This window comes from Drosophila subpulchrella, chromosome X (assembly GCF_014743375.2).
Source record: "Drosophila subpulchrella strain 33 F10 #4 breed RU33 chromosome X, RU_Dsub_v1.1 Primary Assembly, whole genome shotgun sequence".
NCBI classification, from domain to species: Eukaryota; Metazoa; Arthropoda; class Insecta; order Diptera; family Drosophilidae; genus Drosophila; species Drosophila subpulchrella.
Window position 1 is genome coordinate 282,830 of NC_050613.1, and position 72,089 is coordinate 354,918.

The 72,089-nt window shown below is 38.5% G+C and overlaps 4 protein-coding genes and 1 long non-coding RNA gene across 9 annotated transcripts in view; 4 read left to right on the forward strand and 1 right to left on the reverse strand.

Moving 5' to 3' along the window:
- The first annotated feature begins 920 nt into the window (after positions 1-920).
- LOC119556539 (alpha-(1,3)-fucosyltransferase C) lies at positions 921-4,428 on the forward strand. Its single transcript, XM_037868823.1, has 2 exons — positions 921-1,711; positions 3,680-4,428. Exons 1-2 carry the CDS (start codon positions 936-938, stop codon positions 4,113-4,115), a joined length of 1,212 nt encoding a protein of 403 aa, XP_037724751.1. The 5' UTR covers positions 921-935; the 3' UTR covers positions 4,116-4,428.
- Positions 4,429-4,462: 34 nt separating this feature from the next.
- On the reverse strand, positions 4,463-13,804 carry LOC119556540. The gene is made up of 4 exons (XR_005219979.1): positions 13,672-13,804; positions 13,304-13,609; positions 13,070-13,226; positions 4,463-5,101 (listed from the first exon to the last, which is right to left on the reverse strand). It is a non-coding gene; the product is annotated as an uncharacterized LOC119556540 (long non-coding RNA).
- A 6,692-nt stretch (positions 13,805-20,496) lies between these two features.
- Positions 20,497-27,630, forward strand: LOC119558210 (protein stoned-A). 4 transcript variants are annotated; one of them, XM_037871511.1, is made up of 3 exons: positions 20,497-20,637; positions 22,667-23,980; positions 26,327-27,630. In XM_037871511.1, exons 2-3 carry the CDS (start codon positions 22,696-22,698, stop codon positions 27,592-27,594), a joined length of 2,553 nt encoding a protein of 850 aa, XP_037727439.1. In that variant the 5' UTR covers positions 20,497-20,637; positions 22,667-22,695; the 3' UTR covers positions 27,595-27,630. The 4 variants fall into 4 exon arrangements, with proteins under 4 accessions (XP_037727439.1, XP_037727438.1, XP_037727437.1 ...); XM_037871510.1 differs by lacking the exon at positions 20,497-20,637 and adding an exon at positions 20,649-20,859 and having other exon boundaries at positions 22,538-23,980; XM_037871509.1 differs by lacking the exon at positions 20,497-20,637 and adding an exon at positions 20,649-20,859.
- Positions 27,608-38,442, forward strand: LOC119558209 (protein stoned-B). 2 transcript variants are annotated; one of them, XR_005220173.1, is made up of 8 exons: positions 27,608-27,754; positions 28,888-30,513; positions 31,257-32,520; positions 33,206-33,457; positions 33,533-33,714; positions 34,457-34,667; positions 36,145-36,367; positions 36,494-38,442. XR_005220173.1 is itself a non-coding variant. In XM_037871507.1 (7 exons), exons 1-7 carry the CDS (start codon positions 27,643-27,645, stop codon positions 36,287-36,289), a joined length of 3,792 nt encoding a protein of 1,263 aa, XP_037727435.1. In that variant the 5' UTR covers positions 27,608-27,642; the 3' UTR covers positions 36,290-38,442. The 2 variants fall into 2 exon arrangements, 1 of the variants encoding a protein (XP_037727435.1); XM_037871507.1 differs by having other exon boundaries at positions 36,145-38,442.
- A 28,693-nt stretch (positions 38,443-67,135) lies between these two features.
- The window catches only part of LOC119557772 (farnesol dehydrogenase), a 10,827-nt gene continuing 5,873 nt past the window's right edge, over positions 67,136-72,089 (forward strand). Inside the window, exon 1 of the mRNA XM_037870670.1 lies at positions 67,136-67,741. Coding sequence (XP_037726598.1) covers positions 67,166-67,741 — 576 coding nt within the window. The 5' untranslated portion in view covers positions 67,136-67,165. The remainder of the gene's footprint in view (positions 67,742-72,089) is intronic.

Sequence of the window (72,089 nt, forward strand, 5' to 3'; positions counted from 1 at the left end):
ACTTGAATTTAGCAGTACATAAATACGAAAACCTATAAAGCCATTGCCAAGCGAAACGAGTGGTAATTACTGACCCTTATAAAGGTTTAACTATAGTCCTAGAAGTTTACCAACAGGTAAATATAAATATGTATGTATTCTCGAATTCGGGCAATTGTTGTAATTTGTGTTCATGACAATGAGCCATTTATTCAGGTTCCAGCACGTCCCACCGCTATCGACCCAAGGGGCAGTGCATTAGAATAATTGTAAATGATTGCTTGGCTCCATTGCAATTGACAGGGAAAGTTCAGTGGCCAGAGAAGACCTGGTACATTTTCCCCAGGTGAGTCGAACGCCACCATGCCTTAAGATTTCGCATTTCCCACCGGCTGAGTCAGAGCCCTTTTAATTTTTTTAGTTGCTGGGTGATAATGAATCTTTTGGACCAGCTTAGTCATTATTTTTGTTGTGCTCTTCAGTTTGGTCACAGATTTCCTGAACCGCTGTCTGAAGCTCAGTCAGTCGCTAGCCATGTAAGGAGTTGGAGTACCTGTAGTTGGAGTTTCAGAAGGTTGGGCTACAGGGCCGGTATCACTAATCTAGCCCAATGTTTATCCAGCCAGGTAAGAGTGTGAGTTATAAGTAGTGAGTTTCCCAAACTTATCGGACCGGCAATCAATAATGGACGGCCTTATCGGACTCGCACCTTTCGCCAGGGTACTACGATTATTACTACAGTGGAATTTGCTGCACATAATTCTGTTATATTGTTGTTTTTAAAACTTTTTATATATGACTTAAAAGTTGGTTTTGTAACAATAAAAAAATTGATATTTTTTTCACTTTTCCAAAGCCTGGGGTTGTATAGATAACGGTCATTAATTATGGAATATAGGCAGATTTCACTGTACCTGTGGAATACTTGGCGGTTGTTATCTGGCCAGGTTGGGCACATGTCGATGGCTGTTCGATCGGGTCGGTTGATTTGTGGGACGCGCGGCGCCCTGCTGCTGTTCCTCTTAATCTTGGTCGGCACCTTGGTGATCCTCCACAGGGTGGTCCAGTCGCCGCTCCTCAATCAGTACGAAATCCTGCAGGATCACTTAGAACGCCAGGAAAACCAAAAGAGCCGAGCCACCCGCACCATTCTTCTGTGGACCGATTTCTTTGGGGATCCTCGATGGAAGCTATCTTGGGACACTATGGGACCGCAGCAGCTACGGGATGAGCTTCGGTGCCCGGTCTACCAGTGCGAAATTAGCAACCAGCACGAGTTACTGCCCGCTGTGGAGCTCTACGACGCCATTGTCTTCCATGCGGCGGAAATGTTTCCGCTTCTCCGACCAGTGCCCTTACAGAGGAGTCCCCACCAGGCCTACGTCTTCGCCCTAATGGAACCGCCCGGAGAGACCAAGCACCGACTGGACGACGAGTTTGGGTTCTACAACCTCACCATGACCTATCGCCTTGACTCCGATGTTGTCTGGCCCTACGGGCAGCTTATAGACACTGAAACGGATGCCGTGGTGGCGCCCAGTGTGAGTCCACCTTGGAGGAAACGCCCAGCGTCTTTTAACGACTCTGTGATTTGGGATCTCTGGTCCGGAAAAACGAAAACGGCCGCTTGGTTCGTATCCCATTGTGAAACACTGTCAAAAAGAGAGACCCTGGCCAATAGGCTTCAGGAAATATTTGACGTGGATATCTACGGAAAATGCGGAACCCTCAGGTGAGAAAACGCTTAAAAGGTGCTCAATGTGTGTCAGTTTTTGAGCAGTGGTGAATCGTAGAACGTGAATGGCTCTGCATGGTAGACATGTACATATGCACTTTGCATCTTAGAAGAAAGGATTAAAATGGATCCGTTCCTGTTATTGAATCCATTTATTTCGGAAAACGGTTCCGGTTTTATTCCCTAGTCGCTAAAACTCGCTGCAGCGGAAATTCGGAACGCACACGCAAATCGATTCCAGTGTTTTATGAGTTTAGGTGATTTTTTGTACTTGGCATTTCCGGATTTTTTTGAGAAGGAAATGCATTTAAACTGCATTGGCGCCGTTTTAAGGAAATTGTTGTTCGTGCAGGCCTTCAATCGGCTCGGAACTCAGCAATTGATCTCATCTTAAGGAAATGACCAACCTCCAGCTTATGTTCTTCTTGACCTGGCACCTTTTGCATCAAAACGCACATTATGTATGTAAGAAAACACCTTTAGGAGCATCGACCTGCCAAAATTGGTTATTAAAAAATGTACATATGTATACAGTCAAAGAAACGTATGCGAGGAAGGTGTTATAAATACTTAAAAGGGTCCAAACGGTCTTAGCTTGTGAAAAATCTGGTGGCGTCACTGTTGACCTAAAAAGTGCCTGAATGGAAATCTCATCCTTTATAAATTTGCTAATAGCAATAAAATAATTATTTGGCGCTGAAAACATTCCACATGCTAGCGTTCAATTTATAAGCGGCAGAGGGCAATAAACTGCATTTCTGAAATACAAATTACAAGAATTTGAGTTTTTAATACACTTTGTTTGTATTTGCCAACTAAACATAAATTTTTATACCCGTTACTTGTAGATTAGAAGGGTATACTAGTTTCATCGGAAAGTATGTAACAAGTAGAAGGAAGCGCTTCTGACCCCATAAAGTATCTGTGTACATATATTCTGGATCAGGATCACTAGCCGAGCCGATTTAGCCATGCCCGTCTGTCCGTATGAACGCTGATCTCTGAAACTGTGAGTTGGAATGTTGGGACTTGGCGTGCAGATTCATTAGCTTCCTGCAGGGTATCAAAAAATATTGAAATCGGACCAGTCATTAACAAGTTATAATTAAATAATAGTCCATATTGTGCAAATGCAATCGAGATTGCATTCCACATGCAGCAAATCATCTGTTTTCACTAATACGCCAGCAAGCCGCTAGGGACGCTATGGCCTAGTTGGCGTTATAGGCTAGGTGGCGCTATAGGGTAGGTGGCTCTATAGGCGAGGTGTAACCTTCTCGCACTCTTGTTATATTACTATAGTTAACATAAATATTTTCATTATAACGGTTTCTATGTTAATATCAAAACTTTCCTTTAGTGAATGATTTGGTTGCTGTGAACAGACAAAATTGTTCGCTTTGACTGTTGCCAGAATGGTAAATACATATTTTGATTTTCGAGTGATATTTTTGTTATATATATATACATACTAGTACCTGATACAAAAAAGGGGTTGTTTTGATTTTTCTTGAAGTATAGAGTTTTAGAATACTCACACGGCACTACATGCGACTTAAGAAGCGAAAATAAAAATGTTCTTTTTTCGGAAACGTGGACACAATTTCAGGAAAAATAAAAGAATAAATAGTTTTATTTATAGTTATAGTCATCAACCTTTTTGGATTTCTGTGTGGGCATTCTTATAACTATTCACATAAATAATATGCATTCGATTTTGACGATAGAGACTAGAGTCAAGTCGGTACAAATTTAACAACAATCTTTGTATTTGTATTTTATTTTGAGTATTAAACAAACATATAGGAGGTACAAACTTCCTTAAAATGGAAAGAAGTACGTTGTGACACAAATAGAAACTCTTGTAATTTAAATTTATGATGTTTTTGACCCAACTTAAGACTATGAGCTCTGCTACTAAATACCTTAAAACTAATATTTAGTTATATATTGATTAAATTTTAGATGCGCCCGAGGGGATCCACACTGCGACGAGATGTTGGACACAGACTATTTGTTCTACCTGGCGTTTGAGAACTCGCTGTGCGACGACTACGTGACGGAGAAGCTTTTCGACGCTTTGCACCGGAACATAATACCCGTGGTTTTCGGTGGTGCGGACTACTCACGGATCCTTCCCCCGCACTCGTACATCGATGCCAATCGCTTCGAGACCGTGGAGGATTTGGCTCAGCACCTGAGCTTCGTGGGCGGGGATCCGGATGAGTATGTCAGTTACTTCTGGTGGCGCAGCTACTATCGCTTGGTCTCCACTTCTCCGTTTTGCGATCTGTGCGCCCTGCTCCATGCCCCCGGTTTTAGCCACAAGACACAGTTTTACGGCGACATCCAGGCTTGGTGGTTCAACAGTTGCCGCCTGGAGAGCCAGATACGTTGGTGAGCCGTGCTTGGAATAGAGAAAGATAGTTGCAACTATAAACACACGTCAATCACGAAAGAGAGCGAGATGCTACTGTCGGACACTTTCTCTCCAACAGTTATTTTGAGTCAAAGCCAACATTAGTCTATTTGTTAACATTTCCCAAAAATGTGTGTTAAGTACACTCCCTGGGAGATAAGATAGACAGGTTTCCGATTTGCTCACTATTGGGGTATGACTCACCTGCTAACCAATTTCAATTGCGATTCCCATCGATTGACAGTGGATAGGAGTAGATAACAGTAGTAATAACAGTAATAAAACCTTACTTTAACTGTCGTTTACCCAATTAAAAAAGGAACGCTTAGGTCCAGTGCCTCGACCACAAGATACCTGCTACTCTGTTCACATATGAATGTAAACAAAAGAATACGCTGTAGTCGATGGCCTCGATTATTAGATACCCGTTATTCAGCTTAAAGGAGTGCAGGAGGGATGGAGATATGCTTAACGAAGATCTGCTTTTTTCACTAACACGACTAGTAATAGCGCTTCCTATCTTTTTCTTCTATAGCGCAACTTGGCCTACAGCGCCCACTAGCCTATAGCGCCCCTAGCGGCTTGGTGGCGTATTAATTAAGGAATTAAGGATGATGGTAGTTCCTGGTAGAAATGGACCCCCAGATCACGAAAAAGAAGTGAAAAATATTTTAAATGGATACATTTTTTTTAAAGAAATTTTTTTAGCTCCGTGTTTTTAGATATGTCTTGAGTTACGCTTAACTTATTTAGGTGATATATGTTTAAGTTTACAACAATAACGCACTCTTTAATTTTGCCAAGTAAATGAATATGTTACATTTGTATGTTGAAGGTGCGAAAACACGACCCCTTACCTCGTTAAGAGGTGTTTTGATTTGATATCAGAAGTTTTTGTTGTAAGCATCAATCAAATTATTGGTCTACTTTAGACCAACATCCAGTCCTGGCGGTCCAACAGTTGCCGGCTGGAGATCCAGATACGTTGGTGAGCCATGCATGGAATAGAGAAAGATAGTTGCAACTATAAATACAAGTCAATCACGAAAGAGAGCGAGATGCTACCGTCGGACATTTCCCCACCAACAGTTATTTTGGGTTCAAACCAACATTAGTCTATTTGTTAACATTTCCTAAACATTTGTGTTAAGTACAGAGATAAGATATACAGGTTTCCGATTTGCCCACTAATGGGGTATGACTCACCTGCTAACCAATTTCAATTGCGATTCCCATCGATTGACAGTGGATAGCAGTAGATTACGGTAGATTTTACAAGAACATATACGTTATAAAACCTTATTTTAATTGTCGCTTAGGCAATTAAAAATGGAACGCTTAGGTCCAGTGCCTCGACCACAAGATAGCTGCTACTCTGTTAACATATTAAAATACATTTACATAATAATAATAATATAAATATACAAACGGCGAGCTAACAATAAAAGTAACCGAGAGGCAAATAGGCGGCTAACGCCTTTCGTCGGGTCTGTGTTTCAGCGCGGTACTCAGATGAGCTGAGGAAATAGAACAAATACCATATTTCGCGAATAAATTTTGATGAACGCCGTCAGCCGCCGCGCAAATAATAAAAAAATTTCAACTTTCGGTGTGTTCGTGCAGAAGTGGTGCTTCCCAAGTTGTCCATTATTGTGGGACTTCACCCACAGCAATACCACAACAGGGCAAATCCATACAAGAACGGAAGAGCTGGAGATAATCCAATCGAGAAGCCCAGTGGGAATGAGCGGGACGAGTGGGACTTCGGTCACTACATGGTCAGCTGGAGGAGCCGCTGGCGACATCCTGCGGCATCAGCGGAACAACCCCGTTCCCAATCTGGTTCCAACTCCCTCAAGGCCCATGCTGGCATATTGGGAATCGGAGCTGGACTGCAAACGGCGCGGAGAAGCATCCGTGACAAAAGAAGGAAGCCTTAAACAGTAGTTTAACTATCATAAATAAAAAAATCATTTGAGCAATCTATTTATTAGTATTTCTTTGTGCATCAGCAGGTTCGTCTTTTTAAAAACCTTAAATTTTCACGTTTGTCAATAAAACAAGCCCAGCTGCTTAACATGGAGTAATTCGGTCGCACTACATAGAATATGATTTTTCGACTAGTGAAACTCTTAGCCGATCTGAGTACTACAGTGGTCGGCATAAGTATTTTGACAAAATAAAAGTTAAGTATACTCATAACTTGAATTTACTTCTTGTAAACTATAGGCATCAATGGAAAGGTAATTTCAATGCCGTTTGAATGATACAATACATTTCTTTACCCATTCAGTACTTATTGAAAAGGACGAATTTGTGTAAATCAACTTTGAAGTTAAAAAAAAAAACTTTTTTCCTCGTCTTGAAAACTTAAATTTTTTGATGCAAAAAGTTTCTTCAAACAAAAATAATAGTAACTGCAAAAAGAATTTTTCAAAAATCATTTTTCTTATATTTTTTATGAATTTTTGAAGGTGACAATGTCGGAAAAAATTTGTATGAAAAAGACAAAAATATGGCTCAAATGCCTGTTTTTAAGCATTTTCAAAAATTCATAAAAAATATAAGAAAAATGATTTTTGAAAAATTCTTTTTGCAGTTACTATTATTTTTGTTTGAAGAAACTTTTTGCATCAAAAAATTTAAGTTTTCAAGACGAGGAAAAAAGTTTTTTTTTTTAACTTCAAAGTTGATTTACACAAATTCGTCCTTTTCAATAAGTACTGAATGGGTAAAGAAATGTATTGTATCATTCAAACGGCATTGAAATTACCTTTCCATTGATGCCTATAGTTTACAAGAAGTAAATTCAAGTTATGAGTATACTTAACTTTTATTTTGTCAAAATACATATGCCGACCAGTGTAGGCTTAAGGTCGTAAGCTTGGGCGCCATTTTGACAAAATAAATGTAGTTATATTTAAATTGGTCTAACTTAAAACCAAAGACCATAGAATAACAAGATGCGTAACTAGGGGTAAGAAAGTGTACACAGGCGGCCTAATTTTTGCAAAGCAACCCTTACACGGAATCTATTTCTAGAATGCCGTTGCTTTGCTTCCTTCTCTCTCCCTCTCTCTTGCTATCTCGCTCACGACACTTCGCGCTGTGAAAAAGTCAAAATTCAATTTTTGTCTCAATTGTCGATTCTTGAATTATGTTGACGAAAAGGAATCGATCTTAAAAACGCATTGCTCATGCGGATTATAAGCGGGCTGTGGCGCTCTGCGTATGTTAATGACCCGTGGATAATGGATTTGGGTTCCATGTTCGAGTCCACTCTGAGGCTGGATTCAACTTAATTTTTTTTAATATTTATTTTTATTTTAATATTTTTTTAGCTGTACTTTTTGACAATTTTTTTTTTTAATATTTTTGATATAGTTTTAAGATTTTTTTATTAATTTTTTTTTTTTTTAGTTTTTCTTACTTTTTTAAAGTTTTTTTATGTTTTTTTAGATGTACCAACTGGGACTTTAGGAATTAATCGCTCCTATAGATATATCTTATTTTGTGTAAATTACATATCAAAGGTTTTAAAAAAATATCTAATAACAATAAAAACATGAACACAATAAGCAATTCACTTTGAATCAAAGCGTAATGTGTACTCGAGAAAAGGATTTTTCATTATATTTTGATGAATATGGTGAGTGCTTTCCATATAAAATGCAAATGTTCGATAAATATATTTGAGCTTTACTGTTCAAAGATCCCCAGATATTTATTTATTTATGACGAAGTAAATTTAGCTTATTGCTAGTTTTACATTTGTCTGGGGAGTCTTGCCACTTACAATGTTTATACAGCAAAACTCTAATCAATTTATCTAACATAAGCATTTTATGTGAATAGCACTCATCATTTTCATCAAACCACGATGAAAAATCGCTTTCTCCAGTACACGGTACACATTTACTCATTATAAACTGTTTAATGTGTTCTTGTTTTTTATTGTTAAAAATAAACGTTGATATGTATTTTACATACATTAAAAAATATATCTGAAGGAGCACTTAACTTTCCAAATTGTTACAGACATTTTTTTCTGCAACAAAAATTTCGGAAGGCGAACTTAACATTTCTCCCTGTTTTAAAATAATCGCTTCACATCTTTTGCAGTTGTTTGATTCCTTAGCAATATAACCTACAAAATATCGGCTTGAGGTTTAATTTAATTTAATTGTTTAAATAAAAGACCGGTTGCATAAAAATAAAAAAGTTGTCCCCAGTCGGAGTTGAACTCCAACCTGCAATTCCCGTGGTTGAGCGACTAGACCCCTGGCCTACAGGACTTTGACACCTTGCGTTAGTCAAATGCGAGATTGAGCCCTTATTGCAGCAGACCACACGAAATGATTCACCAACACAACCAAAGAGCTTTACACGGACAACGCACACTAGCAAAATCGAAAATCCACCCCAGTCGTAAGTTGCGGAACGTGTTTTAAAAAAACATAGTTTTGGGTCGCACCTTTTTTACGCAAAACAGCACGCATGCAAATTTTCCAAGGCAAATGTGCGTGCTGGGTGCATTCTATTGCGGTGCCTTCTAGAAGTGTTTCAGAATAATGCATTTAGAAACATGCCCAAACACCCGTTTCGGGAACGTATTCCGAAACAAATAGTTCTGGGTCGTATCTTTTTTACGCAAAACAGCACGCATGCAAATTTAACTAGCCAATGTGCGTGCTGGGGGCAGTCTTTTGGGTGCCATCTGGGTGTATTTCAATATAGTGCATCCAGGTGTATTTTAGAGGGAATGTAAAAAAACCAAACTCAAACCCGAAGGTTGCCGATGCCCATTTTTTTACAATAGTCTTTTTTCGGTACTGTTCTCTTGACAAACAAATAATAAAGACAAAAGGGAATATGCAAGGAAGCGCGCGGTTTTTCTTGTCTCTTGCATTTTTAGTTCTGAAAAGTGAAGTTCGTGCCTCGTGTTTTGAAAAAGTTTGTTGCTTTCTGCCACCAATTTTACATCAATATTTTCACAGGTAAGCAAAGTGTAGATAATTTAGTTCAATATGAACACAACACAGTTCAATATGAACATAACACAGTACATGTACATTGAACATTCAAACTAAAAACAAATTAAATAAATAAAATAATAATTATTTGTATGTAAATTGTAAATACAACAGTGTTAATGTGCCAAAATAAATATATTGCATATTTGTAATATATATACACATGTTTCAAAATATATAATATTCAATTTGCTTTATATCTTTCAGAATCGCAAAAAATGAATGGGCACACCAAGGACTGAACTGCGTAAATGATAAAAGTACATCAACAAGAAGGAAGCAGCAAAGCCCCGTACAGAAGGGGAGAGACTCCGATCAAAAATTAGTTGCGTTCTTGAACATTGAAATAAAAAAGAAATATGAAATTGAAATCCAGTTTTATGTATTCCTGGGGAAAACTTCCAGATATTTTATTTTTGAATGCTTCTAGGTGCATTCCTGGGTACATGTTACAGGTGCATTAAAAAAGAGTACACCCAGAAGGAGTTTAGTATGTTGCTTCCAGGTGCATTAAAAAAGAATACACCCAGAATGTGTTTAGTATGTTGCTTCCAGGTGCATTAAAAAAGAGTACACCCAGAATGTGTTTAGTTTGTTACTTCCAGGTGCATTCCAGATATATGCTTCCAGAAGCATGCAACGGGTGCATTCTTTTTTGTCCCGCAGCCGTGTAAAAAGAATGGACAGACTCATCACTTCCGGAACACCTTTTTGATGCCACATTATGAAAGAACGCATGCTGGAATGCTGTCATTTACGACTGGGACATCGAAAATCCACACCAAAAATTTTGCCGTACATTCCGTTTTATGGCTGTTACTTTGGCTTTATGACATGTTATTTTTAAAATGAAACACTTTTTTCTTTATTCAAAATCGTGAATTTTTTTAAACAAAACTAGGAAGAACGCTATAGTCGAGTGGGAAAGGGACCAAAGGGAAATGGAGATATGCAAGCAGCAAAGTGAGATTGAAATGCGCCACCCACCGGCGGTAGACAGATTAAGGCGTTGTGGGCGTTAGAGTGGGCGTGGCACTGCTCGCCAAATCTCAATAGCCTAGCTCTTATAGTTTCCGAGATCTCAGCGTTCATCCGGACGGACAGACAGACGGACATGGCTAGATCGACTCGGCTAGTGATCCTGATCAAGAATATGTATACTTTATGGGGTCGGAAACGCTATAATAATTTTGTGATAATAAAAAACACGCATATACATACATATATGATTTTTTTTTAAATGTCAAGCAAAATTTTGTTTGTGTATATTTTCTTTACTTTGAAAGTTTAAAAATGTATTGTCTACTTTTGTAAATAGTATTTGTTAATAATACCTGCTTAGAACATTTGAAAAATCTGTATTTAATTACTCAACACTTTGATAACACTATGTTTATACCCGTTACTCGTAGAGTAAAAGGTTATACTAGATTCGTCGGAAAGTATGTAACAGGCAGAAGGAAGCGTTTCCGACCCCATAAAGTATATATATTCTTGATCAGGATCACTAGCCGAGTCGATCTAGCCATGTCCGTCTGTCCGTATGAACGCTGAGATCTCGAAAACTATAAGAGCTACAATACTGGGATTAGGCATGCAGATTCCTGAGATTCCTGCGCAGCGCAAGTTTGTTTCAGCAGAGTGCCACGCCCACTCTAACGCCCACAAACCGCCCAAAACTGTGGCTCCTACAGTTTTGATGCTAGAATAAAAATCTTAACTGAAATGTATTGTTCTCATCAAAACCTATCGATTGACCGAAAAAAAGTTTGTTACGCCCACTTTAACGCCCACAAACCGCCCACAAACTTAAAAAATCGTAAGTATGAACGTGGATATCTCGGAGTCAAGGATAGAGAATCGGGTTCTCAGATTTAGATTCCGTGGCTTTGTACGCAGCGCAATTTTGCTAAGCGAATATGCCACTCCCACTATAACGCCTACAAACCGCCCAAGCCTGTGGCGCCCACAACTTTCATGCTTTTTGATGCCACATTATGAAAGAACGCATGCTGGAATGCTGTCATTTACGACTGGGACATCGAAAATCCACACCAAAAATTTTGCCGTACATTCCGTTTTATGGCTGTTACTTTGGCTTTATGACATGTTATTTTTAAAATGAAACACTTTTTTCTTTATTCAAAATCGTGAATTTTTTTAAACAAAACTAGGAAGAACGCTATAGTCGAGTGGGAAAGGGACCAAAGGGAAATGGAGATATGCAAGCAGCAAAGTGAGATTGAAATGCGCCACCCACCGGCGGTAGACAGATTAAGGCGTTGTGGGCGTTAGAGTGGGCGTGGCACTGCTCGCCAAATCTCAATAGCCTAGCTCTTATAGTTTCCGAGATCTCAGCGTTCATCCGGACGGACAGACAGACGGACATGGCTAGATCGACTCGGCTAGTGATCCTGATCAAGAATATGTATACTTTATGGGGTCGGAAACGCTATAATAATTTTGTGATAATAAAAAACACGCATATACATACATATATGATTTTTTTTTAAATGTCAAGCAAAATTTTGTTTGTGTATATTTTCTTTACTTTGAAAGTTTAAAAATGTATTGTCTACTTTTGTAAATAGTATTTGTTAATAATACCTGCTTAGAACATTTGAAAAATCTGTATTTAATTACTCAACACTTTGATAACACTATGTTTATACCCGTTACTCGTAGAGTAAAAGGTTATACTAGATTCGTCGGAAAGTATGTAACAGGCAGAAGGAAGCGTTTCCGACCCCATAAAGTATATATATTCTTGATCAGGATCACTAGCCGAGTCGATCTAGCCATGTCCGTCTGTCCGTATGAACGCTGAGATCTCGAAAACTATAAGAGCTACAATACTGGGATTAGGCATGCAGATTCCTGAGATTCCTGCGCAGCGCAAGTTTGTTTCAGCAGAGTGCCACGCCCACTCTAACGCCCACAAACCGCCCAAAACTGTGGCTCCTACAGTTTTGATGCTAGAATAAAAATCTTAACTGAAATGTATTGTTCTCATCAAAACCTATCGATTGACCGAAAAAAAGTTTGTTACGCCCACTTTAACGCCCACAAACCGCCCACAAACTTAAAAAATCGTAAGTATGAACGTGGATATCTCGGAGTCAAGGATAGAGAATCGGGTTCTCAGATTTAGATTCCGTGGCTTTGTACGCAGCGCAATTTTGCTAAGCGAATATGCCACTCCCACTATAACGCCTACAAACCGCCCAAGCCTGTGGCGCCCACAACTTTCATGCTAGATATAAAAATTTTAACTGAAATGTATTGGTCTCGTCAATACCTATCGATTAATCCAAAAAAAATTTGCAACGCCCACTCTAACGCCCATAACGCCTAAATCTGTCTACCGCCGGTAGGTGGCGTATTTAAATCTCGCTTTGCTCCTTGCATAACTCCATTTCCCTTTGGTCCCTTATGCTGAGTAAAGGGTATCTGATAGTCGAGGAACTTGACTATAGCGTTCTCCCTTGTTGTTTATAATTCCGTTAAAATCCTACGATTATTTTGAGTATGGGGTCTAAAAAAAAAGAGATGCACTTTTAAAATGTTATGACTGCATAACAAAACAAGAATCCGTTCGCCTATAAAATAGATTTAAAGTTGGTTAAAATCCTCTTCCTCAGAATCCTTCGAAGCGAATACAATTTTAAGGTATACATCAAGGAAAATAAGTTACCTGTTAATTTTGTAACACAGTGTAATAAACAACAAAAGATTTAATTAACAAAAAAAAGGATTTGTAAGTTTAGTGTAAAACTCTAAATTCCCATACGATTTCAAGGTTTAAAGACTACTTTAAATTTAACATGCGGACTAGAAAACGACACTTAATATATTTTCTCGTAAAGTAAAAGCTTAGTCTTGTAAAGTTTTTTGTTTTCTTACCTTCGCTTTGATTAGAGAATGTTTAAAGTAAATTTATACTCTGGACTTCTTTAATTTTTGACAAAAAAAGCGGGAGGACCACTGTTTTAAATTTTTGCCATTTTACAACAAATGTGTCACCGTCCTTAGAATGTATTTTTTGGTAGTTTGCAACAATCTGAAAATAATACAAATTTTAGTTTTGAAATAAAGTCAATAGAATTAAATCATTAGATATATATATTATAAAATTACCAATTCGTGTCCGAATGCCTGCTTAAGTATATGAAATTCTTCAATAATCTTGCTATGTGATGCAGTCGTCGACAGGCCACTTTTCATCAACCTTCTTTCGTGGTTCCATATTAAACATAAGCCACTGTTTACTCGCGTTCAGCTCATCCTCGTCCAAATCAGTTGGATTCGGGCAATATTTTCCACGTTTGAAGTGCCGCTAAATTGAACAGCAGACTGCTCCTTTGCCTTGGCTTTTAAATTAAAGATTTTTCTGTATAAAAGACCTCCTGATTTCTTGGCAAAAATTTTTTTGAAATATGTTTCCTATAAAATTATTTAAAATTAATATTGGTATGAAATAAATAAATGTAATATAAATGTAATACCTTAATTTCAGATTCAAACAGAACCTGAATATCTTAAGAGATTTTTAGGAGCACAGATTGATTGATTGTTAAACACATAATGTTCAGCAATTATTCCACTCAAAATCTTTCGAAATTCGTTGGTAAGTTGACCAGTTTCTTTGAAGTAATTTATTACTGCAGAAGTTCGTTTACTGTTCGCCAAAATGGTTTCTAAATCAATCATTTATATACATAGAATAGTATAATTACTAAAATGGTAAAATAGTCAAGTAATAAACATGTCAAATTTACCTCACTGGTATTAATGCCGGGTGCTTTGGCCTGATCGGTGTGGTAAATATTCTGGTGTAAATTAAAAAAAAATAATTATTTATAATAAACCACTTTGCCTTTGTCAGCCTTTCTATTTTTCAGAAAATAATTTCTTAATTTAAGGGCATTTTTTCTTATTTTTAGGGTGATTTTAGTTCATGGTAACCATTTCCTACATTTAAGAAAAGCTTTCTTTATATATAAAAAAAACTTTCTTGATTTTAGAAAAATTTCCTTGGCTTGAAAAATAACTTTCTTGTATTTAGAAAAAATAAATTTTAATGGCGATTTTCTATAATATATGGTAAAATTTATTTTGAGTTTATTTATTTTTGTAAGCGCAACTTTGGTGGAGGCTCAGTGATGGTATGTGGGGCTTTTACCTCAAAAACCGCGCTTGATTTACAATTCACATCATAAAAAATGGATAGCACCCAATACATACGATTATTAGAAAGAAATCAAAAAAATTTTCTTGAGGAAAATAGGGAAATGCCCTTCACTTTCCAACAGGATAACGGACGAATTCATGTGAGCAATGCGACCAAAACTATGTACTGGCCGGCATGCTCTCCGGAATTGAATCCTATAGAAAATATATGGGACGTCTTAGTAAGACGGGTTTATGCCAATAACCGTCAGTATTGTAACGCTGAAGAGCTGAAAACTTGATGCTAGCCTTTTAAAAAAATTTAAAAGAGTCGATGAAAAAAGGATTGTCTACTAATAAACTGAAACCTAGCCAAATATTGTTCACAACGAGGGTATATAAGCCATAAATGAAACATGTCTTATAATTATGAAACACCCTAAAACTAAGATTTTGTTATTACTTATGCCACGGAGGCAAATATTATATTGTTTTTATATGAAATTCTTTGTTTTGTTATAACGATTAAATATAAGCACATTCACTGTAATACGACTTTTAATAAAACAAGAAAGGAAGTTAACTTCGGCAAGCCGAAGTTTGTATACCCTTGCAGTTGTAATTATTAAATGTAATTCGAAATTCTTAAAAATACAAATAATGATATTCCCAAGAGTATAAGATAATATGCCAAAAAGCACCGAAGCTATAATTTGCTTCATATTATTTTACCACCAATTTTCCGATAGTTCCCATGGCAACGATCGGCAAAAGATATAAGACTTTTGGGAAAATTTCAGCCCGATAGCTTTAAAACTGAGAGACAAGTTTGCGTATAAACGGACGGACAGACGGACATGGCTAGATCGACTCGTCTAGTCATGCTGATCAAGAATATATATACTCTATGGGGTCGGAAACGTCTCCTTCACTGCGTTGCAAACTTCTGACTGAAATCAATATACCCTCTACAAGGGTATACAAATTATTCAAGAAATTTATAGTGACTTATGGTTTTGAAACCTTATACCGCTGCTTTCATAACTTTCCGACTGGGATCACTCCTATCGTTTTTGATTCTTATCTCGTGATCATGCAATCTGTTCTTTACAAAAGCTAAAGTAAGATTTTCCTCAGCTAGGGTCTTAATTGCAGTTTTTACCCCACTAATGACGATGACAAGGTCAATAGCAAGTGCGACACTTTGTCCATTTCGGCGATTTTCGCTCCTGGGGCCAACACCTCACTTATTAGTTTGTCGAAAATATTGAAATGACACAATAGTGCTGTCTCACTCTGCAACTTTAAGAACAGCATTCGTTTCCTAACAGCTAAATAGCTGCGACGCGAGACTCTTGCGTTTATAGATGGCGTTCAAATTTCCAAGTGCTTTTTTGCGAAATATCGATACTGTCGCGATAGTACCGCTGTATACTAATTTGCCAAGAACAGGGGCAATTCTATATTCAATAAGCCTTAAAGTTAAGGGTTGTCTTTAAAAACTTGACAAATTGTATACAAACTCAAAATGATTGAAATCTTCAAAAATAACAATTTTTTCCAATTCGTTTTGGACGTCGCACTTCAAAAACATAAAAATAAGATAAAATAAAAATAAGATATTTTGGTCCATTATTTCAAAATGAAGCGATCCAGCCGCTAGATTCAAATGCTTCGTATACTAGGAGATCATAGATAATCTAGTAATTGGTAATCGCACAATTTTTGTTTATAAAGAGAAGTTTATCGACAGTTTTCGTCTTTAAAGCTGTTCTGCCCTTAGAAATTATTTGGCCCGCTTTTGAAGACATCATCTCGGACTCAGTTGACGTTGCTGGCATGCACAACTTTCTTTTAGCCAGTTTTGCAAGCAGGTGCTGGTCATTTATATTGTTGTGTTTACATTCTTCAAATTAGCTTACGGCACACTGACGAAACAAAATTGAGCTGCGCAGGAATCTCTAGAATCTGTTTGCCTAAGCCCAGTATTGCAGCTTTTGTAGTTTCCGAGATCACAGCGTTCATACGGACAGTCGCACGTGGCTAGATCGACTCGGCTAGTGATCCTGATCAAGAATATAAATACTTTATGGGGTCGGAATAGCTTTCTTCTACCTGTTACATACTTTCGGACGAATTTGTATACCCTTTTACTCTTCGAGTAACGGGTATAAAAACACCCCTCACACCTTTGCAAATATTTTGAAATGTGGGCGGTAGACAGGATTAAGCGTTATGGGCGTTTCTCTGAAGCAAACTATGCTTTAAAGCAACTTTGTAGCGCTTATAGTTTCCGAGATTACAGCATTCACTCGGACAAACGGACATGACTAGATCGATCATTCTAGTGATCATGATCATAAATATATATTCAGATGTATACTTTAAAGGGTGGAAACCCTTCCTTCCAGTTGTTAGATGCTTTCCACCCAAGACAATATAACCTTTAATCTACGAGTAACGGGTAACTGTCATTTTCGGTCCCAAAGACCGCGAGCTAACCGTAGGAGTGAGCGAGAGGCAAATAGGCGGCTAACGCTTTTCGTCGGGTCTGTTTTTCAGCTCACTCAGATTAGCTAAGGAAATACCAGAAAAGATACCAGATTTAGCGAGAGAATTTAGATGAAATAAGAAATTTAATCTTTGACGGTCTTCGTGCAAAAGCGGTGTGGAAACTAAAAATTAAAAATGGAAGAAAAACCCCAAAAACGCAAGCAGGAGGGCAGTGCAGATGAAAAAGGACACCTAATCCAAGCTGTTGCCCATTTTTGTGGGACTTCACCGACACGAAGCAATATCACAACGGGGCAACTCCGCAGAATAGTTGAAAAGCTGAAGGAGATCCACAAGAGAATCCCACATGAACATCCTGCCCGGCGTGTCCTCGCAAAGAAAGTAAGTTCTGGCCAACAGAATTTGGTTACGTTGTACTAATAGAAGTCTTTTTAAAAGACTTCGTTGTAAAACGGTCTCCGACGAGATCCCCATTGGGGAACCACAGGACTCCATGACCACCAGCTACTGGCAGCTGAAGCGGAGATAAAGAACGCGCTGGCTTCTACAGGGAGGAGAAAACAGGACGCCCGCTTAGGGACAGCTGGAGGAGCCATTACCAGCCATTGCCAGGATCCTGGGGCGACTTCCTGCAGCATCAAAGGAACAACCCCATTCCCAATCCCTTAAGGCTCTTGTTGGCATACTGTGAATCGGAGCTGAACTGCTAATGGCGCGTAGAAAATGCCGAAGCATCCGTGACAAAAAAGGATGCCTTAAACTACTAATAAATAAAGAGATCCTTTGAACATTAAATTTATTTGTATTATTTTGTGCACTAGCAGATTCGTCTTTTTAAAATTTAACAAGGAAGAACACTATAGTCGAGTACCTCTAAAGGGAACAAAGGGAAATGGAGATATGCAAGCAGCAAAGCGAGATTGAAATGTGCCACCTACCGGCGGTAGACAGAGTTTAGCGTTATGGGCGTTAGGGTGGGCGTGGAGATTTTTTTTTTGGTCAATCGATAGGTATCGACGCATATTCGCGTAACAAATTTGCGCTGCGTACAAGGCTACGGAATCTAAATCTGAGAATTCAATTCTCTATCTTTGATAGTTTACGAGATATCCACGTTCATATTTACGATTTTTTGAAGTTTGTGGGCGTTAAAGTGGGCGTGGCAAACCAACCGATAGGTATTTACGAGAGCAATACATTTCAGTTAAAATTTTTATTCTAGCATCAAAACTGTAGGAGCCACAGTATTGGGCGGTTTGTGGGCGTAAGAGTGGGCGTGGCACTCTGCTGAAACAAACTTGCGCTGCGTAAGAAGCTCAGGAATCTGCACCTCAAATCTCAATAGCCTAGCTCTAATAGTTTCCGAGATCTCAGCGTTCATCCGGACAGACGGACATGGCTAGATCCTGATCAAGAATATATATACTTTATGGGGTCGTAAACGCTTCGTTCTGCCTGTTACATACTTTCCGACGAACCCAGTATACCCTTTTACTCTACGAGTAACGGGTATAAAAATAAATTTTTCGCTTGTCAATAAAACAAACCCAGCTGCTTGACAATAAGACCATGCTACACGCATTGCGGGTGAACCTTGTATCTTCGGTCACACTACAAAGAATAAGATTTTTCGACTAGTGAAACTCTTAGCCGATCTGAGTACTAAGCTTAAAAGACAAATATAGTAGTCTCTTCCTAAGCTATGTATAATGAGTGATCCAAACAATATGGTGTCATGACCGTGTGAGGAAACAAACGCATTTTTCTCAATAAAGATGTATCGATTTTTCACACATTTTTTATCCTAACAAATTTATTTTAAAGTGTTGATAGAAGAGCAATTTTTACAGAAAAAGAATTATTACTATTGATTTTGAAAACGTGTCTATTGACCAACACTTTTTTTAACTGTGAGGTTCATCAAAAGAAATTAAAACTTTAAGCCTAGTACTCAGATCGGCTAAGAGTTTCACTGGTCGAAAAATCTTATTCTTTGTCGTGGGACCGAAGTTTTCAAAGTTCACCCGCCATGCATGTAGCATGGTCTTACTGTCAAGCGGCTGGGCTTGTTGCCAAACGGAAAACAAATCAATTGGAGAAATTTAAAAAGGATGAGTCTGCTGGTACACAAAGAAAGTAAAATAAAAATAAATGGAATGTTCAACGAATGTTTTTATTTATGTAAATTAGTAGTTTAAAGCTTACTTCTCGTCCCATGGATGCTTCGCCATCTTTCCCGCGCCACCGCAGTCCAGCTCCGAGTCCCAATAGGCACATTGGACCTTGAGGAAGTGGGAGCCGGATTGGGAACGGGGTCGATCCGCTGATGCTGCAGGAAGTCGCCCAGCATCCTGGCAGTGGCTGGCCATGGCTTCTCCAACTGTTCCTTAGCGGGCGCCCTATTTCCCTCCTCCCTATAGAAGCCAGCGCGAGCTCCAGCTCCGCTTAAGCTGCCAATTTGCTGGTGGTTATGGTATACGGAGTCCAAATGGAGAGGTCTTCGGAGATCATATTACTGGTGGTTCTGCTAAAAAGATTCTTCTATTAGTACAACGCAACCAAAATCTTTTGGCCAGATCTTACATTCTTTGCGAGGACACGCCCGGCAGGATGTCCATGTAGAGATCGAAGTCCCACTCGGCATGTTCCTTCCCACTGGGATTCTCTAGTGGATTTCCTCCAGCCCTTCAACTATTCTGCGGATTTGCCCCTATGTGGTTTTGCCTTCTGTCGGTCAAGTCCCACAATAATGGGCAACATCTTGGATTAGGCGTCCATTTTCATCTGCACTGACCTCCTTTGACCGTTTTTGGTGTTTTTCTTCCATTTAAAATTTTTAAATACCCCACCGCTTCTGCACGAACACCGCCAAAGATTAAATTTCTTATTCTTTGGGCAGCGGCTAACGGCGTTCATCGAAAATTCACTCCCGAAATCTGGTATTTTTTCTGGTATTTCCTTAGCTCATCTGAGTACCACGCTGAAAAACAGACCCGACGAAAAGCTTTAGCCTTCTGTTTGCCTCTCACTCACTCCTATAGTTAGCTCGCAGTTTTCGTCGATGTGAGTACTAGGCTTTAATTTCAAAGGGCATATACAATGTACATACATATGTACTTGTACATGTACAAAAGATCGAATAACCATTTCAACCTATTTTTATACAAGAGAGTGAAATTCATATAAAGTCCAATCATCCAATTAGCATATGTTTATGTAGTCATTTTTATTTACTCTTTACAAATAAGACATGGTTTTAATGAAAGAATAAACAAAAAGACGCTTAATTTCTTATATTTTAAAATTGTTTTCAAGTTTGAGGAACATATAACATTGATTTGACATTAAGTTTACGTTTTTTCGTTGTTTTTACACTTTAATGACAATTTTACTTAAATTTGACTTACATTCGTACAGGGCTGGCAAACGGTTTTGATACGCATGCGTTAGAAATCTAGACCAAATGAAATGTCAAGTGTCAAGCGGCAGTGACGTAAATGACAGCTCTCTTACTTTTAGTCTCTCTTTCGCTGAGCTTTGGACCTCTAAGAGCAGCGTGAGTCCCGCGGGAGAAACAGGATAGCAATAACCCAGCCTCATCTGTGGGAAAAACACTTTCCTTGGGGCACGGGCCAGTGCTTTTTAAGCTTTACTCAAGCTTTGGAAGGATTCACCGTTGACGCTGTCGCTGCCACTGCCGACGTCGCTGCTGGCGAAAAGCACTTCCTATGGAATTCAACGACATTTTATTCATTCTGTGCTAGATTTCCCGATAGTTCAAATCAGAGGTAAAGCCCCAAAGAGCGAACCGAAACGAAAATACCTGAAATCCGCAAAACCCAAGCTACAACGCTCAGTTGTTGTTATTGCTTGCTCTTTGATCATTATTATTTATTTTCAAAAACATTGGGTCCAGAAAGAAAAAATGAAATGGCAATGCCGAGTGCAAAAGTGTTTTTTTTTATCGACTCAAGTTTTACATTGAGATAAAGTGTGTACAAGAGTGAGATGTAAGTTGCATAACTTCCACAAGCCACTTCGAAAATACTCGGGAAACCCAGCAATTCATAATTTTTAAAAGCGCTAATTCAGGCCAGCGAAAAATATCATGTGTTTGGGCCCCTGTTTTCATACATAAAAATTGTATATTCATTAAATTGTATGTAAACGGCGTATGTGAGCGAGTGCGTGTGTGATGTGGAGTGCGTGGGTGCTGTCTCACTTGCACGAATAAGTCGCCCAGCTCGTACTTGCCTGGGATGCGAGTCTCTGAATCATCGATTTTTCCCAACAACACAGGAGAATAGGAAGGAGAAAAGAAAAATTAATAGGTAGAAATGAAAAAAGGAAGAACGTTACTACTGCCCTCTTTTTCAGAAAGAGATAGCGAGAGAGAAAGCGGCATTTGTCCTTTTTTCTAAGCTTTTCTGGTAGGACCATAGATCTGTCTAGCTCACTTACCATTTCGATGTCGATTACAAAATCATTACGGTAACGAATCTGACACCGTAGAAACCGTCCTACATTAGCAAAAAAAACATTAAATTCAAGATCAAACAATTTTTACTCGGGCAATATGCTATGTGAAATGTGAGCGAATATTAAAGCTGTTCAAGCTTTCGGAAGTGCGTCAATAGAAACTTCGATTTTTGCCATAACAGACATAAGACGTATATCAAGAAAATACTTTTCTTTGTAATTTGAAATTGTAATTTTCCTAGCAAAAATAAAAACTCATAATTATTTTAATAACGTGAAACATCGATTCTGAGTTAATGTTTATGTGTTAAATTAATTATTGTAATAAACTCAATCTTTATAATTTTTTGCTTAGTTCACTGAAAGAAAAAAGAATATTGAATTCCGTTATAAGCAAATGACTAAACATCGGGAAATTTTTAAAATTGTTGCGGCCATTGTGTTTGAAGTCGAAGTGCGTACTTTCATAGTACAACCTCTTCAAAATCTAGTGCTTTAAACCCCCTGCGAAAAATTAAAAAAAATTTCACCGTCTAGGAACATAAATTAATCAAACGAATTGTTCTAAACTAATTCTATAAAATTTGGAATATAACCTTTAGAAGAACATTTTTCGCATAACCACTCTAAAACATTTTTTTCCCCCATGAAAATAGAAAAGAACCTAGTATAAAAGCAAGAAAAAGCAAAATCAAAATAATATTTAAGGACGAGAAAAGGAAACATCTGTAAAATCAAATAGTAAAATGGTAGCAAAATGTGTTGCCTTTTTTTTTGGGCAGCGAAACTTTTTCGCCTTGAAAGTGAGTGTGGGTGTTGAATGTGTGTGCGCGTGTGAGCTCTGAGCTTTGACTAACTCAACTGATGTTATCGCGTTTCGCATTAAGAGCTGGGTGGTGGAAAGCTTTGACTATTCGGCAAGTTCACTTGTAGGTACACAATGAAGCGCTTTATATATACGTAAATAAATACGTAAAAAATTTTCCATAATCGGGGTTTTTGCTAGTTCTTCCTTTGAACTTAAGCGATAGCAACTGGAACAGCCGAAAAAATGTTGGAAAAGGCTGCGGTGAGTGAGCGGCTAAATCGTTGCATCGCCTAAAAATCCATAAAACAATCAGATTTTAGATATCCTAGTTTCGATACCGGTTCGATTTCGTGGGACATGCATAGCTTACATAATACCTCGTCTGCTCCTCCCACCCGCAGTACCAAGACCCCATCCAACTAGAACTAAACTGAACCCTACGTAGCCGCCGTAACCACCTCCAAAACCTTCATCTCCAGCTCGATTTCGTTTTCGACCCGGAGTCAGTAAGTTTCACGACCTATTTGCAGACCGATCTCGATGTCTCCGCAATTAGATAATGCTTAAGCTACCAAAGGGCCTAAAAAAGAAAAAGAAGAAGTCGAAAAAAGACCTAGAGCTCTTCACCGAGGAGGAGCTCGAGCAGTACAAGCGCGACTTAAAGGCCAAACAGGAGGCGGCGGCCATCAAATCGGACGCCGGCGAATCCGACGGAGGGGCATCAGACGTTGAAGCCCACCACGAGTCAGTTGCCTCCAATTCAGGATTGGGATCGGGATCTGGATCGGGCTACCAGGCACCGGCATTATCGTCGAGCAACTCTCACCAACAGCCGGGAGACCAAACTGAGGGAGCTGCCGGCGGCGACGAGGAGTGGGCCAAGTTTAAGGCACTCACCTCCGGCGTCGATAGCATCCTACATAAGACCCAGGACGAACTCGATCGGATCAAGAAGGAGTCCTTCTACCAGCGTCTGCCCTCTGCCGCCGAAAAAAAGAAACAAGAGGAGGAGGAGGCCGCTCGCCTTGAAGCCGAGCGACAGGAGCAGGAACGGCTGCGTCTGAGGCAGATCGAATCTCAGCGGGACAAGTTAGCCGAGGCCGTTGTCCAGCTATCGGAATCGGAGGAGGAGGCCGGCGACTATGAGGCCGATGATATCTTTGCTACCGACTACATCGAGGCCATCACCAGCGGTGAGCTCCAACTAGCTGTTGTTCCGGACTCCCCGGTCCTCGCCGACGACGGACCTGATCCCTTTGACACTGCCTACGCGGAGAAGGTCATTGTTGGCGCTGATCGAGCAAAGGGCAACAAGAAGCTAGTAAGCCTAGGGGCAGCCGTTGAAGTACTATCCGGTCGCGTAGACCGCGAGCACGCCGTTGCCTTAGCAAACCCAAAGCGTAAGTTAAGGAAGGGAATCCAGAACCTCCTGCTCAGCGAGAGCGTAGAGCTAGCTGATCCAGAAGCGGATCTTCTTGCCGCCGCTGCAAACGCCGAGCCGCAGCATAATCTACTTGACGATCTCGACGAGGAACTGCCCGAGTCCTCGGCCCCCATTGATCTCAGTGTCTCGTTGCACTTGCACTTAATTCAACACAAGCCTGTCGAGAACGAGGAGGAGCAGGATCAGGAAAATCAGCTGCTCAACCCGGATCTTTCCGAGTTCGATGCCCTTAAAGACGAGGAGGACGACGAGTTCGCCGAACTAGCCGCCGAGTCACTGACAAAAAAGGAAGAGGTTACTATCGTCACCCAGGTTGTTTTGCCCGGCGCGGAACTGTCAACTGAAGCCTTTGGAGAAGGAAGCTGGGCTGAATTTGAAGCGGAACCGGAACAAGAAACAGGTAAGAGCTCCAACCTATTTACTGCCTGCTATGATCTGCATCACAGTAAAATCGGACTTGTAAAATTTTAAGTTATGTTTAACTTTAACAGTAAATAAAAAATTGCACTTGGCTATTCTTATCCAAAATTTGAATGCAAGACACTGTTCACCTAGTATTGAGTCGAAAAAGTTGTCGCAAACTGTCATTATTAAACTTTGAATTGGGAATTGCTACACAATTTTACAAAAATTGGTGTTGCCTTAATTAGTGAAATTTAAGTAAAAAGGATTATTTAAAACTCTATCTTTGGCTTATTGTTGTTAATTCTTTGATGAACACCGTAATGGGTTGTGTAAGTATACTTGAAACCCATTTGAGCAAATATGTACATGAAAAATGTTGTAGGTGATTTTTGATTCAATTGAAATAGTGACTAGGCTATGAGCTAAAAATGTTTGTTGTTACCACAAAAAGGCTTATAAATTTAAAAAAGAAGCACAAATTTCTATTATTATGAAATTAAATACCTAACTCGCTAGGTCTAGCTGATCAAGAATATATATTCTTTACAGGGTCGGATATGTCTCCTAAACTGCGTTTCAAACTTATAACTGAACTATTAATACCCTTTGTCGGATATCTCCAATAGTATAAGATAATTTGTAAAAAAAAACACCGAAGCTATAATTTGATTCATATTATTCTCCCACCGATTTTCTGATCGTTCCTATGGCAGCTATATGATATAGTCGTCCGATTTTGATAAAATTAAATTCGAAAATTAGAACTAATTATAAAATGTTATATCCAAGCGTAGGAGGTTATATGTTAAAAAACACCAAAGATAGAATTTATTAACATTTTTTTTTCCGATTATTCCCATGGGAGCTTTAAGATATAGTTGTCCTATCCGGCTGGTTCCGACTTACTATATGCAAAAGACAGAATACTTTTGGAAAAGTTTCAGCCCGATAGTTTTAAAACTGAGAGACTAGTTTGCGCAGGAACGGACGGGCAGACGGACATGGCTAGATCGACTCGTCTAGTGATGCTGATCAAGAATATATATACTTTATGGGGTCGGAAACGTCTCCTTTGCTGTGTTGCAAACTTCTGACTGAAATCATTATACCCTCTGCAAGGGATAAAACACCAAAGATACAAATTTCTTATAATTTTTATTTCGATAATTCCTATGGGAGCTATAAGATATAGTTGTCCGATCCGGCTGGTTCCGACTTATATACCACCTGCAAAAGAAGAATACTCTTGGGAAAGTTTCAGCCCGATAGCTTTAAAACTGAGAGACTAGTTTGTGTAGAAACGGACGGACAGAGGGACATGGCTAGATCGACTCGTCTAGCGATGCTGATCAAGAATATATATTCTTTATGGGGTCGGAAACGTCTCCTTCACTGCGTTGCAAACTTCTGACTGAAATCATAATACCCTCTGCAAGGGTATAACAAAAAAGAACGAGTGTCTCGACTATCAGATACCCGTTACTCGGCTTTTAAATTGAAAATTGATAAAAGTTAAGTTAAAACGTTAGGATGACCGCTTTAATTTGGAGTACCCTCCGAAGATTCGCAAATAATCGCATTAGGCACACGGGTTCGCCGTACGAGAGTAAGTCGTAGACTAATAGAAAAACAGAAAGACTTACAGCGCTGTTACGTGCACAAATTGTCGGTCCTTTTTACTGTCCCCAAGTGCTTTTCAATAATGGGTAAACAATTTTTGGGTAGCTTAGCTTAAGATTATTCTCCTGTTGAAATAATAACTTACTCTTCTTTAACCGGGGTTAGATTACGTCTTCGTTAAGGTTGTCCTAAAAAATTTTTAGGAACACATGCTTGTCCATTATAGTGTTTATAAGTGCAAGTTTTCAACTCCATCTGATCCAATACAGCCTCAGACCGTCCCGCTACGACCGCCGGGCTAAACACATGCTGTTAAATTTTTTAAGTTTAACGCTGTTTTTGGTTTTCTTGGCCATCCGAACCAAAAATGTTAAATTTAGACTCAATGTTTTAAATAACAATATACCGAAACGATTCCAGCTCGCTCACATATGTTTTAGCGAAATACAAACTTTTTTGTTCACTGAGGAAAAATTTAGATAACATAAATTTTAGATAACATTCTTTAAACCTATAATTTAAGATGCTAGACTGTATATGTATATATGTATGTATGATCGCTGTTCAGGAGCCAGGCGTTTGCCACAATTAAAAAATGACTACATATAAATTCCTATAAAGAAACTAACCAATTATTTGATTACTTTTATAAGGGAGCTATTTTGAAACCTGCAGCCCTATTTAGTTTTCTAACCAATCCATTCACTTTTTCTATCCCTAGGAAAGCCAAAGCGTCCGCCACCCCCAGTTCGTCCGCCCACAGGACCCCACATCGTACCCGGTGCCATTTTCGTTTCGGACGACGAGGAGGAGAATCCGGACGACGATCCATTTAACACAAATTACGCGGAACAGGTGATCAAGAAGACCACCGTACTCGAGGAAGACGACGACTTCGATCCGCGCGCTGAGGAACCAGCCACTGGGTCATCCTCTTTAGCAGCTCCAGCTCACGATCTTCTCGCTGGAAGTACTACCGATCTCAGCCAGGTGGTTCCAGCGCCCTTGGCTCCTACTTTAAGTGTCGACCAGGATCCGGAAGACTTCGATCCCTTTGACACCTCGGCCATATCGGCTTTAGTGCAGCCCAAGGTTACTGAGCTGCGCTTTCTGGAGCGCGAGCTTCTCAACGAGTCCAGCGAAGTGGGAGTCACCCTTAAGCACTCTCTGAGCGACCCAGACTTTGACCCAAGAGCGGATCAGGAAACACCAGCGGAGCCGCAAGCGAAAGTAGAACACATACAGACGGATTTCGACACAGCCCGCCGAAAGTCCTCTCTGAGTCTGAACATCCAGGCCAAAAGTGTGGGTTTCCTGGTGCCAGCACCGGATCTTCTTGGTTTGGGTAATGAGTTGGGGGCCAATAAGAAGCCACTAACGCCGTATTACGCACCAACTGGAAATCCTTTGCAGGAAAGAGAGCGTGAAGCCGAAGACGTTGATCCCTTCGACACATCTTACGTGCCTGAGGCAAGGCTTAGCGACATAGAGCTGAAACATATAGAAAAGGATCTGATCTCTGAACCCTCTAATCTACGGCACAGCCTCTCCGACCCTGATTTCGATCCTCGGGCTCCTCCCACTCCGGTTCCCGCTGAAGTCTTGCTGACCGTCGAGGAGAATATCAACATTAAGGTCTTGACACCCGCCCAGGAGCGAAAGAAGTTAACTAGCTCCGTCGAATTTGGCGACGAAATTGACCCCTTTGACACCTCCATAGCGGCTAATCTCCGACCGGGTCAGACGGAGTTGAAACTACTGGAGAACGAACTCCTGCCGGAGACAAGGACCTCGGTGACCGACGTCCTAGACGCTCAGAGCGACGCGCAGGAGTTGGGTTTTGGCGACAAGGTACTCACGCCCTCGACGCACTTGAGACCGGCACTGCCCGCCCAGAATCTTGATCCGTTTGACACTTCCATTGCGGAGAATCTTGTGCCCGGCGAGACAGAAATCAAACTGCTCGAAAGTGAACTGATTGAGCGCTAAGCCTAGAAAGTCGAAATATTCAAGCACAGATAAACAACAGGAGAAATCATGGCCAATCCTTTTTTGATGGACGACGACCTGGATGGCGGCGATTTGGCCGCCAATCCATTTCTCATGCAGTCTGAGCCGGAACCTAGCACAGATAATCCATTTGGAGCAGGTATGTGCCAACTTAATTAAAAGACTTTCGATTTTAATTTCCCCAGTGCTGAAATCTAGCAATATGTATGAAAAATATCTAAGGTATTTAATTGCGTGGCAAAAGTAAAAACTGTAAGTTTGCCAGACGAAAAAGTGATAAAGCCCTTTTTTAAAAAATCGTTGGACGAAATTGACGCAAAAAATACCAACTTTTTATACCCGTTTCTCGTAGAGTAAGAGGGTATACTAGATTCGTCGGATTCGTCGTTTCCGACCCCATAAAGTATATATATTCTTGACCAGGATCAATAGCCAACTCGATCTAGCCATGTCCGTCTGTCCGTCCGTCCGGATGAACGCTGAGATCTCGGAAACTATAAGAACATGACATCATGAAAATTGTGGGCGCCACAGGCTTGGGCGTTTTGTGGGCGTTAGAGTGGGCGTGGCATAACAAACCTGCGCTGTGTACAAGGCTACGGAATCTAAATCTGAAATCCCAATTCTCTATCTTTAATAGTTTCCGAGATATTCGCGTTCATACTTACGATTTTTGAAGTTTGTGGGCGGTTTGTGGGCGTAGCAAACTTTTTTTTGGATCAATCGATAGGTATTGATGAGAACAATACATTTTTATTCTAGCATCAAAACTGTAGGAGCCAAGGTTTTGGGCGGTTTGTGGGCGTTAGAGTGGACGTGGCACCCTGCTGAAACAAACTTGCGCTGCGCAAGAAGCTCAGGAATCTATATACCAAATCCCAACTTTCTAGCTTTTGTACTTTCCGAGATCTCAGCGTTTTTACGGACGGACAGACAGACGGACATGGCTAGATCGACTTGGCTGGTGATCCTGATCAAGAATATGTATACTTTATGGGTTCGGAAACGCTTCCTTCTACCTGTTACATACTTTCCGACGAATCTAGTAAACGCTTTTACTCTACAAGTAACGGGAATAAAAAAGCTTTTTAAATTATAAAAATTCAATTTTATACCGGGTTTCTATCCAGAAAATACAATTGTGGTTTTAAACGTATAGAATATTCTCTTTTGCTTTACTAGTAACGGGTATAATAAGATCGTTAGATGGAATATGTATATTTAACAACTTTTAACTTCTTTACTTACATCAACACTTAAATCTTTATTTAGCTACTGGTGCTTCTAATCCCTTTGCCTTTGGTGGCGATGATCTCGAAACGGGGGCGGAACCGGAGGTGGAAGCAGCCCATGATAATGATCTCGATCCTGCGATGAGTTTCTTTGGGACCACGATCGAGGCGGAAGACGATGCGTTGAGTTTGAAATCAGGTGCCGAGGAGGAAGACGAGGGCGTCAAAAAACCGGCCCAATCGCAGTCACATGTGCACCCGCCTCCTCCACGCCCCCAGGCTCCCCCACAGAGCACACAAGATCTAATTAGCACGGTGTCCAATCAGTTGGAGGAGACCAGTTCGGAGCTACTAGGTCGCATACCCGCCACCCGATCTCCCAGTCCCGTTTCGATGCGGGATCTGCACTCGCCGAGTCCCACTCCGGACTCTGGACTCGCTGATCTCCTGGATGTATCGGTGGATAGTGGGTCGAGTGCCCATACTCAAGGCATGGATGTTGATTTGATTGGGGTAGCTGCAGGTGGTGTGCCCTTGGATAATCCCTTCGCAGTGCCGACGGCTGTGCCTAATATACAGGCGGCAGCACCACTGCCAGCCACGCCAGTAAAGCAGCCTCCACGCCCACCACCGCCACGCCCCGCTCCGCCACGTCCCTCACCCCCTGGTCAGATGGCGCCCCAAAGACCTCCGCCACCGGTTGCTGCAGCTGCTTCACGGCCAGCCGCCGCAGAAGCGGATGATCTTCTGGACATGTTTGGCACCACGTCGAACAAGCCGGTCAAGCCGCCACCACCCAAGTCCAAGGAAGATATTCTGAGTCTTTTCGAGCAACCACAAGCTCCGCCAGCACCCAAACCGGATTTACTTCATGACGATTTACCCGAAACGAAGGTGGAGGATGTGCCGCTGGAACTGGTGGATCCCGACGAGGACCAGGGGGATGGGACCACCTCACGGGATGACCCGGTATTCACCTCCCTGCTAATACGACCAGATGAGAGTACCCATGACATAACATCCCAACCGCAGGCGGCTACGGGTTTGGAACGGCAGGCGAATCACATGGCGGCGCCACCGGAAACGCCCAGCAGACAGAGGGCACCCACGCCGGATATCGAGATCACAACGGTGGAGGATCTTCCGCGTTCCGATGATGAGGATGAAGCTGATGTTAAGCAGGTACCGGAGGCGGATGCAGAACCAAAAATTGAGCCAGAAGCGGAGCCCGAGATCATCTCTGATCACAGCCCGCCAACGGAATCACTTGTTACTACCCAGGCCGCCCTTGCCGATAATGAGCCACTGGCTAGTGAACCTGAGCCAGAGCAAATGGACACCGGTCTGGACTTTCCGCTGGCCACCAGTGGCCTGGCCAGTGGTCAGTTGTCCGCTAACCCCTTCGCCAGCCCTGACGAGGATGAAGAACCAAGCTTCGCACCCGTTCCCGTGGCGGTGGCCAATATTTTTGCCGTGGATGATCTGGAGCCGGAAGTGGAGCCTCCGCAGACGGAAGTGTCTTCTAGCTATACTGCAAATATTTTTGCGGCCGAACCGGACGAATTCGACGCCTTCTCGGCCAAGTTCGACTCGGTGAAGAAGGACAACATCAGCATACTGGATGGTTTTGGAGGATCCGGAGCCATAACGCCCACGGGTGGAGATGGTAAGTTTTATTAAACATAATCGGAATATAATTTATAAGCGAATTTAAATAGAACAACATACTGATTTAAGTATATATAATGTTTTGGTTAATCAATGTAGAAAAGAAACAACCTTTATCGTTGAGTTCAGATTATAAACAGTTTTTTTTTCAAATGTTTCGATTAAGTGACTCCACCTAGAAAAAAAAATTCCATATGGATTGCTATATGGACTAAACGTTAGATTCTTATTATTGTCCAGCCCTATAGGGCGTATACTCATCGACAGCATCTAAAATGATACAGAACCCCGATGTCTTCTTTAAAAATGTTCATATGAGTTTAAATATTTGTAACAAGCTATATGGACTTCTGAAAATTTGTTTGCTGCCAAAGCGGAATACGCGGTCAGACGCTATAGCACCAAAAGCTAAATAAACTGTGGTAGCGCTTTTTACAACTACAATGTATATAAAGTTTTTTAAAGTGTCGTTGTTATTCTTTGTTATTGTTTTTTTTAATTTGTTCCATTTAATTTTATGGCTTTCATTCGATAGGTACTATGGCGGTTTGTGTCGCATGATAATGATCAAATGCAGAACAATCTGATGTATATTTATGAATAGGCACAAAACAGCATTGATTACCTGCATATATTTTAGGAATATTACTTAAAAGTGAGCCCACGATTCCAAAAAGTGTTTGAGCTAAAAAGTAATAAGACAAATTGGTAATTTTTTTACGTACTTATATCGTTTTCCAGCTTGGGGGGACAGTGCTTTTGGCTCTGCTACAATCTCGGCGAATGCCTTTGGCGACACCAATTCAGCAGACGATGGATTCGGCAATGAGGACGATGATTTCTATGCTATGCAGGCGCCCGCTCGCGCGGATTCCGTGGAATCGGTGGATAAGGAGTTTAGCGTAATCATCCGACCGAAGGCTGAGGGAACTGGAGTAGTGGCTCCCCAACTGGCGCCACCACCACCGCCGGTGCGTGTTGCCAATCAGGCACATACCACATCACCGCCCGGTTCAACTGTAAATCCCTTTGAAGATGTCAGTGGCTTTCCGGCTCCTGGCCCACTACCTATCGATGGAACCGCCATGAAACGCACGGACTCGCAAGACACGCCACAGACACCACTCTATGACGAGGATGTATCGCAGCCACTAGAGGAGTTTCCGCGACTCCATTATGTGGGACCCGGCTGGGAGATGCAACTGCGTCAGCCTAACAAGAAGAAGATTACCGGACAACGCTTCTGGAAAAAGATCTTTGTCCGCCTTGTGGTGCAGAACGACGTTCCGGTGGTCCAGTTGCTCAACCAGGCAGGCGACAAACAGCCCTTCCAGGAACTGCCATTGCAACCCTCGTATTCCGTGTCTGAAATTGGGGCCCAGCAGTACGACCAGTTCGGCAAGATATTCACGATGAAGCTACAGTACATTTTCTACAAGGAGCGACCCGGCGTAAGACCCGGCCAGGTGACCAAGGCGGAGCGGATCACAAACAAGCTGACGAAGTTCGCACAATACGCCATCGCTGGCGACTACGAGGGCGTCAAGGAGTTTGGAAGCGATCTCAAAAAACTGGGCCTGCCCGTGGAGCATGCGCCGCAGTCTTCCCAGCTCTTCAAAATCGGTTCGATGAACTACGAGGACATGAAGCAGTTCTCCATTTGTATCGAGGAAGCGCTGTTTAAGCTGCCTGCCCTGCGGGAACGAGCGTTAACTTATAAAATGGAAGAGGTCCAGGTGACCGCCGTGGATGAGATCACTGTGGAACAGGACTTCGAGGGCAAGATCCTCAAGCAGATTGCCCGGGTGCGACTCTTCTTCCTCGCCTTCCTCACCGGCATGCCAACCATAGAGTTAGGCGTGAACGACATGTGGCGGCAGGGGAAGGAGGTCGTCGGCCGGCACGACATCATCCCGGTGGCCACCGAGGAGTGGATCCGACTGGAGGCCGTTGAGTTTCACAGTGTGGTCAATCAGCAGGAGTATGAGAGAACGCGCACCATCAAGTGAGTAGAAATCAGAGTGGGGTTGAGACGGCATACGTTGGAAGCAAGGGTCATTGCCATCTTTTATGTAAGTAGTATATTCATAACAAAGCTAAATGTTACATAAACTACTATACAAATAAAGATGTTACCATGATCCAAAATCTACAATTAAAGAAATAGACAAGTGAGCTAGTAAATAATGATTTTTTGTTTAAATGAAAAGCGCATAAGATTTTACTCTTCGAGTAACGGGTATAAAATCAACCGCTATTTAGGGTCTGCGCTTTGGTTTATCATTCATACGCATAGCTGCCTTTAATCAAATTTATTATTTTCATATAGGGGTCTTTCCATATATTACGTACTCATAGTTTTTCCGATGCTTGACCCCCTCCCCTATGTAATAAATTGAGCAAAAAAATTGATTCGTTTTATAGGCGTAATCATTTGGCTGACACCCCCATCCCACCACCTATGCGATTTAGTTTTCCACCCAAATCTCGGGATCTTTGTCCAATTATTTATTCATATCATATAAAGTTGGTGGAAATCGATTTATTTGCAAAAAAATTGTAGCTGGAATAAGATTTGAGATAAGTAAGATTTAAGGGAACTTTGAGACGGCGACGCGATGACAAAATATAAAAATGTAGTTTTTGCATATTTTTGTTGTTTTTTTTTATTAAACCCAAATTCAATCCAGATTTCAACCGCCCGATGCCAACTATATTGAACTGCTGCGCTTCCGTGTGCGTCCGCCCAAGAATCGCGAACTTCCGCTGCAGCTAAAGGCCACCTGGTGTGTCACAGGCAACAAAGTCGAACTACGAGCTGATATCCTGGTGCCGGGATTCACCTCACGCAAGCTGGGACAAATCCCCTGTGAGGATGTCTCGGTGCGCTTCCCAATTCCCGAATGCTGGATATACCTGTTCCGCGTGGAGAAGCACTTTCGGTGGGTATTTCTGGCAATGGTCAACAGGTTTTTGGTATTTAATGGCTTATATTTCTCTCGGAAATACTGACACAGATACGGTTCAGTCAAGTCGGCACATCGGCGAACTGGCAAGATCAAGGGAATCGAGCGGATACTGGGTGCCGTGGACACGTTGCAGGAGTCGCTGATAGAGGTGACCTCGGGGCAGGCCAAGTACGAGCACCATCATCGGGCTATTGTGTGGCGTTGTCCCCGTTTACCCAAGGAGGGTCAGGGTGAGTTAAAACTTAAGTTCCTATAATTAAATGTTCCGTATATATGTACTTAAAAGCTAAGAGACTAGCTTGCAAGGAAACGGATAGACGGACATAGCAAGACCAACCAGACTGTTGATACTGATTAAAAATAAATATACACTATGGAGGTGGAAATGTCTCTTTCCCTGCGTTTCAAACGTCTGATTGATATGATAATACCTTCTTTAAGAAGGTCGGTATCGGACGAATATATCATATAGGTGTCGTAGAAACTTTCGGTGCATTATATACTAATCTGCCGAATATATATATTTTATATTATAAACTTTATACTGTTGTTGTAATATGTAAGTATACAAATGCAAGGCTACTCAGATAATTTTTTTTGTTCTTGCAAATTCGGAGGGTTAAACGTGACATAGTTTCTTTGGCAATATTGCTTAGCACTCTCCATAGATAAATTTCCCCCCCTACGATTTATAACTTTTCTTGGGCCCATACAAATCGATCCGTCCTAATATATACGTAAGATTTTAGTTGGCTTTGGCTTGCTTTGGTATTTACTGAATGGGTATATAAACTTTGGCTTGTCGAGGTTATCTTTTTTTCTTGTAATAAATATTTATTTATTCTCAGGTTAAAAGGCAATTGCAAATTACCTATTCCTGTAATAGTTAAAATCAGCGATTCAATGAAAATTATAAATATATTACATGATTATGTGATTACAATAACTAATTTTTAATCATTCTCCCGTTAGGCGCTTATACCACGCATCAGCTAGTCTGCCGTATGGCCCTTACTTCGTATGACCAGATCCCAAGCGAACTGGCGCCGTACGCATTCGTGGAGTTTACTATGCCCGCCACGCAGGTCTCGCATACCACCGTGCGCTCCGTGAGTGTCCAGGATTCGGATGCCGATGAACCGCCGGAGAAGTACGTTCGCTATTTGGCACGGCACGAGTACAAGTGAGTAACGATGATTTCTGTACATGGCGTTGTGGCCACTTTTTGGGAAGGAGATGGTTTGTCTTCATTCAAGTGTCGTTAGGAAATTGGTTGACTTTTAATAACAAAGGCCAATCCGATTCGAAAAAAAATATCAGTGGATATTAGGAACCCCGTAGGCAAAGAATGATGACTTTCACCGTCCACAATATAAACAATCATATGGGGCTTTGGGGCTATCCCTTTTTCTAAGCGAATGGCCAGCCAGGTTGTGTCCTTCTTGGCAAGAACGCCCGAGGGAGATGTAGATATTTAGGCAGGACTTGTGGGTGTATAATGGGCGTTCAGACGGACATGTCTAGATCGACTAGATCATTTGATCCTGATTAAGAATATATATACTTTATAGTGGCGGAGACGCTTCCTTCTACCTATTAAATAATTTCTGGATTCCTAAAAAATAAATTAATCGAGGACTTTTCCAAGGAAGCTATCCAAGAAGTACAGTCGACCGTGATGGTAGCTATAGCAAAAATATGAAAACAATACAGGGCCGCCCAAGATACAAAATATGAAAAATATAAATTACATTTAAATTTCAAAATATCGGCTAAGAGAAGATGTAATTTCAAAATTAATTTTATTTTGAGCAAAAAATAAATAAAAATCAACAATAATCATTACGTTTGATTTTTATTTATTTCGTTCAGGTATAACGATTATTTTTGACTTTCATTATAAAACTGAAAAATTATTATTGATTTTGAGGAATATTGTTAAGATCACAAATTAAAAAATCATGATGAAAATGGATAGACTTCCCAAAGAGAATTACTATGGTATTTTCCTTTTCTGGGTATGTCGATCCAAAGTGCCTGATTTTTTGATTCATAAAAAAAATCAATAATCATTACTTACAGTCCCTGATAAATTTGTTGTATTTATTTACACTTTTACAAAACCTTTAAATATATGGGCGCTAGATTTTTTATGGCAGGCTGCAGTAATAACACACTAAAATTTGGACAGTATTACGTAATAAGTAGCCAATTTTTTTCAGCAGAATGCGACGCCCTAAATGCTGAGAATTGTACCAATCGCATGGTTATTTTAAAAGTTATGCCTAAGCTAAAAGGCTTTGAAATGGTGAATAGTACCGCTACCGTCCGCTAGGTGTCGTGGCTGTGACATGGTCTGTAGTACCGCTACCGTCCGCTAGACATGCGTGGGGTGTGCCGCGCTTATTAAATGCCTTTGAATTTTATTTTATTTTAAATTTGAAACAGGTATCTGATAGTCAAAGCACTCGACTATTGAGTTTCTTCTTTTAAATTTGTTTAAACGAATTTTTCAGGGCAAGCAATCCGACTATCAAGATTAATAACAGGAAATGAAGACAGGCTTGAAATATGAAAAAAAAATTTTCAAAAATTTCTATTGTGTAAAGAGGTCTTTAATAGCAAAAACCGTGTAAATTGAATGTAAATTTTCTTTCTAGGGTTGGCATCGAGACCACGCACGGCGAGTCCACGAACGCGTACCTGGCGGCAACGCGTCCCATTCGCGAGGAGCCACCAAGCACGGCCATCAAGTCCACTGCATCCCCGGTCCCGCCCAGCGATTCGGACACCGATTCCAACTAAGCTGGCATCGCCGAGCTACTGAAACGGAAATCCAAATTCCCAAGTGAATTGAACGGCAGTGCATCCAATCAGCTTTCTGTAGATATTCCACGTTCATGGTTTTCCCAATCGTTCTTGTTATATACCTATTATACAATACACATAGATATATCTTGCCCCTAATATATATTTTTGTGTGCGTCTGCGCCAATTTTTTCCCTCTAGCTTTTGCAGCGGGTTCATCGCGTTCGGTTTAGGTAAAGAGTAGTAGACAATAAGGTTAAGTGCAGCAAGTGATGTGTTCGAAGATTACGAAGCAGACGAATAGATGAACACTGTGTAAAAAGCCAAATGAATGAAGACCGAGATAAAGCTAATGGATCTGTGGACACGTCAACGGAGGAAAAGATAGCGAAAGCGTCATAGGTACCCTATATCCTACAAACCATATAGCCACAGCCATAACCACATGAACTAACTTAGCCTACCCTAAAAGAAAACTAAATTGCTTTACTTGTAGCCACACGATCATGTTAAAGGTAATTGATATCAGACCAGAATCGTACGTAAAACAACTCATACATATGCATAGGGATAATGGTTATAATCTCAAGACACAAACATACTCACATGAAGCATATATCCAATAACTGATGTTATCTGAAGTAAGCACGAAGCCAGGGAAATGAAAAGCAATTTCACCATACAGCATTCCAAAAACAAAGGCTACAGTGCACGTATGTATGGGAAACCACTAATAAAACGAGCTGCCAGCCTCACATAAGACTAATCAACGCTGGCCCCAGCAGCCAATATCGCATAATGTTAACCAAATGTTGAATTCTGGTACAAATCGCCAGCTTCGAATAGTTTAATTAAAACAGGAGTAAGATGCCAGTTTTAGACGACGTTATCAACCCTCGAAAGAGCTGCTTTACATAAAGTCAATCAACACTGGTCAGATTACATATGTATGTATGGTGGACGTGAATCTTTAAACTATCCATAGCCATCAAATACACTTTAAGCCCTATGTATACCATTGATTTAACGATACATTTAGAGATGAATTCAGAACTCCAAGCTAAAGTAAAAACCTAAATGGAAATGCATATTCAAATGTTATTGTTGTGAATCAAATTAAATTGTATTCAAACTAAAATAAAAAGTACATAAAGGAAAACAGTATAGGCAGATCATATTTGTTAACGTAAAAAAGTAAATTAAAGTGTATGATGACACTAAAATTAAACATTTAACTAAATCAAGATATTCATAACTATTTGCCATACATATTGATTGATTCATTGAGTTTACTAGGAAGGTTGCATAAAACTAGATTTGTTAATTACGTGTTAAAAGAATATATTCTACGAACCCAGCCTAACCACCTCCTAAAATATTTGCTTGTTACGATTTCTTCTCCACTCCATATTCCATGTCAGACAACAATCCTACAAATACATAAAACGACTCGCAATGGAATCACAATTAAATATTAATAGAGAATGTGTATATTGTATTATGTATGTTACACTATTAACCTACGTTGTATTTTCTTTATCGTCTAAAACATTTGTATTGTATGTACAATAAAAACGAAGGAAACCCATGTAAACAAACCGAACGGTTGACAAACATTCTCACATGTTATATTTATAGATTAATTACACTAGTTTACAGGCGAAATGCTCCAAGAAGGATGATGGTAGTTACTAGTTGGACCCCTAGGTCACAAAAAAAAAGTTTATTTTACATTTCAAAGTTTGCCGAGTTGTAGCTCTCAATATACTCATATATCACCTAAGTTGATTTATCGCAACTCGAGATAAAATTAAAAAATCGGAGATACCAAACAAATTTTCTTTAAAAAAATCTTTTAAAAATGAATTCTATACAAGTTTGTTAAACTTCTTTTGTTAAGGTCTAGGGGTTCAACTCTACCAGGAACTACCATCATCCTTGTTGGAGCATTTTCAAAACATTATTTTGTAAACTAGTGTTATACAAGAATCGATGTTCCGACTACGATATATGCTCTCGATCCGTGTCGGATTGACGACATATACTGCGCTGGGATCGGTCGTTATTATATAAATATACGGCGCAAGCCAATGGTATTAACCGATAAACTAAATACAGTATAATAAATTATTATGAACCTGACAAAAAAACGCATTATGGTGGAATATTATCTAGTCAAATGAGAAAATAAACATTGAGACAACAAATATTAAGCAATGCAAACTTTCTTCTCGCTTTTAACTGGGATTTGGGATGAGTTTTAAAACTAGGATTTCGAAAAATGCGTATCCGACCGAATTGAGCAATTTGTTGTTTGTTTTCTGCCATTTCGATATTAAAGCCTAGTACTCAGATCGGCTAAGAGTTTCACTAGTCAAAAAACCTTATTCTTTGTAGTGTGACCAAAGTTTTCAAAGATCACCCGCGATGCATGTGGCATGGTCTTACTGTCAAGCGGCTGGGCTTGTTGCCAAAAGGAAAAAAAAACAATTGGAGCAATTTAAAAAAAAAGTCTGCTGGTGCACAAAGAAATTAAAATAAAAAAAAGGAAATTTTCAACGAATGTTTTTATTTATGTAAATTAGAAGTTTAAGGATTCCTTCTCGTCCCACGGATGTTTCGCCATCTTTCCCGCGCTATCTGTAGTCCAGCTTCTAACTGGCCAATAATGGCTGGCGAGTGACCTTATTTTCTCCTCCCTATAGAAGCCGGCTCGTCCTCCGTCTCCGCTTTAGCTGTCAAGTAGCTGGTGGATATGGAGTCCTCAATGGAGAGCTCGTCGGAGATCGAGCGATGTCCCATGTTCCTTCTCTAGTGGATCTCTAACTCCAATTACCAAAGTTATGGAGTTTATAAGTCTAGTTTTGGGTTCCCATTCTAGGAGCCATTGGAAATACGTAAAAATCTGACATGAAAATGGGTTAAAATTTTGACCCTCGTATAAAAGAAATATTTGAATGTAGATTATTAGAGAATTCAACCACAATCTCATAGATGTATGTCACTTCGAAATCGGGATCAAATTTAGTAGGCTCTATGTTAAAGCCCCGTTTCCATTATGAACGCGTCAAGCTGGCATCCATTTACCGTTTAACGCGCCTCAAATCCCATACACATTTGTAGGGACACAAAACAGCTAAAACAGTTGACAAAAGGGGAAAAATGGACTATGGAGCAGGTAATTGTGTTGTGTTTTATTTTTATAATAATTAATTTTGAATGATTTGTTTCACAGCAAATAGAAAATGACTTGGACAAAGCCACCAAATTTCTGTTGGATTTGTGGGAGGAGAACATGGATGGCCTTCGGGGTGTTCGGAGGAACACCCACATATACCAAGAAATGGCAGATGAGATGGCGAGTTACGGTTCAAGGGCGTTGGAAGTCAAAAACAAAATAAAAAACATAAACAAAAACAAGGAAGAACGCTATAGTCGAGTACCTCGACAGCTAAAGGGACAAAAGGGAAATTGAGATAAGCAAGCAGCAAAGCGAGATTGAAATGCGCCACCTACCGGCGGTAGACAGATTTAAGCGGTATGGGCGTTAGGGTGGGCGTGGCAAATTTTTTTTGGGTCAATCGATAGGTATTGACGAAACCAATACAGTTCAGTTAAAATTTTGTATCTAGCTTGAAAATTGTGGGCGCCACAGGCTTGGGCGGTTTGTGGGCGTTAGAGTGGGCGTGGCATATTCGCGTAACAAACATGCGCTGCGCACAAGGCTACGGAATCTAAATTTGAGATCCCAATTCTCTATCCTTGATAGTTTCCGAGATATCCACGTTCATATTTACGATTTTTTGAAGTTTGTGGGCGGTTTGTGGGCGTAAAAGTGGGCGTGGCAAATATTTTTTTGGGTCTATCGATAGGTATTGATAAGAACAATACATTTCAGTTAAAATTTTTATTTTAGCATCAAGACTGTAGGAGCCACAGTTTTGGGCGGTTTGTGGGCGTAAGAGTGGGCGTGGCACCCTACTGACTTGCACTGCGTAAGAAGCTCAGGAATCTGCACGCCAAATCTCAATAGCCTAGCTCTCATAGTTTCCAAGATCTCAGCGTTCATCCGGACAGACAGACGGACAGACGGACATGGCTAGATCGACTCGGCTAGTGATCCTGATCAAGAATATATATACTTTATGGGGTCGGAAACGCTTCCTTCTGCCTGTTACATACTTTCCGACGAATCTAGTATACCCTTTTACTCTACGAGTAACGGGTATAAATATAGGTAGGTAGTGTATGCATGTATCAAGAAAACATTGAAAGGAACTTAAAGATTGGGTCTATTAGGAGGAGCTCCCTCTACTTGGGAGCACTACGACAGGATAAGGTCCATTTTATCCTGCTCAAAAGTAATCAATTCAAAAGAAAAGAAATGTGGCCTACAGGTTTAATGCTAGAATAAAAATGTTAATGCGGTTATTCCACGGCATTGTTCGGATTTCGATGTTTGCCGTGAGTCGCGGCCCAAAGAATAAGAAATGTAATCTTTGGCGGTGTTCGAGCAAAAGCGGTGTGGAAACAAAAAATAAAAATTGAAGGAAAACCTCGAAAACGCCTGCAGGACGTCAGCCCATATGAAAAAGGACACCTTATCCAAGCTGTTGCCCGTTGTTGTGGGACTTCACCGAGAGGAAGCAATGTCACAACTGGGCAAATCCGCAGAATAGTTCAAAAGCTGGAGGAGATCCACTAGAGAACCCCAGAGGGAAGGAACACGCTGAGTGGGACTTCGCTCCCTATATGGATATTCTGCCAGGCGTGTCCTCGCAAGGAAAGTAAGTTCTGGCCAAGAGAAGTTGGTTACGTTGTACTAATAGAAGTATCTTTTTAGCAGAACTACCAACAAGCTCTCCATTGGAGAATCGCAGGACTCCACCTTCACCAGCTGCTTGGCAGGTAATGCGGAGATGGAGGACGAGCTGGCTTCTATAGGGAGCAGGAAAACAGGACGCCCGCTTAGGGACAGCTGAAGGAGCCATTACCAGCTATTGCCAGGATACTGGGGCGACTTCCTGCAGCATCAACGGAGCAACCCCGTTCCCAATCCGGCTCCCACTCTCTTAAGGCCCATGTTGGCATATTGTGAATCGAAGCTGGACTGCAAATGGGGCGGAGAAAACTGCTAAGTATCCGTGACAAGAAAAGGAAAGCTTAATCTACTAATTAACATAAATATAAATATCCTTGAAACATTCCATTTATTTGTATTTCTTTGAACACCACAGTTTCGTCATTTTAAAATCCTTTAATATTTCGTTTGTCAATAAAACAATCCCAGCTGCTTGACAGAATCGACACGCATTGCGTGTGAACTTTTAGTACTTCGGCTACACTACAAAAAGGAAGATTTTTCGACTAGTGAAACTCTTAGGCGATCTGAGTATTAGGTGATTTTTCGAAATGCATTTGAATTGCAATGGCGCCGTTATAAGGAAGTGGTTGTTGGTGCAGGCCCAAGGAGCCTCCCAAAGGCTCGGAACCCAGTAATCATCTTGAAAATAAATAAGATCGACTAAACTATTTTTATGTTTTTTGCTTGATTTGTTCAGCTCCTTGCAGCCAATTTAGTGCTGCAAACAAAATAGTCCGCTACGACCAAAAAATAACGCTGCTACTTATTAATAAACCCAATCTGTATAATAGCATTCAAAATAAAACTTGAATGCTTTATGAAGAAATTACTGCCGGCGATGAAATAATTAGAAATCTTTGTTTAGCACCGAGATACTTTGAATTCATATAAAATGTTTCTGATTTTCCGGCAAAACACATTATTAATTGTCGACAATTATATACTTATTTAGAAATTAGTTTTAAAAGCTTCGAACATTAAAAAAAGTTAGTTAAAGCTATTTGAGTTATAAAGCTAAAGTGTCCATGCCTTTTTATCCGAACAAACCCAATAAATGTCATATATATTTGTCTCTTTCTTAGCCTGCAAGCAAAACTTCTGAAGGATGGAAACACGATAGAACACATTTAACAAAAACAAAAAGAGTCGAGATAGCAAAGAAGTAACTTCTGAGACACTTCTGGACGATATAACACATTTTACAATCTACTCGAGTAAGAAGTTAGCCTGACACTTTGAACCCAGTTCAAACCACGTAAAGTAAAAAGAAGAAATTGTTTTTGTACGGATTCAATACGGTCGTAGAACTATGCTTGATACTATTTTTATGCATACACTGGTCGGCATAAGTATTTTGACGAAACAAAAGATAAATATACTCATAATTTAAAGTTACTTGCAAACTTTGGCATCAATGGAAATGTAATTTAAATGCCGTTTGAATGATACAATACTTTTCTTAACCCATTCAGTATTTATTGAAAATGACGAATTTGTGTGAAAACCTACTTTTTAAACTTTTTTACTTGTCTTGAAAACTTAAATTTTTTGATGGAAAAAGGTTCTTCAAGTGAAATGAAAAACAAGGGACAACGCTATAGTCTAGTACCACGACTATCAGATACCCGTTACTCAGCTACGGGGACCAAAGGAATATGGAGATATGCAAGCAGCAAAGCGAGCTTGAAATGCGCCACCTACCGGCGGTAGACAGATTTAAGCGTTATGGGCGTTAGAGTGGGCGTGGCAACTTTTTTTTTTTGAGTCAATCGATAGGTATTGACGAGACCAATACATATAAGTTAAAATTTTTTATCTAGCATTAAAATTGTGGGCGCCACAGGCTTGAGCGGTTTGTGGGCGTTAGAGTGGGCGTGGCATATTCGCCTAACAAACTTGCGCTGCGTACAAGGCTACGGAATCTAAATCTGAAATTCCAATACTCTATCTTTGATAGTTTCCGAGATATCCGCGTTCATACTAACGATTTTTTGAAGTTTGTGGGCGGTTTGTGGGCGTTAAAGTGGGCGTGGCAAACTTTTTTTTATGTCAATCGATAGGTATTGATGAGAACAATTCATTTCAGTTTAAATTTTTACTCTAGCATCAAAACTGTAAGAGGCACAGTTTTGGGCGGTTTGTGGGCGTTAGAGTGGGCGTGGCACTCTACTGAAACAAAATTGCGCTGCGTAAGAAGCTCAGGAATCTGCACGCCAAATCTCAATAGCCTAGCTCTCATAGTTTCCGAGATCTCAGCGTTCATCCGGACAGACGGTCAGACGGTCAGACGGACACACGGACATGGCTAGATCGACTCGGCTAGTGATCCTGATCAAGAATATATATACTTTATGGGGTCGGAAACGCTTCCTTCTGCCTGTTACATACTTTGCGACGAATCTAGTATACCCTTTTACTCTACGAGTAACGGGTATAAAAATACAAAAAATGATATTCCCAATAGTATAAGATAATATGTTGAAAAACACCGAAACTAAAATTTGTTTCATATTATTTTTCCACCAATTTTCCGATCGTTCCAATGGCATCTATATGATATAGTCGTCCGATTTCGATAAAATTTAATTCGAAATTCAAAACTAATTAAAAAACGTTATTTCCAAGCTGAGGAGGTAATATGCTAAAAAACACCACATATTTTTTTCCGATTATTCCTATGGGAGCTATAAGTTGCTAGTTGTCCGATCCGGCTGGTTCCGACTTATATACTACCTGCAAAAGGTATAAGACTTTTGGGAAAGTTTTAGCCCGATAACTTTAAAACTGAGAGACTAGTTTGCGTAGAAACAGACGGACAGACGGACATGGCTAGATCGACTCGTCTAGTCATGCTGATCAAGAATATGTATACTTTATGGGGTCGGAAACGTCTCCTTCACTGCGTTGCAAACTTCTGACTGAAATCAATATACCCTCTGCAAGGGTATAAAAACACCGAAGCTATAATTTGTTTCACATTTTTGCAAAAGATATAAGACTTTTGGGAAAGTTTTAGCCCCATAGCTTTAAAACTGAGAGACTAGTTTGCGTAGAAACAGACAGACAGACGGTCATGACTAGATCGACTCGTCTAGTGATGCTGATCAAGAATATTTATACTTTATGGGGTCGGAAAAGTCTCCTTCACTGCGTTGCAAACTTCTGACTGAAATCATTATACGGAAATTTTCGCAGTGTAAAAGGGTATACTAGATTCGTCGGAAAGTATGTACAGGTAGAAGGAAGCGTTTCCGACCCTTTAGTGTATAAATTCTTGATCAGGATCACTAGCCGAATCTATCTGGCTATGTCCTTCTGTCCGTATGAACGCTGAGATCTCGGAAACCTTAAAATTCTGGAGATTCCTGCGCAGCGAAAGTTTGTTTCGTCATGGAGCCACGCCCACTCTAACGCCCACAAGCCGCCCAAAACTGTGGCTCCTACAGTATAAGTGCCAGAAGAGAGGACTCGTAGAGTAAAAGGGTGTACTAGATTCGACGGAAAGTATGTAACAAGTAGAAGGAAGCGTTTCCGACCCCATAAAGTATATATATTCTTGATCAGGATCACTAGCCGAGTGGATGTAGCCATGTCCATCTGTCCGTATGAACGCTGAGAACTCGGAAACTACACTCAAAAAAAAAATCACCATAAATATTAGAAATTCGCCCGTGATTTTAAAACGCCATTGAATTAAGAAATATTTTCTTGAATTAAGAAATATTTTCTTGATTATAGAAAAAGTTTCTAAAATTTACGGAGTTTCGCCATATTTTTTTTTTCTTTGTAAAGAAGAAGAGGAAGAATAAAAATTTTTCTTTAACTAATGGCGAATTTTTCTTGATTTTTTTTCTTGAAATAATGGTAAATTCTTACTTAAATTTAGTAAAGAAATACCCATATTTTAAGGAAAAAGTGACTTTTTTTTATACATTTTGATGGTGGTCTAGCTGGTAAAGACGTCCGGTCAATAAATAATCGTACAAAAGTACCTGGTTCGAGCCCACGCCACGGCAAGTGTACCCTTTGTTTATTTATTTTTCTTTTTTTTTTAAATTTATTTAATTTTTATTCTTATTAGTTTCACTTTTCTATTTACCAAATTGTTTAAACGGTTGTTAAAAGAGTTTAGATTAGAATAAACGTTATTGGTATGCGTAAAGCTGGACCAAAAGCACCATAGCCCTCTTTAGTCATTGTATGACAAGAAGCACGCGTGGCCGAATGGTTAAGACGTCTGGCTATGGTGTGAGCAGTTGCGGGTTCGAGTTCATGCCGGGGTTGTCTGAGGTAAGGATTTTTCCATTTGTTATTTATATGTTTATAAAAAGTATTTATATAAAATAAATCTTACATAAACACAGGTAAATATAAAAATTTATATACTATATTACCATGTAATAATTGCCTTTAAAATTAGAAACGGTTTTATCCATTTAAAATCCAAAATTGGTATACAAAACCAACCAAATTCCTCAAATGTAGAAAAAGGTAATCTTACAAAATAAATATTTTTTTTCTTATTTTAAGAAAATTTTCCTTAATTTTAAGGTTATTTACCATACATTTAAGAAAAATTTGTCATTATTTCCAGAAATGGCAAACCATAAATTCAAGAAAATTATTTACTTAAAATAAAGGCGAGTCGCCGTTGGCTCAAAATCATAGGCGATTTTCTTAATTTAAGGGCGAATTTCTTGATTTAAGGGCGATTTTTTTTTTGGGTGTATAAGAGCTAGAGTGTTGGGACTTGGCATGTAGGTTCTTGGACTTCCTGCGCAGCACAAGTTTGCAGGGTGTAACGCCCACTCTAACGTAAACAATCGGCTATAGCACTAAATCCCGTCTAGCAGGTTTTTGTTCTTATTATAAATACCTATCAACATGCCAAACATTATTGAAATCGGACCATTCATTAAAAAGTTATAGCCAAAGTTATAATAATGAATATTTTACAATTCAATCGAGGTTGCACACCACATGCAGCAAATAAGCTGTTTGCACTTATACGCCACCAAGCCGCTAGTGGGCGCTATAGGCTAGTTCACGCTGTAGGCCAAGTGGCGCTACAGAAGAAGAAGATAGGTGGCGCTATTGACTAGGTGTGTTAGTGAAAAAAGCAGAGCTTCTTTAAGCATATCTCTATCCCTCTCGAACCCCCTTAAGCTGAGTAACGGGTATTTAATAGTCGACTATAGCGTATTCTCTTGCTTTTTCTACAAATGGGCCGATCTTTTAAGAATTCATTGTTTTTATTAAATTAAAGCCACTTTTCGTGGCGCCACCCGTTAGGTGCTGCGCCAAAAGATATGCCATGGAATTTATATTTTAAAATTTGTCAACTGCTTATAGATGTTAAGCTGAGTAACGAGTATCTGATAGTTGAGGCGCTCGACTATAGCGTCTATTTTGTTATACCCGTTACTCGTAAGGTAAAAGGGTATACTAGATTCGTCGGAAAGTATGTGACAGGTAGAAGGAATCGTTTCCGACCGTATATAGTATACATATTCTTGATCAGGATCTGAAGCCGTTTCGAAGTAGCCATTTTGTCTGTCTGTCCGTCCCTATGAACGCTGAGATCTCGGAAACCTTAAAAGCAACAAAGTAGGGAAATGGCATGCAGATTCTTGAGGTTCACCTGCCTAGCGCCTATGTACATTGTTGAAGATTAAAATTGATTTTATTGATCTATACCTACCTACATTTCAATTATCAATATTATTTAAAAAGTTATGAATTGTTTAGCTACAGATTAAAAAGGGGCTTTTATGGTCAGTAGTACCGCTCCCATACGCTAGGTGGCGTAACCCGATAGGTGCTGTGCCAGCAGTTTTAAGTTGGTTAGCTGAGTAACGGGTATCCGATAGTCGAGGCACTCGACTATAGCGTTCTAGCTTCTTTGTTCTTAAGATATTGAATTTTTTCTAACAGCCCTCTGATTTCTTTTACGAACAAGCGTTGCAGCAAGTAGTCCATCTCGCGACACAGACTGTTAAACGAAACAGAAACAGAAAATCCGTAAGCAAAACAGACAGTAAAATGACGCAGCAAATCATCGTGCGTTCGTAGAAGAAATCAGAGGTCTTGTTAAAAACAATATAATGTCTTATGATCAAAAAATGGCTCCTACTTTAAAAAGAAACCGATCGTAGGTAACATGCTGGCGCATATATTAAAATTAAAAAACACTTAAACATTTTTTATACCCTTGCAGAGGCTATTATGATTTCAGTCAGAAGTTTGCAACGCAGTGAAGGAGACGTTTTCCACCCCATAAGGTATATAAATTCTTGGTCAGCATCACTAGACGTCTGTCAGTCTGTCCTTCCGATTCTACGCAAGCTAGTCTCTCAGTTTTAAAGCTATCGGGTTGAAACTTTCCCAAAAGTCTTCTTTCTTTTTTAGGTAGTATATAAGTCGGAACCAGCCGGATCGGACAAATATATCTTATAGCTCTCACAGGAATAATCGGAAAAAATATTTTAAGAAATAATATCTTTGGTGTTTTTTAACAAATAACCCTTTACGCTTGCATATAACATTTTTTAATTAGTTCTAAGTTTCAAATTTTAATTTTATCAAAATCTGACGACTATATCATATAGCTGCCATATGAACGATCGGAAAATTGGTGCGAAAATAATATGGAACAAATTATAGCTTCGGTGTTTTTTGACATATTATCTTATACTATCATAATATCATTTTTTTATTTTTAAGAATTTTTAATTAAATTTAATAATTATAACTGCAAGGGTATACAAACTTCGGCTTGCCGAAGTTAACTTTCTTTCTCGATTAAACTTTATTTTGTTTTTATTTTTAAGAAAACTATTGTCCTTAAAAAATGTATAATGAGAGTAAAGGTTTTAGAGGATGATATAAATAACAAATTAAGTCAATCCGATAACTGGCAGCTGGAGATATAGATTTTCAAACAGAGAAACTTTAAGAAAATACTTTTTCTTCGGCCAAATCCTGTTACAAGTGCTTACCTTTTTACCGAATAGTACACTTAAAAAAAGTTTTAGGAAATCAAAAAGTGAAATAAACTATTGCGAAATCCGATCGGGGTCGAATTGGATGCTTAAAAATCGTATGGAATGCACTCAGAAAAAAAGCTTTTTTTTTGTACTTTAGGATAAATCTTACTTGCTTTGTGCTGTTTATTAAATACTGTTATTAAATTAAGCACTTTTTCGGATAATTTGGGTTTCAGAATTTTATTTTTTCATGATTCAAGAACGCGCAGCATATATATTCTAAAAACATGCCCTATTAGTACTATCCGAAATCAAATATAAATGGCGCTTAATTTAGGATTCGTTTTTTCCTGAGTGTATGTATGAATTTAATTGAAATCTGAATGGCGCGCCAAATGTGATTCTTTAAAAATAAGCTATTTGACCCAATATTATATTTAAAAATTTATTGGTAAAATTGGTTATATGGGTTATAGCGGGTTCACTTGATTTCTATGTATTCACTTGTTTTAAAATTGCAGTAATAGTCATTGTTAAAGCCAATCGTATATATTTTCAATCGAAAAGGAGAAGTTCCGAAGCTCGGCGACCCAATGTACACTTGCCCTTTGCTTCATTTATCATCAACAGTTGTAGGATGTCTTTTTGCAACATTTTATTATTATTTCTTCATATTTTGATACAGCAACCCCCGACTGCCTGAAGATTTTGGCTGCATGTTGGGGTCATTTATCATGGATTTAGGATGAGGGATCCGGAATACCAAATCCAGGACTGCTGCAATCAGTGCACACATGTGCAGGACGGAGACTTGGCCAAGAAGTCCTCATAAAATATTATATTCAACTTTTGCGCTGTTGTGTGCTGGTAGTTTGCTCCTTTTTGGGAAACTCCAATGAAGAATGGCTGACGTGACTGGCTTTTTAGTGCTGTAAGACTCTGGTCGCTGTGCCTGGCAGTTAAACAAATCGACTGTTCCTGAGCTATTCAATCGGATCAAGCCCTCCAACCTTTTTCCTTTCTAGCACCTGTTTCCTCATAAGTATACTTCCGACTCGATTGATTCAGCCCTCAGATATGTGAAGAAAATTCGCCGACAGCAAATGAATACACTCAGGGAAAAACACCGTGCTTGAATAGAGTATTTTCAGTGTCAAAACTTCGCCAAGCTTGGAAAATCAGAATTTCGAGAACAAAGTACAGCTTCCAATTACGAATTTTTAAGACAGAAAATACCCGATTTCAAAACGTTTTAAGAACCTTTCGGTCTACAATCAAGTATGAATAATTCTTAAATCATAGTCATAGTAATATTTGTACAATAAACAAGTACGATTTATTAATAAAGTAAAAAAGTTAAGGACGAAATAATTCTTAAATCAATATATATATATATATATATATAAATATATATATATATAAATATATATATATAACTTTATATATATATATAAATATATATACATATAAATTTAAATTGGGTTTTAATTTCATGCTAGTAAGGGAAATAAGTAACGAGATATATCTAAATTACATTTCTATTATACGTTTACTTACGACTTGCCGCTCACGGGCATTAACACTGTGTATTTTATGAGCCTTATATACAGCTCTTACAATAAATAGTTGCGAATTTTTAGAGTTGACAGATATTTAAATTCAAAATGTGTTCAATGTAAGACCGTTTCTAATTTGATCGGTCTTAAAATGTTAAGCATTAAGTCCTTAATTTGATATTGACATAACAATAATTCGTCCATTCCTTTCTTTGCAATCTTTGTATATTTTTGTAACCTGTTCTTATATTCCACCTGGATCTGACTTAATAATGTATGAGTACCACTTATCTGCAATAAAATATGTTCTATCTCATCCTTCCAATAGGGATCTTGTGATTGTTCTGGGTTATTTCAATCTCTCAGACATTTCTTGGTCCCCTTCCACTGACTCACTTGCCTCTACACATTTACCTGTCCATGACTTTGTTGATGGTCTGTTAGAACTATCATTACATCAAGTAATCTTTTTACAAAATGCACTAAAAAGACAATTAGATCTTGTATTTGCTTTAGACCCGTCTGAAGTCACGGTATCTAGAATTGACGCGCTTGATGTCCCAGAAGACCGATGCCATGCCACATTGGAACTAACAATTTGTCTCCCTGCGTTTAATTTTTCCAACTAAGAGTAGATGTTTTCGTAAATGTAACTATAATAAACTAAACTACATGATTTCCCAATATAATTGGAAAAATGTATATATGTAGTTGCATGGGTATTGAAAGAGCTACTGAACTATTTTATAGCGTCTTAAACTCTTGTTTTAATGAATGCGTTCCTGACAGACTTTCTCCAAAGCTAAACAGACTTCACGCTTCAAAGACTTAGAATCCTTAAGGCAAACACTTATAAAAAGTACCAAATGTCGGGCAAGCCATCCGATTTCTACCTGTATGTGGTGGCTCGATTAGATTTTAATATTCTTCACAGTCAATGCTATTCCATGTATTTCAACCGGTGTAAATTGAAATTTTCAAAGGATCCGAGGCGGGTTTATAATTTTGTTGCTGCCAAGCGAAAGTCTTCAGCCTTGCCTTTATCGGTATGCTTAAACTCAGTTGAGGCATCTACGGATTCTGAAAATGTGGATCTATTTACTGAGTTTTTCCAAACTACTTATAATCACTTAAAGAGAGCAAATTGTATTTATCCCGCTATAATAACCGAAAGTTCGCTCTTGAGTGATTTAACAACTACAACGCCAACCTATTCTCCTGGGACTCCCTGGGTGTATGTTTTGTGCCCGAACAATTTGTAGATCGATTCTTAAACTTTTTTATTTGTCTATTTCATCATCTGTTATTCCTACTATCTAGAAAGATTCAATTATTATTCCACTCCACATAAAGGGAGCGAAGGTGGATATCCAAAACTATAGAGGTATTTCTACATTGTCTGAAATTCCAAAAACATTTGAACGCATTATTACTTCTCATTTGCAACATTTGTGCTCCTCTCTGATATTAACGTGTCAACTTGGTTTTGTTAAGCGAAGATCGACCATCACTAACCTGCTGGAATTGACATATTTTGTATACCCTTGCAGAGGGTATTATGATTTCAGTCAGAAGTTTGCAACGCAGTAAAGGAGACGTTTCCGACCCCATAAAATATATACATTCTTGATCAGCATCGCTAGACGAGTCGATCTAGCCATGTCTGTCCGTTTCTACGCAAACTAGTCTCTCAGTTTTAAAGCTATCGGGCTGAAACTTTCCCAAAAGTCGTATTTCTTTTGCAGGTAGTATATAAGTCGGAACCAGTCGGATCGGAAAACTATATCTTATAGGTCCCATAGGAATAATCGGGTTTTTAACATATAACCTCCTACGCTTGGAAATAACATTATTTAATTTGTTCTGAATTTCGAACTTAATTTTATCAAAATCGGACTACTATATCATATAGCTTCCATAGGAACGATGTTTTTTATCATATAACCTCCTACGCTTGGAAATAACATTTTTTAATTAGTTCAGAATTTCGAATTTAATTTTATCAAAATCGGACGACTGCCATAGGAACGATCGAAAAATTTGTGGGAAAATAATATGAAACAAATTATAGCTTCGGTGTTTTTTGACATAATATCTTATACTATTGGGAATATCATTTTTTGTATTTTTAAATTTAATAATTGTTACTGCAAGGGTATAGAAACTTCGGCTTACCGAAGTTAACTTCCTTTCTTGTTTTTATATTATTTTTAAACCCTTGCAGAGGGTATTATGATTTCAGTTAGAAGTTTGCAACGCAGTGAAGGAGACGTTTGCGACCCTATGAAATAACATTTTTTAATTAGTTCTGGATTTCGAATTAAATTTTATCAAAACCGGACGACTATATCATATAGTTGCCCTTGGAACGATCGAAAAATTGGTGGGAAAATAATATGAAACAAATTATAGCTTCGGTGTGTTTTGACATATTATCTTATACTATTGCGAATATCATTTGTTGTATTTTTAGAAATTTCGAATTAAATTTAATAAAAATCGGACGGCTCTAAAATATAGCTGTTAAAGAATCGGTCAGAGATAAAGTGAAATAATCATTTTTAAAAAAATGTTGCTTTGTCGATTTTTATCGTATTTTCTTTTACTCTGGGATATAGAATATTTTAACTTTTCAGAATTACGAATTTAATTTTACACAAATATCACTGAAGCTAGCAACAATCCTTAAAAATTTAACATGGTTTTACTAACATTGATTATTTGTTATAACTGCAAGGGTATACAAACTTCGGCTTGCCGAAGTTAACTTCCTTTCTTGTTTAAACATAATTTTCCCTTGTGTTTGATGGTGTCTTTAGCATTTGTCGTGCACGTCTTGCATCCCTTGTTAATTTCTATATCCGGTATACACGTGTCTCCAGCCTGGCCGTATAAATCAATAAATGAGCTGAATAAATGACACAAGCTACCGAAATTTACTTGCTTACGAATATGATTTTGACATCTGGTCACTGAAAAGCGCTACAACACCTATTGGCATAATAATATTGAAACGATTGCCTGGCAGCTGCCAAGGAAGCGCAAATAAAATCCTCCTGCCTCAATTACATAGAATCCGGTTATCGATAAAGGGTGCATTTTTGAATCAAATAAGTCCTACCCAATTTTTTTCAACGAAATAGCTCCGCTGTTGAATAACTGTTGATTTTATTAATGGCATCAGTTTACAAAGTTTGTTTGGCCGGTAACGTTGATTAAAAAAGGCACTGATCATTTATTGCGTGGATTTCATTTTTTTTATGTTAAAAAAGTTTTTAGGCCGTTGCTGGCCAATTTTTTGTATTGCGAGTTCTGATGAGCCGATTTTAGTCATTAAAGACACATATAACTGGTTATAGAACGCTCTTTAACTTATCTTATCTTTAACAACATATGGTTCCAGTCGCTAATATTATTGCTAGCCCGCAACAAAGTTAAAAATTGGTAAAATTTTAGAGCAGTCATAAATTACGTCGTTAAAAATATACGTATAAAACCGAAAGGGCATAGCTGAAAAGTCTAAAAAAACCACCCCAAAAGATTTAGAAAATGGTTGGATGAGGAATGGTAGATAAAAACTTTATAGAAATGAATTTTGAGCCAGTGGATTACGATAATCTTCCGCAACATGAAAACGTATTATTTGATATATCTTCTGTTAGGTGATTCTTAAAAATTCAATTTTGATGCCGAATAAATGTTTATTAGCCTGCAATTTTTCCATTCTTTAAAAGGAAATAAAATCGCGAAAAAAATTTTCAACATTTTTAAAATTTTTTACAGTATGTGTCCAATAGCCGTCTTCATCATATCAAATATTATTAAAAAATAAAAACTGTTGAATTTATATTTTTGATTTATTACAGAATTAAAAATTAATAAGTCCTTATTACTTTTTTCGATACCTGTGGAGCTTTTACCAGTCTTATCAAAAATGTTTGTAAGGATTTTGGCTGGCTTCACAATCTAAGACATATATCGTCCATTGCATAGCTATGCATACCAATGTATGCATAGGTAAAATATAACCGATGCGACATGTGAGCAGCAACCAACAGTTCGAGTTCCGGTTGGGCAGATGCAGAAGTGACCTAATATTGAGTCCAATGTTTTTACCTCGAAAATGGACTGTGTTGTCAGAATTGGTAAGTCATAAAAAAAAGAAAGGAAGTTAACTTCGGCAAGTCGAACTTGGTATACCCTTGCAGTTATAATTAATAAATTTAACTTGAAATTCTTATAATTACAAAAAATGTTATTCCCAATAGCATAAGATAATATGTCAAAAAACACCGAAGCTATAATTTGTTTCATATTATTTTCCCACCAATTTTTCGATCGTTCCTATGGCACCTATATGATATAATCGTCAGATTTTGATAAAATTAAATTCGAAATTTAGAACTAATTAAAAAATGTTATTTCCAAGCGTAAGGGGTTATATGTTAATAAACATCAACGATATTATTTAAAAAAAATGTTTTTTCCGATTGTTTCTATGGGAGCTATAAGATATAGTTGTCCGATCTGGCTGTTTCCGACTTCTATACTACCTGCAAAAGAAATACGACTTTTGGGAAAGTTTCAGCCCGATAGCTTTAAAACTGAGAGACTAGTTTGCGTAGAAACTGACGGACAGACGGACAGACGGACACACGGACAGACGGACATGGCTAGATCGACTCGGAAACGTCTCCTTCACTGCGTTGCAAACTTCTGACTGAAATCATTATACCCTCTGCAAGGGTATAAAATGTGGATAATTTTATTCGCGATTTTATTTACTTTTAAAGAATGTTAAAAATCCAAAGATCGGCTGTCAATCTTGTAGGTTACTAACACCTAACAGAAGATATATCAAAACATAAGTTTTCATGTTGCGGAAGATTACTCGTAAAACATTGGCTCAAAATATATAAAAATCGCAAATTATTTCTATTAGGTTTGTATCTACCATTCCTCATCCAACATTTTTATAAATCTTCTGGGGCAGATTTCTCAGGCTTGTTAAGCCTTTGTTTTATTGCACAATCGAATTTAAAAATAAAATATTTGATCAAAAAATTAATCATGTGTAGGTACCTATACAATTTTTAAGAAGGAATAAAAGAATACTTCCGGCACCACTGTAGCCTCATTTGAAATCGCATTCGGCGTAGTCCTGGACCCTGGCCAAGTCGAATCTGCGAAAAGAGCCATCGTAAACTGAAACTGAAACAGGATATCCGTTCCCCCAGTTGGCAACCACTGACTACTACTAATTACTGAGCCAGCCAACAAAATAATAAATTTCAATTCGCATTAAAATCGAATTAATCATTTAGTGATCCCGTAAGACGGGCCAACAAAGTTCCAGCACCACGGACGTCTATCAGGACATTGCTGCAGTTTGTTGATTGGCCACTTTAAGGATGGTCATACTCGTACCAGCCAAATCACTAAGCGTAGGCCACTTCAGTGGAGGTGTTGCCACTCACATACTCACCTAAAAGCCTACCTTTCCGCCCATAAAACAGAAGCAGCTTAAATAGCTGAAAGCAACAATCGGAAAAGAGGAGGATAGGAATCCACGCCAGTTGCTTACATAATTATGCTAAGGGATGTCAAGGAATGGGAAGGCCAAGACAAATTGGCATAATGAAAACAGCTGGCGCCGCCTTCGAGGGTCAGGCAAAATGCAAATGTCGCGTGTTTTCGAGCACATTGTCGCCTGTTGGTCCTTTGGATTCTGAACTCCGTTTTCCACATTCTGTATTCCTTACTTTAAATTTGAATTTTGTACACCCCTTTTTCAAGGGGACTACACATATGCAAGGGCTGCATAAATTTCCAGCACACTTTCTGCGGCCAGATCTGAGGGCACCGCCATCTTCCCGGCGATATAAAACGAATTAGCATAGAAAACAGCAAATTTGAATTATTGCCAGCGGCAGCAGGAGCAGCAGCAGAAGACGCAAGGAGCAGCAGGACACCCAAGGATCGAAAGCAGGAGCTCCAGTAGCAGCTGTTCCAGTCGCCTCTGTTGAAGCGGCAAAACGAATGCATTGCGAAATCAAAGTAGCTGGAAAAAACTACAAACTTTCCCAAAAGTTTTCTTTCTTTTGCAGGTAGTATATAGGTCGGAACCAGTCGTATCGGACAACTATATCTCCCATAGCTCCCATAGTAATAATCGTAAATATATATTTTTATACCCGTTACTCGTAGAGTAAAAGTGTTTACTAGATTCGTCGGAAAGTATGTAACAGGCAGAAGGAAGCGTTTCCGACCCCATAAAGTATATATATTATTGATGAAGATCACTACCAGAGTCGATCTAGCCATGTCCGTCTGTCCGTCCGGATGAACGCTGAGATCTCGGAATCTATAATAGCTAGGCTATTGAGATTAAGCGTGCAGATTTCTGAGCTTCTTACGCAGCGCAAGTTTGTTTCAGCAGAGTGCCACGCCCACTCTAACGCCCACAAACCGCCCAAAACTGTGGCTCCTACAGTTTTCATGCTGGGATAAAAATTGTAACTGAAATGTATTGTTCTCACCAATACCTATCGATTGACCCAAAAAAAACCACGCCCACTTGAACGCCCACAAACCGCCCACAAATATCAAAAAATCGTAAGTATGAACGCGGATATCTCGGAAAATATTAAAGATAGAGAAATGAGATTTCAGATTTAGATTCCGCAGGCTTGAGCGCAGCGCAAGTTTGTTACGCGAATATGCCACGCCCACTCTAACGCCCACAAACCGCCCAAGCCTGTGGCGCCCACAATTTTCATGGTAGATAAATTTTAACTGAAATGTATTGGTCTTGTCAATACCTAGCGATTGATCCAAAGAAAACCTTGCCACGCCCCTTCTAACGCCCATAACGCTTAAATCTGTCTACCGCCGGTAGGTGTCGCATTTCAATCTCGCTTTGCTGCTTGTATATCTCCATTTTCCTTTGGTCACTTTAGCTGAGTAACGGGTATCTGATAGTCGAGGTACTCGACTATAGCGTTCTTACTTGTTTAATTATATCTTTGTTGTTTTTATACCCTTGCAGAGGGTATATTGATTTCAGTCAGAAGTTTGCAACGCAGTGAAGGAGACGTTTACATAAAGTATATATATTCTTGATTAGCATGACTAGACGAGTCGATATAGCCATGTCCGTCTGTCCGTCCGTTTCTACGCAAACCAGTCTCTCAGTTTTAAAGCTATCGGGCTGAAACTTTCCCAAAGGTCTTATATCTTTTGCAGGTAGTATATAAGTCGGAACCAGCCGGATCGGACAACTATATCTTTTAGCTCCCATAAGAATAATAGGAAAAACAAATTTAAAAAAATTATATCTTTGGTGTTTTTTAGCATATAACCTCCTAAGCTTGGAAATAACATTTTTAAATTAGTTTTGAGTTTCGAATTAAATTTTATCAAAATCGGAAGACTATATCATATAGCTGCCATAGGAACGATCGTAAAATTGGTGGGAAAATAATATGAAACAAATTATAGCTTCGGTGTTCCTTAACATATAACCTCCTACGCTTGGAAATAACATTTTTTAATTAGTTCTGAATTTCGAATTTAATTTTATCAAAATTATCAAGCTGCCATAGGAACGATCGTAAAATTGGTGGGAAAATAATATGAAACAAATAATAGCTTCGGTGTTCCTTAACATATAACCTCCTACGCTTGGAAATAACATTTTTTAATTAGTTCTGAACTTTGAATTTTATTTTATCAAAATCAGACGACTATATCATATAGCTGCCATAGGAACGATCGGAAAATTGGTGGGAAAATAATATGAAACAAATTATAGCTTCGGTGTTTTTCAACATATAACCTCCAACGCTTGGAAATAACATTTTTTAATTAGTTCTGAGTTTCGAATTTAATTTTATCAAAATCGGTCGACTATATCATATAGCTGCCATAGGAACGATCGGAAAATTGGCAGGAAAATAATATGAAACAAATTATAGCTTCGGTGTTTTTTGACATATTATCTTATACTATTGGGAATATAATTTTTTGTGTTTTTAAAATTAATAATTATACCTGCAAGGGTATATAAGCTTCGGCTTGCCGAAGCTAACTTCCTTTCTTGTTTTACATATAATCTCCTTCGCTTGGAAATAACATTTTTTTTATTAGTTCTGAATTTCGATTTAAATTTTGTCAAAATCGGACGACTATATCATACTGCCATAGCAACGATCGGAAAATTGGTGGGAAAATAATATGAAACAAATTATAGACTCGGTGTTTTTTGACATATTATCTTATACTATTGGAAATATCATTTTTTTATTTGAAAACCGCGAGCTAACCATAGGAGTGAGCGAGAAGCTAACAGGCGGCTAACGCCTTTCGTTGGGTCGTTTTTTTCAGCGCGGTACTCAGATGAGCTAAGGAAATAACAGACAAAAATACCATAATTAGCGAGTGATTTTTGAAGAACCCCGTTAGCCGCGGCCCAAACGCCTGCAGGATGTCAGTGCAGATGTAAATTGACGCCTATTCCAAGCTGGTGTCCATTATTGTATGACCTCACCAGTGTTGTTAACATTTGCTGAGAAAAAAAAGTTTTCGGCGGGGCAAGGGTGATTTTTTTGCCGAATAAAGCTGAAAAAAAGCGCAAAGATTTTCAAACAAATTTTGCTATTATAGAAAATACAAATATCTGTATTATTTGAAAAAAAAATGAAAAAAAGAGCACCAGTTTTTTCCTTTAGCTTTCTATTAAAATGAGTTCAAAATAATGTTTTTTTAGTATTAAGGATTATATATTATAATATATTTAATATGCCATCTTCAACATCAACCGTATCAATCTTTATATCCTTTTCAAAGGCCTCTAATGTGCCTATAAGCTTATTAAATTCTAAGGGTCTACGCAACATTTTTTGTGCCTTCGCAACCCATATCTGTAATCAGACTAATTATAGTTAATTAAGAGTAGTAACGACCATTCTATTTCTTAGTTTTGATTTTACAATGTTTACTTGGCTAAACGCACGTTCTACTTCATGGCAAGGACAACATCTGAATCGCAAACGAAGATAATTCAGAAAATCGTTCGTTGCCCCCAGAGTCATTAAAAGGTTTTACTTACTTAATTGTATCGTCAATGCTCTAGATATATATATAGATGTATATCATTATATTGGCGCTGTATTCTGTCGATATCTTCAACAGAAAACTCTTCCAAAATGGGGAACAATCTTGGATTTTTTTGGACATAAAATAAAGATGACACTTTCGAAGACGATTAGGATCGATAATAGAAAATCTGCTGTGACATAATATCGATATAAAAAAGCTGGTTTAAAATTAAAAAGAGCCGGAATTCCCGCTTCCCGCTGTTCCTTAAATATGCCCGCTAGTCAAGTAAAAAAAAAGCTGAGAATGACGGGAAAAAAGCTGATTTGACCTCACCGTCAGGAAGCAATATCACAACAGGGCAATAGAGGTGCAGAAACATCGATGTTTGCAGACATCGATGTTTTTCGATGTTTTTCAAAAAACATCGATGAAACATCGATGTTCTCCGTAATGGTATTATAAAATATAATTTAAAAAATATTGATGGAATTTGTATTAAGACTAGAAAAATAATTCATTTATTCAAGTAATATGCTAAGAAATAAAAATAAAAACAAAAGTTCAGTCCATTGAGATCATCTTAGATTCAAGGAAATTACTTTGTAAAGCTTTGATAATTTTTGTTAACAAACATAAGTTGGTCAACGATACCGGACTTCAACCGGGTACGGCGATCTGATATTCAAGAACTTATCCATCGCTGAAATTTTAAGCAGCGTCGCGCCTACACCACCGATATTACTTCCTATAGTTGCAAGTAAATAATTAAACATTATTATTAACAAAATAGGAAAAATGTAACAAATTACAAACCTTTAGCGTGCTTTTGTACTTCTTCTTCTTTAAACTGTGAGGGCCCTAGAAACATCGATGGTCCAAAAAAACATCGATGTTTTTAGAAATTTGAAAAACATCGATGCATTGATGTTTCTGCACCTCTACAGGGCAAGTCCGCAGAATAGTTGAATCAATGGAGGAGGTACATGGACATCCTGCCGGACGGGTCCACGCAAAGAAAGTAAGTTCTGGCCAAAAGAACTTGGTTACGTTTTACTAATATAAGATTGTTTTTAGCATAACCACCAGTAATTCGATTCCCGAAGAACCCTCTCTCATGAGGAATCACAGGACTCCATCTCCACCAGCTACTTGGCAGCTAAGGCGGAGATGGAGAACGCGCTGGTTTCTACTGGGTGGAGGAAAAAGGACGCCAGCTAAGGGACAGCTGGAGGAGCCATTACCAGCCATTGCCAGGATGCTTGGCGACTTCCTGCAGTATCAGGCGGAACACCCCCGTTCCCAATCCGGCTCCCACTTCCTCAAGATCCAATGTGCCTATTGGGACTCGGAGCTGGACTGCAAATGGCGCGGGGAAGATGGCGAAGCATACGTGGGACGAGAAGGATGCTTTAAACGACTAATTTACATAAACAAAAACATTCCTTGAATATTCCAATTACTTTTCGGTGTGCACCAGCAGACTCTTCTTTTTAAGGCTGCTCCAATTGATTTGTTTTCCGTTTGTCAACAAACCCTGCTACTTGACAGTAAGACCATGCTACATGCATTGGCGGTGAACTTTGAAAACTTCGGTCACACTACACACACACCCATGCGAAAATACATTTGTCATCGTCTGGCTCTGACGTCATTGCTTTTCTTCTTGGGGGGTTTGTGGGCATTAAGCCTAGTACTCAGATCGGCTAAGAGTTTCACTAGTCGAAAAATCGTATTCTTTGTAGTGTGACCGAAGTTTTAAAAGTTCACCCGCCATGCATGTGGCATGGTCTTACTGTCAAGCAGCTGGGCTTGTTGTCAAACGGAAAACAAATCAATTGGAGCAATTTAAAAAAGGAGAGTCTGCTGGTGCATAAAGAAATTAAAATACAAATAAATGGAATGTTCAACGAATATTTTTATTTATGTAAATTAGAAGTTAAAGGCTTCCTTCGCGTCCCACGGATGCTCCGCCATCTTTCCCGCGCCATCTGTAGTCCAGCTCCGAGCTGGCCAATAATGGCTGGCGAGCTGTCCAGCTGTCCCTTATCGGGCAACCTTATTTCCTCCTACCTATAGAAGCCGGCGCATCCTCTATCTCCGCTCCATCACCAGCTGCCAAGTAGCTGGTGAAGGAGGAGTCCTTAATGGAGCTCGTCGGAGATCGAGCGATGTCCCATGTTCTTTCCCACTGGGATTCTCTAGTGGATCTCCTCCAGCGCTTCAACTATTCTGCGGATTTGACCCGTTGTGGTACTGCTTCCTGTCGGTCAAGTCCCACAATAATGGGCAACAGCTTGGATTAGGCATCCTTTTTCATCTGCACTCTCCTTTAGCCGTTTTGGGTGTTTTTCTTCCATTTTTAATTTTTAAATTCCCCACCGCTTCTGCACGAACACCGCCAAAGATTAAATTTCTTATTCTATGGACCGCGGCTAACGGCGTTCATCGAAAATTCACTCGCGAAATCTGGTATTTTTTCTGGTATTTCCTTAGCTCATCTGAGTACCGCGCTGAAAAACAGACCCGACGAAAACCTTTAGCCGCCTGTTTGCCTCTCGCTCACTCCTATGGTTAGCTCGCGGTTTTCGTCGATGTGAGTACTAGGCTTTAGAATTGGCGTGGCACCCTGACGAAACAAACTTGCGCTGCGTAGGAAAATCTAGAATCTGCATGACTAATCCCAGTATTGTAGCTTTTATAGATTCCGAGATCACAGCGTTCATAAGTGATCGTGATTAGGAATATAGATACTTTACGGGGTTGGAAACGCTTCCTTCTACCTGTTACATTCTTTCCGCCGAAACTAGCATAGCCCTTTATGTTACAAGTAACCGGTATAATTATTTACATGTAATTAAAAACAAGTAAGGAAACTAACTTCGCAATACGAAGTTTCTATACCCTTGCAGGTGGTTCCCATGGAAGCATTGTACAAGTATATACAGAGCTTTCCAATTTGTAGAAAACTAAAAAATAATTACGGAAATTTAAAGATAATGTTTCAATAAAATTTAATGCCGTATAGTTTACCGAAAACGATATATAATTGTCTTTGTATTATTTTGACATTTTTTTTCCGATACTTCCTAGGTAGCTACATAAAGTACGATGATGATGATAGTAGTCCGATTTTAATTAAATTGAATGCGTAATTCTGAAATACTTAAGAAAATTTTATATACCGGTGTAGAAGAGAATATGATCAACAAGAAAGGAAGTTAACTTCGGCAAGCCGAAGTTTGTATACCCTTGCAGTTATAATTATTATATTTAAAAATACAAAAAATGATATTCCCAATAGTCCCAATAGATAATGTCAAAAAACATCGAAGCTATAATTTGTTTCATATTATTTTCCCACCAATTTTCCGATCGTTCCTATGGCAGGTATATGATATAGTCGTCCCATTTTAATAAAATTAAATTCGAAATTCAAAACTAATTAAAAAATGTTATTTCCAAGCGTAGGAGGTTATATGTTAAAAAACACCGAACTATAATTTATTTCATATTATTTTTTCACCAATTTTCCGATCGTTCCTATGGCAGCTATATGATATAGTCGTCCGATTTCGATCAAATTTAAATCGAAACTCAAAACTAATTTAAAAATGTTATTTCCAAGCTTAGGAGGTTATATATTAAAAAACACCAAAGATATAATTTCTTAAAATTTTTTTTTTAGATTATTCCTATGGGAGCTATAAGATATAGTTGTCCGATCCGGCTGGTTCCGACTTATATACTACCTGCAAAAGATATACGACTTTTGGGAAAGTTTCAGCCCGATAGCTATAAAAATGAGAGACTAGTTTGCGTAGAAACGGACGGACAGACGGACATGGCTAGATCGACTCGTCTAGTGATGCTGATCAAGAATATATATACTTTATGGGGTCGGAAACGTCTCCTTCACTGCGTTGCAAACTTCTGACTGAAATCAATATACCCTCTGCAAGGGTAAAAAAAATAACGAAGCTATTATTATTATACCCGTTACTTGTAGAGTAGAGTATGAAAAGAAAGGTACCGAGTACCAAGCCTCGCAGCGGCTGTTCTAGACTTCACTATTATTTAAATGTTATCTCAAGCTTTTTGTTACCCCTTCAGAGGGTATAATGATTTCAGTCAGAATTTCGCAACGCAGTGAAGGAAACGTTTCCGACCCCATAAAATATATACATACATATATTTATGATGAGGATCACTAGCCTACTCGATCTAGCCATGTCCACCACACTGCAGTGTGAATGTTCTTAATTGTTGTTGTTCTTAACGAAATGGTAGAAACTAAAAAAGTGAAATGAGTTGATTTCGTTCCATTTTCAAGTTGATCGGACTAAGAACATATTTTTATCAAATGGTATAAAAATAAGTTATATTGTTCTGTTTTCCAGATTCTCCCACACTAACGCCCACAAACGACTATAACACTGAAAATCGTCTAGCATTTTTAATTATTTTGTAAGCATTTTAAATGAGAGTTCGTTCTTATTATCAATACCTATCTACATGCCAAAATCGGACCCGTTATTAAAAAGTTATAGCCAAACAATAATCAATATTTTGCAATTCAATCGAGGTTGCACACCACAAAAGCAAATAAGTTGTTTTCACTAATACTAGGGGGGCTATCGGCTAGTTGGCGATGTAGGCCAAGTGGCGCTATAGAAGAAGAAGATAGGTGGCGCTATAGGCTAGGGGTGTTAGTGAAAAAAGCCGAGTTGCTTTAAGCATATATCCGTCCTTCTCGCACTCCCTTAAGCTGAGTAACGGGTATCTAATAGTCGAGGCCATCGACTATTGCGTTTTCTCTTGTTTTTGTATGAATACTATTTTTTTGACCGCTCCTGTAGATGCATTCGGCCTGTCTCCGATGGCAATAATAGATATTTTAGATATATTAATGCTTAAAAAACGTGGTGATCATTTTCTGATGGTGGAAAATTTTTTAAAATAGGGAATGATTTGCTAATATATGTGTTGGTGGTACTAACGCTAAAATCGTCATCATGAAAAGGATTGGTGATGAAGCACTAGTTTTTTGGGCGATTACTATGTTCACCGTTGGATCTAATTGGGCTTTCATACAATGAGTGTAATTATATACCCTAACTTAAATCTGCAACCCTCTTGAGAAGGTGTAACTTGCAAAAGGGGCGATTGCCCTCGACACCTTGAGATCTCCCTTACTTCTACGTCCGACTTCACCAATAGTTTGCATAATTCAGACAGCTCTCCGCAGTGGCAATGCCAGACTCAGATAAAGTCCCGTTTTACTTGTTCCAATTTCCACGTGTGTATGCACGTGCTCAGCACTGAACTCTGACCACTGGTACGGACACATGCATGAGATACAATGATGTTTGTTCCAGACTCCTGCTGAGGGGAGCTTGTTTGCCTAAAAGTTTGAGACTCCCACTTCGTCTTGTTTGATGCCTGCTCCTTGGCAAATACGTAATCAGTGAAATTTTCATCCGCATTTTTCTTGCCTTTCCTACGATTGTCTTGAGTCAGCAAATAAACGACGCTTTGGGCTGACGCTCCTCCAAGTACTTGAAATCAATTTCCATAAACACGTGAGCAAATAGCACGTGTGCCCATGGGAAAGAGCTCGCGGGAAATCACAGCACCAGAAATCATTTCACAGCCAAAAATCACATATAAATCATAAATGTAAAGTGGAACAGTACATATTTTCCATAAGAGTTTTAATAAAAAAATTGACAAATTTATTTGTTACATATTATTAAAAATGATGATGATGATTTCATTGTACGGTAATAACTTTCCACTGCCATTTGAGTAAAGCCATTTCAAGTTCGCTGATTATCAAAATGTATTTTTATGGAATATAATTAACAACAAAACAATCATATTTTTTATTCAAAAAGTTTATAAGGTGCACTCAACGAAGCCGAAGTCCCCTCCGATTTTTCCCATGTGATTTTTTAACTAATGCCGATATTTACTTGGGTATGTGGCACGCACCCTGACAACAACCCCTGAACATTTTCATCTCCCCGCCTCTGATCCCCTTTTTTCAAAGCCCGCTATGTTTGAGTTTCGGGCTGTGAAATGCTCCTTAAATTGATTTTTATTTATATTTCAAAGAAAAAACTTTTGTGCAGCTGTCGAGTCTGTTGTTTTTCTTGTGCTTCCCATTTTGTTTTTGTTGGCCTGGCTTGTAACTGCGACAAGCTTGCGTTTACGTCCCGTCAATTTTTTATTATGGACACCTTTTCGAACGACATTAATTTAGTTATTCAAAAGCAAGGCAGGATTAAATAACTTACAGGAGTTTCAGCATCAAAAATGTGCCTGAAATCTTCGCAAAACATAGTCGCCGTGGTAGTCGGATTATTAATTCAATAAATAATCTAATCAGCTACTTCAAATTTTTTTTATCATTATACATGGCTTGTTTCCTTTAATTTGCTTATTATTGAATTTGTATACCCTTGAAGAGGGCTTAATATTTCAGTCAGAAGTTTGCAATGCATTGAAGGATACGTTTCCGACCCCATAAAATATATACATTCTTGATCAGCATCACTAGACGAGTCGATCTAGCCATGTCCGTCTGTCCTTCCGTTTCTACGCAAACTAGTCTCTTAGTTTTAAAACAATCGGGATAAAACCTTCCCAAAAGTCTAATTTCTTTTGCAGGTAGTATATAAGTCGGAACGAGCCGGATCGGACAACTATGTCCTATAGCTCCCATAGGAAAGATCAAAAAAATTTTTTTTTAAATGTAAAAAATGTACTTTTAGTGTTTTTTTTTACATATTACCTCCTTCTCTTGGGAATATCATTCTTTTCAATAAAATTAAAAACAAATCGGACGACTTAATCATATAGCTGCCATAGGAACGATCGGATATTTAATCTAAAATTATTACAATTCGTTTTCGGTAAACATACAGGGTAGTAAATTAAAATGGAACATTATATTAAAATTATTATAGTTGGTTTTTAGTTTTTTAAAAATCGGAAAGGTCTGTACATACAATGCTTCCTCGGGTACGACCTGCAAGGGTATTGAAACTTCGGCGTGTTAGCTTCCTTTCTTGCTTAAAATATAAATAGGGTAAACAACAACTTCAAACATTTTTTTCAACTTTTTCCTACGTAGAATTCAAACTTAACTGTGGCGAACGTCTGTGATTGAAATGCGGTTTGAATTTATATGTATTCGGACAGTTTCAATTTGCGGTTTGGAGGGTTTTGCAACGTAAAATCGCTATTTAATACGTAAATGCACGTAAAAAAATCAAAATTTTATTAAAGCAAAAAGTGCATCTCAGTTATTGGTTGAATCCAAATAGCCCACATCTGAATTTATTTATACTAAAGGCTTACTTTATGGTCAGATATGTCCTTTGCTAAACCACATTATTCAGAACGAATAAAATATCTAGAAATCAGTCCTGTTCTAAATAAGGTCAAGTATAGTTTTCTTCAAATTTTTTCTAATCTCAAAAATTAAGAGCAACTAAATTTTCATTGTCTGCCCCTTTTGCCAGAAAGCAGCACTAAGAAAATAATAATTTTTCCTATTCAGTTTTTGGATTGTTAATGTCAGAGAAATCCGTTTTTTTTAAAGAATTAACCATGTTAAAAAATATTAAAATCGAATTCTTTCTTAAATTATTCTTTACTATTTTGTATATATTGTTTATATAAGAAGGAAAAACTAAAAGCATTTTGTTCTTAAAAAACCAATGGTAATAACAAAATTTGGTTAATTCTGTTCAATTTACAGGTTATTTATACTTCATGAGTAAATTCGTATATTGTTTTCGTCGGGATGTATCTTACAGATAGAAGAATTCGTTTCCGACCTTATAAAGTAGAGTCTGATAAGTAGACGGAGTCGAACTAGCCATTTCCGTCTGTTTATCCGATCGTATGAGCGCTGATGTTTCTTGAGTAATAAATTTATACCTTTTGCCTGCATATAGCAGAAACAAAGTTAGTAACGTCTCAGCCAGTATGTGCATAATTTAAAAATGTAAAGTAGATAAAAAAAGCCTCTAATCGAAATCATGCATGCATTTCTCCATCTCCCTTTAGCTTGTCTAAGCTTTCAATTGGCATCACAGGTCAGTCGTACACGGTTATAATCATTGGTTCTTCTAATATTAGAAGCTTATGTGCATAATTTCATTAAATAGTTTTAAGTTCTTTATTTTAATTATTCATTTTATACGCAACATATATTTATTGTCGAAAATAAGACGAAATATATAAGCTTTTTAATTTCATTTTTTCGGCCTGTGTGGGATAAAGAGACTGGTTGCGGGTGATGGAAGCTTTCAATTGACTCAGAGAACTCTGAGGTTTCATTAGGTTTGGAGTCGTCGTCATGAAACGTTGGCAGAATCGCGTAGCCGTGGTGACCGGCGCTAGTTCAGGAATCGGTGCGGAAATCGCTCGGAAACTGATCTCGGCCGATGTGGTGGTAGTGGCCCTGGCCCGCCGCCTGGATCGTTTGAAGCAACTGCACCAGGAAGTGCCGGAGGATCGGAAATCCCAACTGCACATCCGACAGTGCGATGTCACGGACATTGTATCCGTGAATGACGCTTTCGACGCGGTGCAGCGGGAACTGGGTGGCGTGGACATTCTGATCAATAACGCCGGAAAGTTGTCTGGCGGACAGCTCCTGACCATGTCGTTAGACACTGTGCAGCAAGTGCTGCAGACGAATGTAATGGGTGTGGTCCACTGCACTCAGCGGGCTTTCGAGTCGATGAGGCAGCGTCATAACACTGGTCATGTTGTTCTCATCAACAGCATCGTGGGCCACTACATATTCAACCCGCTGCCTGGAAGCCAACAGGAGCTCAACATGTATCCGGCCACGAAGCACGCGCTTACCGCCATGACCGAGCTCTTACGCCAGGAGATGCGGGACTTCAAGACAAATGTTAAAGTCACGGTGGGTACATGTTAAATATATTTTATTTTTATACCCGTTATTCGTAGAGTTAAAGTTTCCGTTTTGTTTTAACTTTTTATTTTTGTTTGATTGGTTTTATACTTTAATTTACTTTACTCACTAATACATCAAGACACTTTTACTTTCTTCTTTTTTGTATGACCGATCGCAGCTTCAAACCGAAATAGACTGACTTCTTAATTCTAAAATCTTATCCAACAAACCTCGCCCAGAAGCTTTTTTTTAAGATTCTAGAACTTTAATTTTTGTTTAAATTAAAAGCTAATGCTGAAACTGTCGCATGCCATCGTGAAATTAAATTATGCTGACCGATGCATTTTAATTGAAAATTGGATCGCAAAATGATCTGAACTTAACTTAACTTAAATAATATATCTCGCATCTGTTTTTGGGTATGGGGTATTTTATATTAATTATAGCGATAAATACTGGCTTTTGTTCATGTTTTAATATTTCTTTGATATCTTCATTGCTTAAATTTGTTTATTAAAACATAAATTTTTGCCAGTACTTAATTTCCCATTGTGACCTCTTATTAGAATCCCTTTTTATATTATTTGAATTAAATAACATAAAAAATGCATGGTTCAAGTAATAAATTATTTCTGAACTGGCCAATATTATGATTGATAAAAGAGGTATTAGGGAATGCATTTTCTGGAAGTTAAACAAATAATTTATTAATCCTTAACATAATTCTGTTTCTACTATTGATTATTATTTTATTAGGCATAACCTCCTTAACTACTTGCTTTTTATACCTTGGTTTAAGTTTATTTCTTTCCCCATAATTCTTTACATAAACTACTTGGCCTATATAATATTCTTTTTCTTTTATATTTTCATTATGTGTTTCAAACACTTTCTTTTAATTTTTTTTTTAATATTTGAGCAATATTTTGGTGCTCGATTTTATTATAAATACTCTGATTATATTCCTGAGCGGCTCTTATAACCATTTCAGAATAATCGGTTAGATTAAATTATTCTTTTAAGCAGCGTCCGTTTGAGGTACTGTGCCTCGGGTCTGCGTAGTGTTAAGTTAATCAGCACCTTTGTGCAAAATATTTAAATTGGGCCGAGGTAAAGCTCGGGCATTATAGGTCATAAGCACTTTGGCTTGGGGAAATTGTTGAAGTAATTCCATTACCATATTTTCGATGTTTAATTTATTTTGAATTTCTTTCCCAAGTTATATAAGTTAGACTTTGCGCATGGTATATATCAATATTTAAGTTTTCTCCTTCTTTAGTTGGTATTGGAGCTTCTCCAATTGGTGTTTTAATTGGGTGTCTGTTATATTTGTTTTCATTGCAAATGTTGCAATTTTTAATATATTCTTTTAGTTTTGTGTATAAATTAGGCCAATGATATAATTTATTGATTTGTTTATATTTTTCGTCTAGTCCCCTATGAGGTCGTGTGTTTCTTCTATTTATATCGCTTTATCTTCTGCGTTTTCTACGTCCTGAAGAAATATTCGCGTAAAAAGAAATTTAGTAGTAAAATTAGTTTTTTTAAGATACTTGAATATGATATAAGTCTTCTAAACTACAATGAATTCCAACCGTTATTTTAGGCGGAAGATACTCTCTTAATATAGTTACTAAATTCTTAACTGTAACAAATTCGATTATGTGTCTTGTCTTGTCAAAAACTTCCAGTGACTCATGTATTGTATACTTTCCCGTTGTTAATAACAATTGATGTTTAAGCTGATTTAACGGTTTACGGGTATTACATTGTATTTCATTTTCAAAACTACTTTCAGCGGAATGCTATGTGTCTTGTTCTAAGTTTGACTGTTGTGATACATCTAAATCGCTGTTTGTAATATTATTTATGTCTATTCGTGATTATGCATCAGCTAGAACATTTGTTGTCCCTGGCTTGTATATTATTTTTGGGGTAAAAATATCTATGAAGGAATACCACCTTTTCATTTCTACGTTTGTATTTTTATCCGAAATTGTGAAGGATAAGGATTGTTGGTCCGTTTGCATTTCTATGGTAATTACTCCATATAAATAGTTTCGTAGATTTTTTAAAGCCCATACAATGGCTAACAATTTCTTTTTATTTGTAGCGTAAAGCTGTGCCGTTTTATTCAATGTTTTAGAAATAAACGTAATTGGTTTATTATCTTGTGTTAATACTGCCCCCGATAGCTACGTCTGACGCGTCTGTTGTTAAAACCAATTTTTTAACTTTATCGGTCTGAACTAATTCAACCTGTGCTATTAGATTATCTTTTGGCTCGTTAAAGGCTTGTACAGCTGATTCGTCATACTGTATTGAAATTTTTGTAGACGTTCTTTTAAAAACCTTTCCATTTTCCTTTTATATATTTTGTTAATGGACAAATAGGGCCCCCGTTAGGGCTAGAAAACTTCGGAGTTCTGTAATATTTCGATATTTTTTAATTGTGAAAATTTCAGAATCCGTTTTAATTACATGAGAAACAATGTAACCTACACTCAGAAAAAAAATCAAGTATTTCGTGCTTGAACCTAGTATTTTCGGTGTCAAAACTTCGCCAAGCATGGAAAATAAAGAACGCGAGAACAAAATACTACTTTTGAGCACGAATTTTCAAGACCGAAAATACTAGATTTAAGAACCCTTCGGTCTTCAATGAAGTATGAATAATTCTTAAATCAAGTCATATTTGGACTAAAAACAAGAACTATTTAATAATAAAATAAGAAAGTTGCAGGCATGATATAAGGACAAATAATTCTTAAATCAATATATAAATATTATGAAATTAAAATGAGTTTTTATTTTATGCTAGTAAGAGAAATAAGTATTGGAAACTGAAACGAAATAAACGAGATATATATAAATAATATTAATATTTTTAGTTTACTTACGACTTGCCGCTCACGGGCATTAACACTGACTAATTTATGCGCCTTATATACCGAGTACTTTCAGAATAAACAGTTGGGAATTATTAGAGTTGGCAGGCATTAAAATTCCAAAAAGTGCTCAATATGAGAATTTTTTGAGCACGAACGTTCTTAAATGTTAAGCATGCAATTTTTCTTAAATCAAGGCTGTTTGTACTTGTTTTTAGCTCGGTGTTTTTCCCTGAGTGTAGAAATAAGGTATATATATTCTTGAACGTTGAGATCTCGGAAACTATAAGGCTATTGAGATTTGGCGTGCAGATTTCTGAGCTTCTTACGCAGCGCAAGTTTATTTCAGCAGAGTGCCACCCCCACTCTAACGCCCACAAGCCGCCCAAGCCTGTGGCGCCCACAATTTTCATGCTAGATAAAAAATTTTAATTGAAATGTATTGGTCTCGTCAATACCTATCGATTGATCTAAAAAAACTTTGCCACGCCCGCTCTAACGATCACAAATCGCCCAAGTGCTTGGGAACCCCTTTTGTCAAAAATAACACAACATCCGAAGATATTCCCAATCCATAATCAGGACAGGTGCCTTCACTAACATACAGCGAAAAGTCGTAAACTAACCCAGAGTTTCCAGCACGCGTAAACATTTTCAGACCCCATTTGTGAGGCCTTGCTGGGTTGCATTGTTTATATGTTGATCGTCCTGTAAAAATAAACTGGGCTAAAGTGTACATTTTTATGACTTTACAGAGGGTAAACGTAATGATTTGTTCATCAACGCAAAATTTTCTTTGAGAATCTGTAGTAAAGGTCGTACCTTGTACAGCCTATCATAGTTTGAATCTTCTTTTTGGGTTGTTTAGAGTTATCGTTAAAGTGTTAACATTTCTTAATTTTTTCAAACCTTCTGCGTGGCATTGAATCTGTTATAGCTGTAAGATAAAAAAAAGTGTTTTGACCATACCATTTTTAGTTGTGATAATTTTAAAACACCCAAGTACACCCAGAAAAAAAAGAACGAAAAAATCAATAACATTTTTTATGATTTGACAACAATCCGTTCGCTAAGATCCGTTCATAAAAAACGAACGCCGCGTGGTCAAGTCATGAACATTTAGGTGTAATTGTGAACGCTTCACTGAAAAATGCATTGACAGAAATAGGGAGAACGCTGTTCTTAAATTATCAACACCGTTCATGAAAACATGTATCTAGGTCTAATGTCCCGATTTTCCGCACTCGAAAAATTCGCTCGGTGGTCCATATGCTACAGCGTCCGCCTTCGACACATGGTAGCACAGGTTCGAGTCCGCGAGAATACGGTTGTTAATTGTCAGTTTTATTAAAATATTATTTCTAATGTTTATATGTACTTGTATTAATAAATAAATTATGTTTGTCATCATCAAAATAACCAAAATACATTAAATTCTAGCAATAACAAAACATAAGGTGGGAAAT

Coding starts and splice junctions, on each gene's coding strand:
- LOC119558209 (XM_037871507.1), top strand. CDS start 27,643: ATGGCCAATCCTTTTTTGATGGACGACGACCTGGATGGCGGCGATTTG. Junction 27,755..28,887: donor AGATAATCCATTTGGAGCAG/GTATGTGCCAAC, acceptor ATCTTTATTTAG/CTACTGGTGCTTCTAATCCC. Junction 30,514..31,256: donor AACGCCCACGGGTGGAGATG/GTAAGTTTTATT, acceptor ATCGTTTTCCAG/CTTGGGGGGACAGTGCTTTT.
- LOC119558210 (XM_037871511.1), top strand. CDS start 22,696: ATGCTTAAGCTACCAAAGGGCCTAAAAAAGAAAAAGAAGAAGTCGAAA. Junction 23,981..26,326: donor GGAACCGGAACAAGAAACAG/GTAAGAGCTCCA, acceptor TTCTATCCCTAG/GAAAGCCAAAGCGTCCGCCA.
- LOC119556539 (XM_037868823.1), top strand. CDS start 936: ATGTCGATGGCTGTTCGATCGGGTCGGTTGATTTGTGGGACGCGCGGC. Junction 1,712..3,679: donor GGAAAATGCGGAACCCTCAG/GTGAGAAAACGC, acceptor ATTAAATTTTAG/ATGCGCCCGAGGGGATCCAC.